Source organism: Salminus brasiliensis, chromosome 10 (assembly GCF_030463535.1).
Source record: "Salminus brasiliensis chromosome 10, fSalBra1.hap2, whole genome shotgun sequence".
NCBI classification, from domain to species: domain Eukaryota; kingdom Metazoa; phylum Chordata; class Actinopteri; order Characiformes; family Bryconidae; genus Salminus; species Salminus brasiliensis.
In genome coordinates this window covers 36219290-36290092 of record NC_132887.1, presented here as the reverse complement: position 1 = coordinate 36290092, position 70803 = coordinate 36219290, and the positions used below count along the sequence as shown (strand labels likewise).

General features: G+C 42.7%; 5 protein-coding genes across 7 annotated transcripts in view; 3 read left to right on the top strand and 2 right to left on the bottom strand.

The window, feature by feature from the left end:
* Positions 1-3514, bottom strand: part of htr7a (5-hydroxytryptamine (serotonin) receptor 7a) — a 5227-nt gene extending 1713 nt beyond the window's left edge. The window contains exons 1-2 of the mRNA XM_072689960.1: positions 2725-3514; positions 1-1001 (exon numbers count right to left, since the gene is read on the bottom strand). The exon at positions 1-1001 is cut by the window's left edge and continues 1713 nt beyond it. Of these exons, the coding sequence (XP_072546061.1) occupies positions 167-1001; positions 2725-3329 (1440 nt within the window). The 5' untranslated portion in view covers positions 3330-3514 and the 3' untranslated portion in view covers positions 1-166. The remainder of the gene's footprint in view (positions 1002-2724) is intronic.
* A 4233-nt stretch (positions 3515-7747) lies between these two features.
* LOC140564861 (C-signal) lies at positions 7748-14052 on the top strand. Its single transcript, XM_072690535.1, has 3 exons — positions 7748-8093; positions 11331-11508; positions 11592-14052. The coding sequence occupies exons 1-3, from the start codon at positions 7770-7772 to the stop codon at positions 11876-11878; spliced, it is 789 nt and encodes a 262-aa protein (XP_072546636.1). The 5' UTR covers positions 7748-7769; the 3' UTR covers positions 11879-14052.
* A 2906-nt stretch (positions 14053-16958) lies between these two features.
* On the top strand, positions 16959-47357 carry pank1a (pantothenate kinase 1a). Of its 3 annotated transcripts, none has more exons than XM_072689957.1 (7): positions 16959-17574; positions 27461-27813; positions 29183-29436; positions 34129-34305; positions 36712-36835; positions 40753-40878; positions 41754-47357. In XM_072689957.1, exons 1-7 carry the CDS (start codon positions 17292-17294, stop codon positions 41811-41813), a joined length of 1377 nt encoding a protein of 458 aa, XP_072546058.1. In that variant the 5' UTR covers positions 16959-17291; the 3' UTR covers positions 41814-47357. The 3 variants fall into 3 exon arrangements, with proteins under 3 accessions (XP_072546058.1, XP_072546059.1, XP_072546060.1); XM_072689958.1 differs by lacking the exon at positions 16959-17574 and adding an exon at positions 18415-18505; XM_072689959.1 differs by lacking the exon at positions 16959-17574 and adding an exon at positions 25335-25353.
* Positions 47358-54103: 6746 nt separating this feature from the next.
* slc16a12a (solute carrier family 16 member 12a) lies at positions 54104-60370 on the top strand. The gene is made up of 7 exons (XM_072688900.1): positions 54104-54213; positions 55173-55276; positions 55491-55634; positions 57333-57575; positions 58233-58515; positions 58963-59222; positions 60207-60370. The coding sequence occupies exons 1-7, from the start codon at positions 54104-54106 to the stop codon at positions 60368-60370; spliced, it is 1308 nt and encodes a 435-aa protein (XP_072545001.1).
* Positions 60371-61008: 638 nt separating this feature from the next.
* Positions 61009-69411, bottom strand: fas (Fas cell surface death receptor). The gene is made up of 8 exons (XM_072689954.1): positions 69324-69411; positions 66334-66445; positions 66111-66242; positions 65749-65863; positions 64873-64946; positions 64136-64254; positions 64014-64041; positions 61009-62863 (listed from the first exon to the last, which is right to left on the bottom strand). Exons 1-8 carry the CDS (start codon positions 69360-69362, stop codon positions 62568-62570), a joined length of 915 nt encoding a protein of 304 aa, XP_072546055.1. The 5' UTR covers positions 69363-69411; the 3' UTR covers positions 61009-62567.
* Between the last annotated feature and the right edge of the window lie 1392 nt (positions 69412-70803).

The window sequence follows — 70803 nt, the reverse complement described above, 5'->3', positions numbered from 1 at the left end:
CTAGAGAAAACCTTAATAACACAATAATGTTCGTTGAAAACGTCGATCTTCAAACCCTTCCGTCCTCCAGGGGCCCTGTCGAGCTCTGGCCTCCCGAAGTCATTCAGCGATTTTTCCCGCTCGAGCTTCACAGCTTCGTGCGTTTTTTTGGTTTCGGAAGCCATGGTCACCCCGACACTGTGGTCTCGGGCCTCTCCACCAGCCGGAGGGCCTCGTGCATGCCGACCGCTGATAGCCTGCGGTTGATGTTGCGGTAGCGGCAACTCAGGAGGCTGCGGTAGGTGGTGCGCAGGTCGCGGTTGAAGAAGGCGTAGATAAAGGGGTTGATGAGCGAGTTGGCGTAGCCCAACCACAGCAGGGTCCTCTCAACCCACAGCGGCACACAGCTGCACTCCGTCCCACACACAAAGGGCCGGGCCGTGGACAGCAGGAAGAAGGGCAGCCAACAGAAGCTGAAGGCCCCCACTACGACCCCCAGAGTTGCTGCTGCTTTCTGTTCCCGCTTGAAGATGGAGATGCTCTTGCGGTCAGAGGCACCACCGACTATTCCCCGCAAAAGTCTGGGCAGGCGGGCGCACTCCTCCACTTCCCTGTGCAGCTTCATTGCTACCGTGACACAGTCCACACCTGTCGACTCTTCGGCACCCTCTCCGGGGTCTTCCTCGTCCTCGTTGACCTCGGCGCGCCTGCTCTTGTCCGGCCGCGGGAAGCCTGTGATGGTGTGCTTGGCCGCACTCAGCTTGGCTGCCCGGTAGATGCGGTAGTACATGATCAGCATGACGGTCATGGGGATGTAGAATGCCACCGCTGTGGAATAGATGGTGTAGCCGAAGTCCTGGCTGATCAGGCACACCTTGTCGTCGTTCACGTTCTGCGCCCAACCAAAGAGTGGCGGCAGGGTGATGGACGCAGAGAGCAGCCAAACTGAGAGGACCATTTTGGCCATGCACCAGCCGTTCTGCCGCACAGGGTATGTCAAGGGTCTGGTGATACCCAGGTATCTGAAAGAAAAGATGGCAGGGAGGTTTTAGAGCTACTGAGCTGATGTTCTTTACAGTTGCGTATCTTTGATGGTTTGGTTACCGTAATGTCAATCCTGATACTTAGTATGCCAGCCCTAGTCATGTCCAGACTTTACAGACTTCAGAACACCTCAGATGTCTGTAATCTGCTCACCTACGGCACTGATTGTTTTTACATCAAGAATAAGACTTCAAGAATGAAAAGAAATCTGAAGGTAAAGTAGTGGCTTGTGTCCGAGTCAGAGACCACTGAAGGTCAGAAAGCATGTGAGGTTCTGACCATGTCTAAAACTTTACAGATTTCAGAACGTCAGGGATAATTGAATGTAAAGAGCTGAGTTTGTGTTGTAATGTTTACAGCTTCAGAAAATCTGAAAAACTAAATGGTGTGTTAAACAGTTTATAGACGTAAAGTGCTGAACTGTGTTTACAGGCTTTGTAAAGTCAGATGTAAATGTATGTAAACGTAAATGTAAAGTACTGCAGACTTAAGAAAAGTCAGGGATAGCTGAGTAAGAAGTACTGATTCCTGTTGTAAAGTTTGAAAACATGAATGTAAGGTATGGCTTAAATCTAAATGTTTGCAGAATTGCGTTTACAGGTTTTAGAACATAATATTCTAATGTGTCAAAACAATAACCTGAGAAAGTCTTAAGAACTGAAAGTTAGGTTTATATTTAATTTTACAGATGTAAAGTACTAGATTGAGTTTCATATAGGTAAGGCTTTAGAACATCATAGACTGTTAATGTAAAGTTTTGAACAGATCTGTATGTTACATGTTTACAATTTTACAGCCGTAAAGTACTGTACTGTGTTTACAAACCAGAAAACCAGACACTGTTAAAGTACTGACTTGTCTAATAATGTGTAAAATACTATGTTTACAAACTTCAGAAAGTCAGACTGTAAATGTAAAGTATTGGCTTGCGTCTAATAGTTGACAGACTTTAGAAAATCAGAACTGAATGTTATGTCTAATACTTTACAGGTGTAAATACTATGTTTACAAACTTCAGAAAGTCAGACTGTAAATGTAAAGTATTGGCTTGTGTCTAATAGTTTACAGACTTCAGAAAATTAGAACTGAATGTTACATGTCTAATACTTTACAGCTGTAAAGTACTAAGTTTACAAACTTCAGAAAGTCAGACTGTAAATGTAAAGTATTGGCTTGTGTCTAATAGTTTACAGACTTCAGAAAATCAGAACTGAATGTTACATGTCTAATACTTTACAGGTGTAAAATATTATGTTTACAAACTTCAGAAAGTCAGACTGTAAATGTAAAGTATCGGCTTGTGTCTAGTAGTTGACAAAGCAAAAGATTAGTGAGTTCTGAATGTTAAGTGTCTGATATTTTACAAATGTAAAGTACTGAACTGCGTTTACAAACTTCAGAAAGTCAGACTGTAAATGTAAAGTATTGGCTTGTGTCTAATAGTTTACAGACTTCAGAAAATCAGAACTGAATGTTACATGTCTAATACTTTACAGGTGTAAAATACTAAGTTTACAAACTTCAGAAAGTCAGACTGTAAATGTAAAGTACTGGCTTGTGTCTAGTAGTAGACAAAGCAAAAGATTAGTGAGTTCTGAATGTTAAGTGTCTGATATTTTACAAATGTAAAGTACTGAACTGTGTTTACAAACTTCAGAGAGTCAGACTGTAAATGTAAAGTGTCTGGATGCCTTTCCTCACCTGTCGATGCTAATTACGCAGAGCGTCATGATGGACGCCGTGCAGCACATCACGTCCATGGCGATGAAGACGTTGCAGAAGAACTGTCCGAAGATCCAGCGGCCGCCGATGAGGTCCGTGATGCTGACGAAGGGCATGACCGCGAGCGCCACGGACAGGTCCGCGAGCGCGAGCGACACAATCAGGTAATTGGAGGGCTGCCGCAGCTTCTTCACGAAGCACACGGAGACCAGCACGAGCACGTTGCCGCAGATGGTGCTGAGCGTGAGCGCCGTGAGCACGGCCCCGATCAGCACTTTCTCCGCGCCGCCGTAACTCAGGATCTGCTCGGTGCAGCGCGTGCGGTTGGCCGCCGCCATCACGAGGCTCGGCTCGAGGGCCGAGGGCCCCAGCATGTCCGATGCCGCGGAACCGGGCATGTGCGCGGCGGGCACGCGCTCCCCTCCGCCGTCGTGCGCGAACCCCAAGAGCCTCGGCAGGAGCAGTGCCTCCGCGATCCTCGCGCTCGCCGCGTGCGCGCCGGACTCCCGCGCGCGCGCCTCCGCCATGAGCGAGCGGGCGCTCTCTCCGTAGCCCGCTGTCCTGTTGGCGTCGCCGAGCACCATGAAAGCCGCGCGCACGCTTCTCTTCTCCTCACCGCCGACACTCAGCCGCGCGCGCTCTCCTCCTCCTCTGTCGCCACCGACCGCATTCACGCGCGGCCGGTTACCGCGTAACGGATATAGAGTGAGCTCGAGCGCAGAAAGGGCGGGATTAGGAGCCCTTCTCGTGCGTAATGTGGCTAGAGGGGGGTTCTGAAGCACTGCGCGAAAGTGAGCGGGGTACCTTATATCATTACCGTGACGTCACTTATGACCCTCATACCCTTAGAAACACACCCAATGACCACGGTACCAAATCGGTAGAACCACAGGGTTCTCACGTTCTCACAGAAGAACCTTAGAATCAGTGGATGTTAAAGGGGGACATTTCAGAGCGAACACCCTCACTGTGGGGGTCTCCTCAGGGTACGTCTTCACTAGTCGATCAGCCAAAACATTAAACCCACCTGCCCAATATTGAGTAGGCCCCAAAACAGCCCTGAGTCCTCAAGGCATGAGCTCCACAAGACCTCTGAAGGTCCTGCGTCCTGTGCTCTCTGGCACCAAGATCCTGTAAGTTGTGAGATGGGGCCCCTATGGATGGACCTCAGTCAGCCTTGGGTGCCCATGACCCTGTCCAAAGTTCACCGGTCGGTCTTCCGGAAACACACCAGAAAAAAAGACCCTGGTAGATGTTCTAACCCAGAAGCTGCCACTGTAACCAGATACAGAGTAGGTGGGCCCCCGTCTCAGCGCTTGGGGGAGCGGTGCCTTGCTCAAGGGCAGTGCACACATCTTTTTTCCCTGCCTGTTAAGGGCATTGAACCAACAACCTTTAGGCCATAGCTGCCCCCTGTAAAGACCACGGCTGCCCCCTGTAAAGACCACGGCTGCCCCCTTAAAGGCCACCTGTAGCACATTTTTGAAATGTTCTTCTGGACCTGGTTAATGAGAATCGGACCACCCCAGCGTGGCCAGGTTGGTGGCGGGACGGCAGGGGAGAAGGAAAAGCTGCATCCGGTTGGGAGCAGTAAATGTCCTGTATTGTCAGATGTACAGTACACTCATCATCACCGTCACAAAGACCCCCGTCACAAAGACCCCGTACCAAACCTACACACATGAGTCATGTTTGGTGATCTTTGAGCAACATGACAAGACCAATCAGAAGTTTCTAACAGGTCAATTATAATCACTGAGGAGACGCACACCGCTCTGAGGATTCATGAGAAACGGAGAGAACCACCACCTACATGAAAGCGGGGGGGTGCCTTACTTGCTCTATAGGGCAGTGGCTCGCAGTCCTAGTGATCCTAAATGCTTTAGTTTTTAAATGTTGTTGTTATTATTGTTATTATAATTGTTGTTATTATAATTGTTATTGTTGTTATTATTGTTATTATTATTGTTGTTATTGCAATTGTTGTTATTGTTGTTGTATTTATTGTTATTGTTATGTTATTGTTGTCATTGGTGTTATTGTTGTTATTGTAATTATTGTTGTTGTTATTGTTGTAATTATTATTGTTGTTATTAGGGTTGTTGTTGTAATTATTATTATTATTATTTAGTTATTATTATTGTTATTGTAGTTGTTATTATTATTGTTTTTGTTGTAGTTATTATTATTGTTTTTGTTGTAGTTATTATTATTGTTGTTTTTGTTGTAGTTATTATTATTGTTGTTGTTGTTATTATTGTTTTGTTGTAGTTATTATTATTATTATTGTTATTATTATTATTATTGTTGTTATTATTATTATTGTTGTTGTTGTTGTAGGACATTACCACGTTTTAATGATGAAAATGATTCATATTTATTGGTTTTCATATTAATCTATGATGCTATTTATAGAATATTGCTTCATACTATAGACTGCCCCCCTCCCATATGTTCTGATGCTATCTCAGTACCAGCTGGTTGTAGCGATTATAACTTGGTGGATATAACAAGAAAACCAACGTTCCAAAAGCAGCAGCACAACTGATGATCGGGCGATCTTACAGACACGTCATACCAGACAGATTCACTGAGGAGGTGAAAGCTGTATGTTGGACTGATATGTGTAAACAGAAGAACCCAGATGCAGCCCTGGACATATGACGTCTGATAAGCCTGCACCCCTAAAAAAGGCCACTGTGAAAAATCTAAAAGCCCCATGAATGGATGAAGAATTATAAAAACATGATAGTCCAAAGAAACAAGACAAAAAGGGATGCTGTAAAAAACGACTGGAGGAACGTACTGGAAGAAATATTGTAAACTGAGAAGTCATGTATGTAAACTCAGTGAGAAAAAGAAATATTATAAAAATGGTATCAGGTCTCAATTAACAATGGAAAGCTTATAGTAAATAGCTTATTGGGCAGGAAAAGAAATCTGGTGCACATAACTAAAGCAACCCATTTTTAATTGAAGTATAAAGCTGGGTATAAACCCAACACTGTGGAGGGAAGCAAAAGTGCACTGCATTCATTCAGATCAATGATGACTGGTTAAAAGAACTGGAAGAAAAGACGTTCCTTTAGACATTGGTGCTGAATCATGACCTGTTGTTAGAGAAGCTAGCGTGTTATGGGATGGGTGCGACTCTAATAGCATGGTTTTAAAGTTAGCTCTCAGATAGAAGTCTGTCAGAGAGTAAGAAGGTAAATCTGGTTGTCCCGCAAGGAAGTTGTCTTGGCCTGTTATTATTCTCACTATACATAAATGACCTACCGTTAAATAAAGCCATCTGATCTACTGAGGGAGGAACTAAAGTCAGTAACAAACTGACAACAAATATGATTCCATTATAGAGTATAGTTCTATAGACTATAAAGCTGTTTATAGAGTATTCTATAGACTGTGATGCCATTATAGAGTATTGTTCTATAGACTATAAAGCTGTTTATAGAGTATTCTATAGACTGTGATGCCATTATAGAGTATTGTTCTATAGACTATGATGTCATTATAGAGTATTGTTCTATAGACTATGATGCCATTACAGAGTTTTGTTTTACAGACTATGATGTCATTACAGAGTTTTGTTCTATAGACTATGATGACATTATAGAGTATTGTTCTATAGACTATGATGTCATTACAGAGTTTTGTTCTATAGACTATGATGCCATTATAGAGTATTGTTCTATAGACTATGAGACTATGGTGCCATTATAGAGTATTGTTCTATAGACTATGAGACTATGATGCTATTATAGAGTATTGTTCTATAGACTATGATGTCATTACAGAGTTTTGTTTTATAGACTATGATGTCATTACAGAGTATTGTTCTATAGACTATGATGTCATTATAGTTTTGTTCTATAGACTGTGATGTCATTACAGAGTATTGTTCTACAGACTATGATGTCATTATAGAGTATTGTTCTACAGAGTATGATGTCATTATAGAGTTTTGTTCTATAGACTATGATGTCATTATAGAGTTTTGTTCTATAGACTATGATGCTGTTTATAGAGTATTCTATAGACTATGATGCCATAATAGAGTATTGTTCTATAAACTATAAGGCTGTTATAGAGTATTCTATAGACTCTGATGCCCTTTATAGAGTATTGTTTTATAAACTATGATGTCATTATAGAGTATTGTTCTATAGGCTATAGAGTGTGTTTTTATGAGACTGATATTTTTAATAGCCATACTTCAGACTGTAAGGTGTATGATTATGATTATGTGGTTCTGCTTCATATATACAGTATGTATAAATACACCAACTTCAGACATCATTTCAAATCACTTGCTATTTTAACCATTTATCTTATGCACTCTTTTTAATGAAATAATTACTTTAGTATACTTAAAAATATTAAAAATGACAAACCGAAATGTGGGTTTTGACTCATCCTAAATGTCTGAAGTCTTTTGGAAACACCAATAAATAAAAAAAAAATGGCAAACAGTATAATGTAATTACGGACACCGATCAGCCATAACATTAATACCACATGTCTAATATTGGGTAGATCCCCCTTGTGCCACCACAACAGGTCTGACCATTCGTGGATGAAGATAATCAATGGATTTTACCTCACCGGTCAGTGGTAGTAATGTTTTGGCTGAACTGTGTATTTAGAATATTATAATAATATACATAACATTCTGGATATTAATTGTATTATAAGGAGTCTGGTGTTTAGACGGCCGAGCGGAGTGACATTAGCGCCACCCAGTGGTGAGGTCTAGTACCAGCCTTCAAGGATTGACTCGTCAGTGTATTTTTATCCACGTGGGTTTCGCAACGATTTTAAAATTATTATTATTGTTGTTGTTATTATTACAATAATAATAATAACAACAACAACAATAATAATAATAATAATAATAAGTAAATCCAAAAAAGTCCTGTTACAAAACACCCCGGTTGTGTAAGTGTCCTTCCCCACTAGATGGCAGTCACACCCCCCATTCATACCAGGCGGGGTGTGTGTGTGTGTGTGTGTGTGTGGTTATGGCCGCTGTAGCGCTTATACAGGGGGCTAGCAGGGGGCTTGGGCTGGAGTTCTGCAGACACATCCTCCAGCACAGAGCTTCTGCCGCGGTGATCGCGACCTGTAGAGATCCGGACAGAGCTTCAGCTTTAGCCGCCCTCGCCGCCGAGAACCCGGGCAGACTGACCGTGCTGAGAGTGGACGTGACCCGTGAGGAGCAGGTCCGCAGCGCCGCTGAGCGGGTCAGCTCCACCTTCCCCAGAGTGGATTTACTCATCAACTCCTCTGCTGTTCTTCACCCCTCCGGTAAAGGAGAAACCAGCCTACGGGACGTGTCTGCTCAGGTGAGACACACTGTCCTCCATGTTGTCGTTGTTCTACAGCCGGGTTGTCCCCAGACGACTGAACTGAAAGACAACTTCTTGAAGATGTCTGAGCAATGTTAAAGAGACATTTCTACCTGAGGAGAAAAGGGAACCATCGCTACATCAGCTGTGAACATGTCTACTGTCCCCCTCAGCGGTGCTGTGGTGGTTTCTAGAGAGAGATCTTCTGGTTTAAAAAAAGAAAAAAGCCCTTCTGATGACAACGAGATAGTATCTCAAAAACAATGACTTATCATCTCAAAATAACAGCCTCTCAAAACAGTAACTCGCCTAATCAGAATGATCTAAGTTCTAAAAATAAAACAGCAAGACAGTATCTCAAAATAATGACAGTATCTCAAAATAATGACTTAGCATCTTAGAATTATGAGATAGTATCTCGTAATAATGACTTGGCATCTCGTAATAATGACTTGGCATCTCGTAATAATGACTTGGCATCTCGTAATAATGACTTGGCATCTCAAAATAATGACTTAGCATCTCAAAATAATGACAGTATCTCAAAATAATGACTTAGCATCTTGAAATAATGAGAGTATCTCAAAGCAATGACTTGGCATCTCAAAATAACAGCCTCTCAAAACAGTAACTCACCTAATCAGAATTATCCAGGATCTCAAAATAAAGTATCAAGACAGTATCTCAAAATAATGACTTAGTATCTCAAAGCAATGACTTAACATCTCAAAATAACAGCCTCTCCAAACAGTATCTTGTCTAATTAGAATTATCGAGGTTCTAAAAATAAAGCAGCAAGACAGTATCTCAAAATAATGACAGCATCTCAAAATAATGAGAGTTTCTCGTAATAATGACTTGGCATCTCAAAATAACAGCCTCTCCAAACAGTAACTTGTCTAATTAGAATTATCGAGGTTCTAAAAATAAAGCAGCAAGACAGTATCTCAAAATAATGACTTAGCATCTCAAAATAATGAGAGTTTCTCGTAATAATGACTTGGCATCTCAAAATAACAGCCTCTCAAAACAGTAACTTGTCTAATCAGAATTATCCAGGATCTAAAAATAAAGCATCAAGACAGTATCTCAAAATAACGACTTAGCATCTTGAAATAATGAGATAGTATCTCAAAGCAATGACTTAACATCTCAAAATAACAGCCGCTCAAAACAGTAACTCACCTAATCAGAATTATCCAGGATCTCAAAATAAAGCAGCAAGATAGTATCTCAAAATAATGACTTAGCATCTTAGAATTATGAGATAGTATCTCAAAATAATGACTTAGCATCTTAGAATTATGAGATAGTATCTCAAAGCAATGACTTGGCATCTTGAAATAACGTAGTGAACTAGGGATAGTGAGCAAGCACACACACCCAGAGCGGTGGGCAGCCAACTCCAGCACCTGGGTAGCAGAGAAGGGTGAAGGGCCTTGCTCAAGGGCCCAACAGTGGCAGCTTTCAGAGCCTGGGTATCGAACCCACAACCCTGTCATCAATAACCTGGACCTCTAACCGCTGAGCCACCACCGCCCTCTTAAAAAATAAATATAACGACTTAGTATCTCAAAATAACAGCCTCTAATTGATTAAAACATAATTATTTAGCATTTAAAAATAATGATGTCATCTCAAAGTAATGAGACTTAGCTTTTCGAAACAATTAGATAATATCTTGAAATAATTAAATAGTCTCTCAAAATAGTTACGTAGCATCTCAAAATAATGGCATAGCATCTCAATGACAGCCTCTCAAAAACAATGGCATTGCAACTCACCTAATAATTATTGAGGATCTAAAAATAAAGTATCAAGACAGTATCTCAAAATAATTACTTAGCATCTTGAAATAATGACAGCATCTCAAAATAAAGGTCTAAATAGTATAACATCTAAAAGTATCAAGACAGTATAACAAAAATATAACGCAACATTTTGATTAATTATGAATTATAAATTAATTCTACATTATAAATCAGTTAGATGGTATATCGAAGTAATGGCATAGCAATTAACCTGATTTACATTTACATATTTACATTTCACAATCTCAACTTAGCATCTCAGAAAGATGACTTAGCATCTATTAATAATGATTTAGCACCTCAAATGAATCACTTAGCATCTAAAAACAATGACTGCTCAGAATATTGCGAAGTATCTCATAATAATGAAATTGCAATTCACTTAATAATTAAAGTAATAAATAAGCAGGTCTTGTTTTTTTTCTTCATTTTAAGTAAATTGCTATGTCATTGCTATGACAACCCCCCCCCCCCCCCCACACACACACACATTGGTTTGTAACACCACTCACTAATTAGCAACAACAAATAACTGACCCTCATAGTAGTGAGCAGATGTGAGTGAATACTGTGTTGTTTGCAGCAGTTTGAGGTAATACTGTAGTAGTACTGTAAACACACCGGGAAAATTAAAACCCCCAGCATTTAGGGCTGAACCACCCTGAATCTCACTCCAAGGAAGGAAAGGATCTGCAGCCCTGAAGTAGTATTAATTCAATTTAATTAAATTAATTAAAATACTCAGGAAAGTACAATTAACTGCAGAGTCATTTGCAGTTGACTCTGGCCTACAAAGCCCAGAAAGGACCAGCCCCTCCGTACTCGATGGCAATGGTCAAAAGCCGATCCGCACCAAGAGCCCTTCGAGCTTCAAGTACGGCTCGGCTCGACCCGCCATCCCTCAAAATCCACGGAAGACAAGCGTCCAGACTTTTTTTCTGTCCTGGCACCAAAGTGCTGTCTTCAAACCCAGACTGAAGACCCTCCTCTTCTGAGAGTACTTGGGCGAATAGCAGAGTGGTCTCCTTATTGACTTGTGTTTAGTAGAGTCTAAACTTACAGGATCTTTGACTTTTTAGCCTTTTCAAACTAGCTGAGGTTTTTCTTGGGTAAACAGCAAAGCACTTTTGTAAGTCGCTCTGGATAAGAGCATCTGCTAAATGCCGTAAATGTAAATGTGGTTATCTGACTGTGTGCTTTTAGCCATAAGCTACTATCAAACCAATAAAGGTGTGTGTCTATATGACCACAAACAGGACATATAGACACAATTTCATTCTTTTATTATATTTATCTATGAATTATCATAATGCCTAATTCTACAGATACTGTCTGATACAGATACTGTATAAGGCATGAGGCATGAGAACTGAGGGATATAGGACTGTAGATGGCTGAACAATGTCCTTGTGTCCTACTACAGGGGATCGCCTCCACACTAGCCACCAACACGGTGGGCCCACTGCTGATGGCAAAGTACTTTGCTCCCTTACTGCAGAAGGGAACCGGAGCATTCGGTCAGCAGCCTGCGGAGAAAGCAAAGCAGCACAGCGGCATCTTGGTGAACATGAGCGCTAGGGTTGGCTCAATAGGAGACAATGGTAGGTAATCAGATAAAACATGGACTCGTTTATCTGACTTGGTCCAGTCTTCTGACTCGTCACCTTTTTGTCTGTGTCTTTAGCTCTAGGAGGCTGGTACAGCTACAGGATGTCCAAAGCTGCTCTGAACATGGCCACCAGGAATCTGTCCATAGAGCTGGGCCGCAGTCGGCCCAAAATAGTATGCGTGTCTCTGCACCCAGGAACTGTGAATACGGACCTCTCTCGCCCCTACCACAAGAATGTCCCCCAACACAAGCTGTTCAGCACGCAGTATTCTGTGCAGTGCCTCATGACGGTCATAGACAGCCTCAGTACGGAGAAAACCGGGAAGGCCTATGCCTGGGACGGCGCCGAGATTCCCTGGTAAACAGCTGAATGGAAGAGAACGGGAACACCATGAAACTGCTAGGGCGTTTTTTAGGTGCATTCGAAGGACCAGCTGCGGATGATGGAATAGCCAGGGCGTTGCGATTGTTGTGTGACCTCGCTGTCCCGCCACTGAAACCTCCCTCAATGCTGTCAGCCACTTTCCTTTCTCCATGGAAAACACCCTCCTCCACAGTGACGCACAAGAAGGAGAAAGCAGTAGAGCAGTGTTTCTCAAGCCTGGTCCTGGAAGCACCCTGCCCTGCACTTTTTAGCAGACCCCCGCAACACTGAAAGGGCTGGTAATGAGCTGATTAGGTGTTTTGGGAGCAGGGTAGGCACTACAATGTGCATGGCAAGGTGACCCCAAGACCAGGCTTGAGAAACACTGCTCTACTGCTTTCTCCTGTGTTGTTGTGGAGGAGGGCGTTTTCCATGGTGGTTTAAAAAAAAAAAAAAAAGCAGTTGAGCATGAAGGTGAGGCCCAAGAGCAGTAGTCTCCAACCCTCTACCTGGAGAGCTAGCTACTTTCCTGCAGGTTTCAAGCCCACCCAAATCTGATACCCCCCTGGTTAGCCAATCAAGGGCTTCTGAAGGGGGTAATTAGCTGGATCAGGGTTGGCTCTGGCTCTCCAGACGCCTGGGTTTGAGACTACTGCTCTATGTGTTACAAGTTTGGTTTGGGCTAAAGATCTGGACCATCTGAGGATCCTGTTTAGAACCAGTGCCATAGGTAACCATGAATGGTTACAGCAAGCAGTGTCACAGGACTATTTAAGCATTCATATAAGTCTAGGAGTTGTGATGGTTCTCTATAGAACCACTGCCTTTACTAAAGAACGCCTGAAGAACCCTTGTCCATGTCCAGAGGCCTTTTGTAAAGGTCACTGACTGCCATGGGCTCTAAGAAGCAGAATTTGATTACTCAAAGAGGTGGCAATGTTAACTGGCTCTTAATTGCCCCACCCACTCATACCGAGCTATTCGCTGCAGTTTGTGTCTATTCCTGCCATTACCTAAAAAAACACCCTCCTACAACCTGGGAGTGTCTAGAGTCTGTTGGTCCTCACCTAATTATATGAGATTCTCCCATATGCTCCATACTGTCATTACACAGCTTAACTGGACAGGTTGATACTGGTGTTGCTGGTGGTGTTTTTTCTTAATCTGTGGAATAATACCAGTCCACTGCTAGGCAGTTCTTTTGCCAAGGGTTTGCCTCCTGTAGTGGACATGGCTTCTGTCTCATTTACATTTCTATCCACTAGATGGCCATAATGTACTGACAGATCTAGCACACTAACCAAACACTAAACCAAACACTAAACCACCAACACATTCAGTTTCCCCACTCTGAATAGCATTAGCTATTGAAGGGTTGGTTTCCCAGCCTACTCCTGTACAAAACAGCCAGCTCATTGAAGATTCTGCACTAAAAGGACAGGCCCAGGCTTAATATCCCTGTCTGGGAAGCTGAGCCTTAATGTACTGCTAACTATTTAGACAAATTAAAGGAATACTTCAAATCAAATGTCCACCCCCCCTCCAACCCCCCAGGCCCAGGCCCAAAGGTTGTCTGTTGGCAATGACCTGTTTGGTGTCTACAGTCACAAGGCTAAGGTAGCTATCAAGTAATAGACGTCCATGGCACCCAAAATCTTGTCTAAATTTAGGCTCTGATTGGGACTAAAAGTCTAAATTTAGGCTCTGATTGGGACTAAAGTGCCGCCACTGTGATCTCACGAGGATCTATGGTTCGAATCCCACGTCCTGCTGCTTGCCATCAGCAGCCGGAGTCCAGAGGAGCACAACTATACTTGCCCCCCTCGGGGTGGTTGGATGGCTCTGGATGACTCCACATTGCTTCAAGTGTGATGCTGGTCAGCACAGGCGTCTGTTAGCTGTTGTATGAGAGCTACCTAGCCATGCTCCATCAGTGGCAGTTTGAAAAGAGGTGGTGGCGGTGGAGGACGCATGTGCTAGTCTTCACTCTCCTAGCGTTGGGGGCATTGCTAGTGATTGGGGGAGTTCAAGTGAACGGGAGTTGAGTAATTGGCCTGTAAAATGCTGTTTTAATTATATACAGATAAAAGCACACCTGGTACAAGCCTCTAGACTCAAGTGTTTATTAAACATTGTGCAATTTTTTTAATAAAATATTTACTGGTTCCACAAGTTCTCAGTGCTTGTCCACATATCAATGCATTTTCTGTTGTCATCCACCAAAAACACAGAAGGCACAGATGCCTTTACACACATCTAAACAGTTCTGACTGACTCTCTGAGGTTTCTTCCCTCACACATGTCATTGTGGAGGGTGTTTCCCCTAGTGGTAAACCAGCTGTGCATGAAGGTCACTCTCAAAAGCAGTGGTCACCAACCCTACTCTTGGAGCGCTACCTTCTTGGAGATTTCCAAACCCAAACTATTGTTAACCCAAACCCCAAACAGTTATCTAGGTAATTAGCTAGGATTCTTGGGCCTTACTCACCAACAGTTCTTAAGAAGAACGGCCTTCTTAAAACCACTTCAGATGGATCCAGGTGTGGCATTGGCTCAATTTATAAGGCCATTATAAGAGCAGGGCTGTGAACACATCCCGAATCTGATGTCGACCTTTTGTCAGAACAAACGAATCCAATTCTCAGGACGATATTGCTGAATGAGGCCCACTCATAGTCTGGGTTACTACAGTGAAGCACATTGTAAGCATGTGTAGTGTACATGCTGCTGAATAGCTGCTACGCTAATCAGCAATCTTTTACCTCATTGTTTGGTTTGAAATGCTTATCTGTTCTGCTCAAGATACTGCGGTACACACAGTGATCACATGGACAGGTACAGTTAGCATGCACTAACTGTGGGTCCTACTCAGGTGACACTAAATGAGGAAAGAAAGAACTACATTCCCAGGTTTTTATCAGTGCAGCATATATATATATATATATATATATATATATATATATATACACACACACACACACACACACACACAGCACCTCGCAGTTCCCAATCTGTCTCATAATAAGTCGGCCACCAGTGTCTGGAGTTTACACGTGCTTTGAGTATCAGGGTTATAACTGGATAAGATCCGATCTCTCGGACACATTTTCCAACCAAAAGTACACCCCTCCCAGTACAACCCAAACACCAGTAATGATTGCCACGCAATGAGCGAATTTGCATATTCCATCTCACACAGCTATGGGATTTCAGTCTGACCAACCGGAGATTCGTCATTCGACGACCGAGTGTAAACGCAAGTGCTCACAATCTTATCAGGAGACAACCCAGATCCAATCAGGTGTAAACAGGGTCAAAAAGGTCAGCAAGCAAATATGTGTTCTTTGAACCAACAGATCAATAAGACCAACACCACCAGCAGCATCAGTGGATGGACTACTGTATTTCTGTGTATTTCTAATGCAAAAAAAACACACATGCTGATTATACTGGTTTACATATTCATGCCTGCATATTCAAGCTGCCCAAGACCTCTGCACAGTACTCTTAATGGAACCCTAAAGGAAAAGCAACAGTATAGCCTTAAACAGGAGAAAGACAAGAGGATCAAGTGACAGGTTTGTCCATTGTTCAGCTAATTGGTATCTATGAGAGTGATGTATTTTGTGTGATGAGATTTGCCAGCCCTTTCTCTTTGTCTTGAGGTACACTTAGCCTAGCTGCTTTTCACTTACACCTGAGAACCATCGCACTGAAACCTCCCTTCAACCCTAATTATCAACCTCCACGGCCTGACAACCTAAAGATAGGCCTTCCCACTGTACTGCTCCAGAAGGCGGCCCGGTCAGTTAATTACGTTCAGGAAGGTGTCTAGTTGCTATTTACGCTTTCCATGTACTTTGAGGCTTTTCTGAATATTTCATTGTATTTTGGATTCAGCACCCAAACGTTGGGTCTCTCCAGTCTCCCATTATTATCTCCCAGTAAGTGCCATTTCTCTCATCATTTTTTTTAAAGACCCCTCCAAAACATCCTCTGGGTCAAGGCAGAGCTTTAGGGCAGTGGTGGCTTAGAAGTTAGAGCACCGGGCTATTGATGACAGGGCTGTGGGTTCGATACCCTGGCTTAGCAAGCTGCCACTTGAGCCCAGCGCTCAACGCGGGGACGTGTGTTCACTACATGGATGGTTTAAAGGCGGAGGCCAACACTAATGGTGAATATTTACATTTACATTGAAGGCATTTAGCAGACGCTCTTCTCCCGAGTGCCTTCTGCTTCACCTCACAAGAGGAGGGTCTTCAGTCTGCGTTTGAAGACAGCAAGCGACTCCCAGGGGAAGCTCGTTCCACCACTTCGTGTGCCAGGACAGGATGCTTGTTTTTCATGGATCTTAAGGGATGGCGGGTCAAGCCGAGCCGTACTTGAAGCTCCAAGGCCTCTTGGTACTGATCGCCTTCTAGGACGGAGGGGCCGGTCCAGCCTTGCCTTTGTAGGCCAGCGTTAGGGTTCTAAATCTGACAACTGCTAAAGTTTCCTACAGCTGCCACTCCAGTTAACACACCCTTGGCCTCCAACGACGGCCTTTGGTGAGAATAAACGAATGGATGTAAACGAATGGATGAACGTTACTGAAACATTCAGAAAACGACCTGCTAACCAATAATAATAGGGTTAGGAGCTCATAGTGATGAAGATACAGTACAAGCGAATGTTGGAGTTTGTTGTTCGCAGTATTTTGAAGAAATGGAGGTTGAAGAGCCTGTCAGGCGCTCTCCAGAGGAGAAATGCTAATGTCATGAGGAAGTGTGGGGAGTTATGCATGTTCCCCTGTTGGCCCTCTCCTCAGGCAGGTGACAGGCTGCTGGGATTTCCCAACACAACGTTTCACTGACGTCCGCCATTCCTCACCGCCCAGCACACGACGATATTAAGGCAGCATGTTTGGGTGAAATGGAGCTTATCGGAGGCGCTGAGTGCTCTTGATTTTAGTACCTCGTCCCTTAAAACCACTGAAACCGTGGTCCGGGTGCGCCGTCCTATTAGCCTAGCTCCAGCAGCCATTGTCGCTCAGTGACGTGGGCCGCCGGCTGTGGACAGGGGGGGCGCTGCTGTAGCCGCAGCAGAAGCGGACCTGGGTGAGGACAGCGGAGAGACATGACCGACAGTGACCTAGAGTGGTAGCCACAGATCACCCCCTCACCTTCGCCCACACGTTTCGACAAACAAACCGACCTGGGACGCGCATTGTTTACCCCGTTAGCAGGGTTTTAGCCGGTTAGCTTGCTTGCTAGCTAGCTAGTAGCTAACCAACGAGCGCAGCAGCTACCGCGCAGCGCTGCTCTCACTAAGCCGGCCAGCGCGTGGCTCGGCTCGGCTGTAATCTCGCCCAACGCCGCCGCCGCTTGCATCTCTCTCCCTCCCTCTCTCTCCCTCTCTCTCCCTGACTACACATGGACAAGGCCAAGTCGATGATGGACCAGAAAGGCTCTCCCGGTCCGTGCTACACGAACGGCGTGCACAAGGCGTTTCGGTCCCAGCTGAGCAATGGAGCAGGAGGTCCATACAGCCCAGGCGGCGGCGGCGGCAGCGGCGGCAGCGGCAGCGGCAGCAGCGGCAGTCATGACGGCTACCACCACCTCCACTACGACCCCCAAACTAACGGTACAAACGGGTCGCCGGCCAAACGGTGCCGGCTACGGAGACGGGTGGACTCGTTGAAGAAGAATAGACCACGTAAGTAGTAGTTTTCTATTTGCTTATAAATATGTAGATGCAGTAATCATCATTTTATTGTTTAAACTGGTTTAATAACAGCTACTAATTCGGATTACACCTGAACACAGTGTGAACAGCGTGTAGCAGCTAGTTTAAGGTAATGTAAGATTGGATTGATATGCAAATATCAGATAATAATCATCAAAAAATATTTAGGCAATTTTTTTTAACGTGTTTTATGATGGAGGTAATAATTCGGATTGCAGTGTGAACACTTTAGCGTGTTTACGTGGGTCCAGGTTACTCGCTGCATTAATTATTAAGGTTTGATGTGAGGGGGGGGGGTCGTGGGAATTATTATTATTATTATTATTATTATTATTATTATTATTATTTTTATTAATTTTTTTAATTTTATTTTTTATTATGCCCCGTATTTTATTTTATGTGTATTTCAGTGACCGAAGCTCTGGCCTGTCACCGTCTGAGTGAGGGTTGTTTTGGCTGTAAACTCCGGGTGGAGGAAAGTCACTCACTGTCCCTTTTGTGTTTAATGAAAGCGTTTTGAGATTGCACTCCGCGCTCTCTGATTGGCCGGCGCCGAGTCAGGAGGTGTCGTCAGCATGGCTCCTCTCCGCGCTCAGCCAATCAGCGCTCGACTTGGCCTGCGCCAGGCTGTTAAAGGGACCGTGTGCACCGCCTCTTGAATATGCATGATCTGAACATCTCCTCACTTTCTGCCCATTTTTTCACTCTCCTACAAAACTAAACTGCCGTTCAGCTGAGGCGAGGCGATGCTGACAGGAGATACGTGTTCGTGACAGCCTTTCTTAAGCCTTTACTTTCTTTGTAGTCAGTTTCTTTTACAAAAGGCTGCCTGGAGAGCTAGATCTGCACCTGAGCTGCAGCCTGATCATCACAATGAAGCTGAAGAGCGTTAAGAAGCCAGGTGAGTTGAAGCCAAGCTGCTGGGAGAGTCCTCCTGAACCACTGACTGTTAATTGAATGGAAAACTGTGGTTAAAGCTGCGGCTGCGGTGAAGTCAGTGGTCATGCTGGTACTGCAGGCTTGTCAGATCTGAGTTTTTACAGACTGCACGCTACAGGCATGTCCCAACTGGCACCTGGTGGCACTAGCGGACCCAAACACTGTTACTAATCACTAGTTTGTAGAAGAATAGTGTCGCTTTGGCAGCAGTCTCTAGGCCGGGCCAGCTCTCCAGCATTCCACAGCACCATCTCCTCACTTTATTGGTGAGTGTGTGTGTGCTCGTTCAGCAAAAGTGACTATTGTTTCCTTTTCCCAGCCCACAGATTTAGGCCTGCATGTGAGTGACAGAGCAACACTGGAATTCCTTGTCTGTTCAGATTCATTAAAAAGATTCAGTGATTTATTTTTTTCCCCCTCTCCATTGGTGCCCACTCTCCAGCAGTGTGTGCATTCTTGTCAGCGTCTCAATCGCTACGTTTAATCAGTCTTGGGCAGTTCTGCACAGTTATAGATTAACTGAACGAGACTTTTCCTTACAGCTGTGCAGGCTGTCATGTCGCCAGCGAGGCTGCAACTGGGTTGTGAAAAGGGCCGCTTACGAAAGCCATGGCAATGGCCCGAGTCTCGCCGGCTAACCTAATTCCACAATCACTTGGTGTTCGCAATGTTCGCAAGGCAGCCTGGGGTCATGTCACCAGGGTCCGTCAAACGTTTGGGCTCGCCCGGCCTTGTTCTGAGGTTCTGTTGAACGAGAAGGGTGCAGTTCCTGATGTTCCTTTGCAGGTTCCTCCTAGACCAGATGCTTTTTGGAGCCATTAACTAAAGCTTGTCTCAGCAGAGTTCAGTTCGTCTTGATAGTGTTCAGTTAAATTAGCTGGTTTTGGGGCTTCCCGAGCCAAACCTTTAAGCCCAGTCTGCATATTTCTGATGAGGGTTGAGTTTTATGACTTAGAAGACCATGGTTTGAGGTTACCCTGAAGAATTCGGAGGTAGTTCTCCCATCTTCATTCTTCCTTCCTCTTACTATGAACCAGTTCCACTGGAAGCAAAATAGCCCCAGAGCATGTTAGAGCTACCGCCACCATGCTTGGGGTTGAATGCCTCGCCTTTTCTCTTCCCAAAATATACCTCTGGTCATTGTGGCCAAACAACTCTCCCCTAAAACCGTCCACCAGAATGTCTTGTTGACGTCCACATGGTCAGCTGCACACATTTGAAGGGGTGGATTTTGGAGTAGGAGCTTCTCGGCCCATGGCGGTGTGATACTGTCTCATTCTCAGTATGCATGTCTCTCACTCTTGTCTGCCTCCCTCACTTTCAAGCTGTGTCCCAATCCCTGGAGTCCTTCGGAGGCTGCATTCCAATACCGATTGAGTCATAGGCTGTCCCATTTCGAAAGGCTCCTTCATATACGGCCTAAGAAACACGTCCTTGTCCATGGCAGCCAGATTCGTTGCGTGCCAACGGCATCCGTCATGATACAACGGTAAGGGCAGGAAAAGCAGTGCTGTGGTGTGGCCCAACGGATAACACCGCCACCTGCTGGTGAGCTACCACACACATGTGGGAGACTGGGGTTCGATTCCAGATCCAATGTAATACGACTACGAAATGACGGAAATGTGAACGTAGAAAATCCGGGTATGATTTCAGTCCAGCCTTAGCGGACTACACAGCCTTCGTATACCGCATCCTTTGAAGGATGCAGACCTTGAATTTGGACAAGCCTCCCTCCCACACTCTGCAACCCTGTTTACACCTGGTCGCTTCATGCGTCTTGAGTATCAGGATTATATCTGGAGGATAACCTGATACTTGAGTGTAAACCGGAGACAAATACGATCCCTCAAACCATTTCGGGAGACACATTTGAGCCACACACCTCTCTCCCACCCAAACCCCTCCCAGTACAACCCAAACACCAATAATAATTGCAGCACAATGAGCAAATTTGCATATTCCATCCCACACGGCAATCGGATTTCAGTCTGGCTAACCGGAGACTCATTTGACCACCAGGTTTAAATGCATGTGATTAAAATCTAATCAGGATACAGTTCAAATACTAGTCTTTTGAAGTGACCAGGTGTTAAGGGGGTCCCTGTCTACCTCTCTTACTTCTGTCTGTCTGTCAAAAACATTTACTTACCCAATCCTTTCCAACACACTGCTCCTCACATGGACACACACACTCCTGCCAATATTTTTCTCTCTCTCTCTCTCTCTCTCTCTCTCTCTCTCTCTCTCTCGCTTGCTCGCTCACTCGTTTACTGGCACTGGCACACTCATTTGGGGAGGGGGTTTAAAAAAAAAAAAAAAAAAAAAAAGGACCTTTCACCCACATGGGCAGTGCGCCTCCTCTCATCGTCAGCGTGTCACACCACCCTGCTCCCCGTGCCAGGTCACCCTCCACTGCTTCAGGCCATTCACCCCTGGCCTGGTCCGCACGCTCTGAAACCTCACCGCCATTGTTCTGAACATTATCACAACACCGCAGGACACATGCGATTGCTTAATTAGTCCAGTTGCGCAAATATGGTCCTATCAGCGTTACACATTTACAGCACTTACTGAAGCTAGATCGGGCGTCCTAAACCTTAATAACCCGAGGTTATTCAGGGCTTCTGACCAGTTAGTTCAAGGCCTGCTTATATTTACATCTACAAGGCTTTTATCTATATGTAATATTTCCTAATATGTCAATTATATCAAGGTGACTGCTGGGTTTTCCGAGGATTTTTGGCTCCAGTAATTTCACAGCAAACTTGGCTGGACGATATGTATCTACCAAAGCGCGCTCGTGCTTCTGACAATGGCCTGCAATGTGCGAGGGTGCTTTTTGTGCGTTGGTGTGTCCAAAATAACGGCCGGCGAATGCCGCGTGGCGTCACGGAATAGCCGGCTCCTATATAAGGGCTAAAGGAAGCAGGGTGTGCGAGTGTTATCTGAGACGCTGCCGAAACAGGATCGCTCTGAGGTTGGACGGAAGCCTGTCAGCTGTCCAGCTCGGCGTGCACAGGAGGTCATCTTACACTGTTATGGCTCTTTATTTGACGTGCATATTGTCTAGATCCGTCACGCTCATCTGAATAAGAGTATGGCAATATATCTGTACCCAGTGTGTGTGTAAATATAGCCAAAACAATATGATGAGGTGAATAACATAGATTATCTCAAAAAACAACTGGGTAGATGGTCAGTGTTCAACAGTGGTAACAGTGCGGCCGGTTCTCCTGGTCGACGTGTTGGAACTGGGCCTTGGACTAATGAAAGAAGGTTGCCTGGTCCTGTGAGCCCTGTTTTCTCTTGACCTCGTCTGGATGTAAAAGAAGGTCCACAGGTTGGTCCAGAGGTTACCTGTTGGTCTGATCTGTGTGGATCAGGATTTGCGGTGACGTCTTCATGCTCACACAGAGCCTGAAGACGTCAGAGAGGGCTTCTAGAGTGGGCTGTTTTGACGACACACAAGGAACAACAGTATAATCAATGGTCATAATGTTGTGGCTCGCTGTGTGTGTATATAAGTCCATTAAGTCCAGCTTGTAAGGAGCTTCATTACCCTGTTGTAGAAGACACCCTCTTTAAACGTTGACTGGTGTTGAGGCTTGTTTTTTATCGTTTTTTATGACTCCTAATTTAAGGTAGTTTGGGCAGGCAATGCTGCACAGTGGAAAGGTGCACCACCATGCTTGACTCACCTAAAATTTCTTAAAAATGGTAAAACCCGAAAGCTGAAAACACTGGGCTTCTGTGGTATGGTGTTCTCCTGACTTGTGGGCGTGGATTGCGTTTGTTAGTGCAGGTTTTGAAGAGTGGGGATTCTTCGAGTCTGGCCTAAGCCTAAGCATTCCGATCTCCTTACTTTATTCCAAGTAATTTAGAGCATTTCTATTGGTCAGTTCGTCCAGCATTATTTACACAGAGTATACAAAGGCTACTGGTTTCAAAAACAGACAAAAATGGAGATATGTTTTTCATTGGACATCAGTGATGTTCTAGTATCAGCTTGAAATATCGGTCAGATCTAAGCATCTGTCTAATGATAATCAATAGTGTCAGCCTTTTATTTTATTGTCTTTTTAATTGGGCGTTTCTGATTTCATTCTAGCTAGAGCTGGACGATATGGAAAAATTTAATATCACAATATTATATTTGTAATGAAACATGCAGATAATGAGTGCTCTTTAAGCACTGACGCTATCCACAATACACTCATAAAAGCATCTAGTGTAATATTGTCATATTGCCCAGCTCTGATTCTAGCTGATGTAGGTTTTGTCCTCCCATTGCTCATATCATCGCTGTTTGTTTGGGTAGGCCTGAGTGAAGCATGGTCATGTCAGGTTACTTCAGGTCGGGTTTTCCAGGAGCAGCATGAAGCTGAACTTTGATTCCACTCAGCTGTCCGGCTTTGGCCAAGCGACCTTTCCCCGTTTATGTCATGTTGTGTAATAATTTCAGCTGCTTACACAAGGGCACGCACTCTGCGTGTCTGACCTTGGGATTTCCAGTTCAGTCGGTGGTGTGTGTGTGTGAGAGTGTGTGTCCGTCTAGTGGTCTCTTGTGTCTTAGCACTACTTTAAAGAGGGATTCCTCCAAGGTTTCTAGATAATTCAGTCATTGGGATGTAAACGAAGGGGGTGATTGGAACCAGGGATTGGGATGTTCATAACACAAATATAGCCATTTTATGTATTATCCAAAACCTGGTATGTACTATTTATAATCTGAAAAATGTCACTATTGATTGTTGCGTTGGATTGGAGCGTTTACAGCAGGCATGGACTGTTCTGGTCCTGCACAGTTTTGTTCCTTTCCTGCTCAAGCACACCTGATTTCAACTCTACCTATTCATTGGCAGGCTTTGTAGGAGCAGGGATATCTGCAAACGGTGGCAGTGGTGGCTCAGCGGTTAGAGCGCCAGGCTATCGATAACAAGGTTGTGGGTTCGATTCCCGGGCTCGGCAAGCTGCCACGGTTGTTGGGCCCTTTACCCTCTCTGCTCCCCAGGCGCTGGAGTTGGCTGCCCACCGTGTGTGTACTCACTGCCTCTAGTTCACTTGTGTGTGTGTGTGTGTGTGTGTGTGTGTGTGTGTGTGTGTGTGTGTGTGTGTGTGTCAAATCAAATCAAATCAAATTTTATTTGTCACATATATAGTCATACACAGTATAACTTGCAGTGAAATGCTTTTTTGACAGTCTGCCCACATCAAGCTATACAATAAAAATCTACATTTAAACATTGTGTGTCTACATTGTATGTGTGTGTATATATACATACATATACATATGTACATATTTATCTGTATGTGAGTGTATGTGTGAGTTAAAAAGAAATATTTTCATTGTTGTCCGTAGTGTGTTTTCCGTGAGCCATGGTTGTGTATTGTAGTGAGTGAGGGTCCAGTTTGTGTATGTAGATACTTTGATTTAGTGTCCTAAGTCCCTGTCCCCATTCAAGGCACGGATGGCTTGTGGAAAGAAGCTCCTCCTCATTGTCGCTGTGTTAGCCTTCAGGGTTCTTAAGCGTTTCCCCGAGGGCAACAGAGAGAACAGTCCATTGTTGGGATGACTGGGGTCCTTCACAATCTTCTTGGCCTTGGTCCAACACCGCTTCTTGTAGATGGACTGCAGGTCAGGAAACTCCATCCTAGTGATTCGCTCTGCTGAACGTCTCACTCGTCGTAGCGCTTGCCTGTCCTGCTTGGTGCTGTTCCCAAACCAGACTGTGATGTTCCCCGTGAGGATGCTCTCGATGGTGCAGGAGTAGAAGGATCGTAGTACCTTGGAGGGCAGTCTGGGCAGTGTGTGTGTGTGTGTGTGTGTGTGTGTGTGTGTGTGTGTGTGTGTGTGTGTGTGTGTGTGTGTGTGTGTGTGTTCACTACCACAGATGGGTTAAATGCAGAGGACACATTTCGCTGTACAGTGTAATACTGTACTGTACTGTACAGTGACAAATACATTCACCTTATATACCTTATAAACTCTCCTGCACTCTAGCCCCTGTCGCCCACCCGTTTAGAGCCATTAAAATGCTAATTTTAATAGTTAAATATGCAAATTATATATGTATGTATATATGTATTATATATGTAATATTGTTAGCCATCCAAAACACACCGCTCACGCCCATCTAGTCCATCTAGTACGAACATGGGCCGAAAAAGTAGTTGTAAAATCGCTTGTTCTGTCACAACCATCTAATATACATAATCCCACCTACCACATCTTAGCCTCGCCCATTCATATTGCAGTTCTCAGGAGTGCTTTTTTTTAATTTTGACGCTGCATTTGACGCCTCATCAGATGGTTGACTAGTAAATACGGCTTCACGCCGCTCGGGCCCACAACGCATAGAGATCTACAGTGTATCACAAAAAATCGAAACTCCTGAGTTGTCCTATTTGTAAATATGACATTCAAGTTCAATTTACAAGTGGTACAAAATGCATTCCCTAGTTTCCAACAGCATGAGGTACAAAACAGAGCAGCCAATCAGAGCAGAGCTCATTTTATCCTTTATTTATCTATGTATCTTCTTTTATCTGTCTTACAGGTGAAGTAATAAACAGTCTGTTTAATTCCAGGGGATGAGGTGTGGAAATGCTTGTGGAAAAAGGACCATTTTGGGTGCTGTGAGTTTTCATCAAGGGGGACATTGCAGGATATGGGCCTTTTAAAAGCTCTTCAGACGTCTGGTCTGGGCACAGTTCTGAAATAATGGTGCAGAAATTTAAAGAATTTGGTGGAATTCCCCTTAAAAACCAAGTTTGACCAGATAAAGAAGGATGAAGGGGAATTGCTTGGTGAGCTTGAGTGCATTCATTTATTTATTTATTTATTTATTTAATAGCCTCACTTTGCTACATTCATTATAATTCAGTTTGCAGCAGTTTTGGCCTCCTGAGTTGATGCCAGCGGCTAGTTGTGTGTGTGGATGTGAACACTGGCGTGTGTACCTGTTGTTGTGTCTGTCTGTACATCACTCTCCTGCTGAGAATCCTCAACCAGCCATTTTCAGCCCCGCTGTTTCCATAGCAACCGGCTAACTTCTTCTCCAGCGCTCCTTTCCTAGGATGACCGGCCCACGGCATGAAAGGCGCAGCGAAGTGTGTGTGTGTGTGTGTGTGTGTGTGTGTGTGTGTGTGTGTGTGTGTGTGTGTGTGTGTGTGTGTGTATTAACCTACTTCCCGAGATTCTGCATTCACAAGCATTTAATCTGTGATTTTGCTGAAGTTCCCCAAATATGAGAACAGGTCATGAAAGGTTGGACTGACGAATGGTGTGTGTGTGTGTGTGTGTGTGTGTGTGTGTGTGTGTGTGTGTGTGTGTGTGTGTGTGTGTGTTGGCCAGTTTTGGTGTGGTCATGAAGAGTGGCTTACCAGCTCAGCTCTCAGCCAGCTGGCTCCCGTGCTGCATTCTTGCCGCGTTAGTCATCTCGCTTTCACTGACTCGCACTCAAACCTACACGTGTTCCAGAAGCACTGTGTGTTTATATGAAGATCGGTGTAACTTACTTACTGTAGTTCCTGCTGGTTGTCCTGTGATTTCACCCGGCAGTCTCCATGTCTCGCTGTTTAGCGCGTGTTTAATGGAATTTTTAGCTTATTTTGTGCAACTAGTAGCACCTCCAATCAGACAGGGCATTAGATCCACCTCCCGAGTAGTGTTCAGGCCCCCCTCGTGCCAGTAAAACAGGTCTCACTCACTGAGGCAGGTAGGTTGAGGCTCGGGCACCCATGACCCTGTGGCTGGTTCAACGGTTGTCTTTTCTTGGAGCACTTTTACATACCTGGAACCCCATGCAAGATCTGCCTGGAGATGCTCTAAACCAGTCGTCTAAAGACCTCACCATTTGGTCCTCGTCAAAGTTACCCTGCTACGAGAACTGACTGTTCACTTGCTGCCTAATATGTGGATCCCACCCCTTTGACGGTTCCGTTGTAAACAGTTGCTCAGTGTTATCGCTTCACTTGTAGATGGACAACAGTGATACCCAGTCCTGGTCCTGAAGATCTACCATCCTGGAGAGATCCAAACCCCTTAGCTGTAATATTCTGAGGCTCCTCGAGGTCGTCATTACCTGAATCAGGTCCATTATATTAGGGTTGGAGCTAAACTCTGCAGGGTGGTGGATCACCAGGGCCAGAATTGAGCAGCCCTGGACTACAACAGTCAAATATGTCTCTAGGTGGTGTTAAAAATGCACATGAAGCCACAAGACAAGGGTTCAGCTCCAGGGGCCTGGGATTGTGGGTTCGACCCAGTCTTTATCCGTTTGGAGTGTGGTGGGTTCTCACCATGTCCATGTGGGTTTCCTTCAGGTACTTCAGGTGAAACATCCCACCTCCCAAAATCTCACCTCACCAACACACATGGTAGGTGAACTAGCAATGATGAGCTGTGTGTGTGTGGGGTATCCTGTGATAGACTGGCACACTGTCCAGGGGCATTTCTGCTTTGCTCCCAATGACCCAATGACCCTGCAATCCTGACCAGGAAGAACATGATAAGAAAATGGGTGGATGAATGGATGGAAGAAAGACAAGGGTTCCTTGAGGGATGACCGATCCTGGCTCTTGTCCTGGAGTTCAGATCCAACCTGCCTGATGTTCAAATACCCTTCAAGGCCTTAATCACCTGGTTGAGGATTGAATTAGACTAGGGTTGAAGCTGCAGACTGGCTGAGACTGAGACCGAGAGTGAGGCCATGCACAAAAAAAATCCATCGGTCAGGCCCCAAGATGAGAACTTTTCCTGTGTCGGACGTCAGTAAGCTGTGAAATGCCATATCTGCATAGTTTCAGTAATTAGCCACGCTTGCGTAGCAGTAGAGCTTTGATGGCTGCTGTTTTTTGTTCACTGCAGACCTTCTAACACTCTCTCTCTTTTTCTGTCGGTCTCTCCCTCCAGCCTTCCCCTGGTTTGGCATGGACATCGGCGGCACCTTGGTCAAGCTGGTCTACTTTGAGCCCAAGGACATCACGGCAGAGGAGGAGCAGGAGGAGGTTGAGAACCTGAAGAGCATCCGGCGCTACCTCACCTCCAACACGGCCTACGGCAAGACGGGCGTGCGGGACGTGCACCTGGAACTCCGCAACCTCCAAATCTGCGGCCGCACGGGCACGCTGCACTTCATCCGCTTCCCCACGGCCGCCATGCACCGCTTCATCCAGATGGGCCGCGACAAGAACTTCTCCAGCCTGCACACCACGCTCTGTGCCACCGGGGGTGGGGCCTACAAGTTCGAGAGTGACTTTAGGACGGTGAGGATTCGAGGGAAGGTTGAAGGGATGGTTTGGCCAAAAATCGAATTTGCACAATTATCCTTCTTACATCATCAGCCAGCATCAGCCAACCAAGGCATGCTCGGTGTGTCTGTAGTTTGCTTCTTTAGTTTGCATCTGGAGCTACAAGGCTAATGTTGCTAAAAGTAAAGGGCTGTTGAATCGGATTTGGTTGATTTGACTCAAAGATTTGTTCATAGTTTTTTGTTTTGTTTTTTTCCCCATATGGAAACATATTTTTTTAGCATTTAATAATCAGTAAAAGACACTCTGCACATGATTCAAAGATCGCAGGCTATTTTAATGATTGCAATATAATGTTGGGCTGCTATACGGATTTTTGGAATATTGAGACAGACAGCAGCATGTCTTTTTTATTATTATTATTATCATATAGCTCTTATAACCAATTTTATTTGGCCTTCAGCCTTCTTTTTCTCTCTTTAAACATAAACCTCATAAATAAACTAAATTAACACAAGAAATCAGTCAAGATTTGACAGAAATTAGCGACGTCTTAAATATCAATTTCTCGTCTTCAAAAGGCTTATTATTATTGGTTTTTTTTCCATAAATAGAAACAAATCAGACTTATGATTTTGATTCTGAAATATTTAAGATGGAAAAAAACAAACGTTTGTCTTCGGTCTCTTTTTCCTGCACTGCAAACAGCTAATATGTCTGAACTGAAAGACTGGCCTGGCCTATATAAAGCACAAGGCTGATCTGTGGTCGTACTTTGTGGTGTTCGATGTTGTTGAACGATGAGCGGATCTTGCAGACAGGGCTTGCATTTAACCAAAAAAAACAAAAAAACAAAACAAAAAAGCCTTGCCTGCTCAACTTGAAGAATCTTTGTCGGCTGACAGGACTACCTTATTCAGGGGACAGCCTTATAATATCATTTATAGTAGCATCAATTTTAGTTAATTTTATTAATTTTATTTTATTCCAGAGTGGTTACTGTTCTCCTCAGATCACCCTTCCAAACCCCAGGTAAATAGCCTAATGGCACCAGTGCAAAGAATAGGAAGCAAACTCCAGACACCCTATTGCTTTAAGCCATGTGTTCCTGTAGAAACATCACTAGTTGGTAAGAAAGACAAGTCAGGGATGAAAATTAGCATTGTGCCGTCTCCTGATTACAGGAGCTTTACATTTAGTGCTCAAGCAATGCTGACATTATTCATCCCAAGACAAAAATGTACCCCTTTTTATTTATTTCTATATTTATTTATTTACTTACTTATTTTTAATATAACTCAAGTGTTCACTTTTTTGTGTGAGTGGACAGTGCCTTTAACTTCCTTACCTTATCTCTTTCTCTCTCTCCTTTTTTTCTGTGCAGATGGCAGATCTGGAGCTGCTGAAGCTGGACGAGTTGGACTGCCTGATCCACGGGCTGCTCTACGTGGACTCTGTGGGCTTCAACGGCCACCCGGAGTGTTATTACTTCGAGAACCCATCCGACACGCTCAACTGTATTAAGCGGCCCTACTGCCTGGACAACCCCTTTCCCATGCTGCTGGTCAACATTGGCTCGGGGGTCAGCATCCTGGCCGTTTACTCAAAGGACAACTACAAAAGGGTCACTGGAACTAGGTGAGTGTTCAGTGGCCTTTGCTCTTTTGCCTCATTGCGAATGTGTGCATAGGAGTTTCTCAAAGTCCAAAATACCAGGAAGCTATTATTTTATTGATCACCTACTTGGCTTCCTTAGGCCGAGAGTAAATACTGACTAAGCTGTTTAACGCCGAATACACTATATGTTCAAAAGTTTGTGGACACCCCTTCTAATCAATGCATTTAGCCACTTGAGGTTGCAGCTATTGTTGACCGGCACACACACCGCTTATCTAGATCCTGTAGCGAAGTACTGCCAATAGAATAGGACACTCTGGAGCAGATAAACAATAACCTGTTGGTACTGTGCATAATGCCAGGTGAGGGATAGAGGGGTATAAAGCCCCCCAGCAGGACTGAGCGGTGTGGCAGTGGAACTGTGCTGTCTGGTATGATGGATGGTGATCTGTTCGAGATGAGTTGGGGAATTGAGGAGGATTTAAAAAGTTTCACATTTTATTTGAAATACCAATGAACGAGTAGGTGTCCGGATACTTTTGTCCATATAGTCTAGTCGAAACTGTTGGTGGCCTGTAAGTAGGCCTGATTGGTGCTGGTCAGTTTGAAACCCAAAACTCAACCTTGTTTGTTTGTTTATTTAGTTACTGACTGGTAAAACTGGTAGAAACCCCTAGAATCGGCTGCTTTTTGTCCCTAACTCTGTGTTTGTGTATGCGTCGTCATCCTCTACGAGTGCTAAACTCACCGAAAAGTTTACAGTTGCCGTTTATGGACGGCTGGTGTTAGCGGAGGGCTTCCGGTCCCAGCTGTTGCACCCCAGCATTGCTATACCTGCATAAGGCTGTCGACGGTGAATGGTTTTTAAATAGTTGTCAGTTTGTGGCGTAATGTAGCCGAATGAGGCTCTACCAACAGCAGCCAGGAAAAGCTCTTCACATGAGCTTCCCACAGAGGTGCAGGAAATAGAAACAAATAGTTACGCTCTGAATCTTCGCCACAATCATGAAGTTTATGTGTATGTGGGTGTGCATGTGCGTCTGCCGAAGCGCCTGTTTATAGTTCAGGTCGTGATGCAATGCTGGTAACTGTTCTTTCTATCAGCACCGCACTCCAAGGTACAATCCTGCTACTCCAGCATTTCCCTAGACGTTGCGGCTAGCGTGATGACGGTGGTCTTTTCTTGAGTATTTTTGTTGATATGGTCTTTTATCTCAAGACGTGGATAAGGCCGAGTGGGCTAAAGGGCAAACTGGACAGTACGGTCACAAAGTAAGATTATCTTGGATGGGCGTTACAGGACGGCTTTGTGTTTGTGTGCTTTTCTGGTTGCATTTTAGGATTTGTGTAAGTTCTCCCACAATCCAAAACACTGCACATAATGGACATTTTTTTATATATATATATAAAATATATATACACCTAACTATCGAGCCCTTTTGGAACCCCTTTGGTGGTTGGTGTGGCGCAACAGATAACACCACTACCTGCCAGTGAGCTACCACACCACGTGGAAGACTGGGGTTCAATTCCCGGTCTAGGTGACTGTGCTGTGCTACACCAATAGATTCCTTGGGCAAGACTCCTAACACTACATTGGCCCACTCTGTAACACCAGTAATGTTGTAAGTCGCTCTGGATAAGAGCGTCAGTTAAATGCTGCAAATGTAATCTAATGTAAATGTAAATGGACATCAGTCAATTTGTGTCCTTTTCCCATGATGATTGTTTTTGCACTTTGCTACAACTGACTGGTGTGCTCACCTATTTATCACGTAGCAGACCCTGTCCCAAGGGATCTATGATATATATATATATATATATATATATATATATATATATATATATATATATATATATATATATATATATATATATATATATATATATACACACAGTGCCCTCCATAATTATTGGCACCCCTGGTTAAGATGTGTTCTTTAGCTTCTAATAAATTGAGTTTTTTTCTAAATAATATAGGACCACGATGGAAAAAAGAGTAAAATCCAACCTTTAACTCAAGTGAATTTTAAGGGGGAAAAAATTATTATTCACCCAGTGACACACACCCAGTATGCATAATTATTCTTCAAAAAATCACCTGTTCCATAATTATTGGCACCCCTAACATTTCTTAGGAAATAAATGTAATTAAAGTATTTCTGTCAATTCTACAGTAGTTTACGAAGTTGATCAGAGTATGTAGGAACATTTAATTAGTAATTCACAACTTCCTGTTTCCCTGAGGTATAAATATGATGTGACACAGAGGCCAGTTCTCTTCAACATGGGAAAGACAAAGGAACATACCATTCAAGTAAGGCAGATGTGTGTTGACCTCCACAAGTCAGGCAATGGCTACAAGAAAATAGCCACTCACCTCCACCTGTCCATATCTACTGTCTATTAACTATTAAGAAGTTTAAAACAACTGGAACAGTGGTAAACAAGCCTGGACGAGGATGCAAGTTTATTTTGCCACCACACACAGTGAGGAGGATGATGAGAAATAAAAAGGTCTCCAAAGCTCACTGTTACAGAATTGCAACAAATGGTAGCTTCTTGGGGTCACAAAGTCTCCAAAACAACCATCAGGCGCTATCTGCATGCCAACAAGCTGTTTGGGAGGCATGCACGGAAAAAACCTTTTCTCACTCACAATCATAAACGCAAACGTTTGGAGTTTGCTAAGCAGTACTGGAACTTCAACTGGGACCGTGTGCTTTGGTCAGATGAAACTAAGATAGAGCTTTTTGGCAACAAATGCTCTAAGTGGGTCTGGCGTAACACAAGAGCTGAGTATGCAGAAAAGCACCTCATGCCCACTGTGAAATATGGGGGAGGATCAGTGATGCTGTGGGCCTGTTTCTCTTCCAGAGGCCCTGGGAACCTTGTTAGGGTGCATGGCATCATGAATGCTTTGAAATACCAGGACATTTTAAAACAAAATCAGTGATGACCCAGTGTCTTTCAGCAAGATAATGACCCAGAACATATGGCCAAATCTACACAGAAATGGTTCACCACACACAGAATCTAGCTCCTCCCATGGCCATCTCAGTCCCCAGACCTCAACCCCATTGAAAACCTGTGGGGTGAGCTGAAGAGGAGAGTGCAGAGGAGAGGACCCAGGTCGCTGGTTGATTTAGAGAGATTGTGCAAAGAGGAATGGTCAAAGATCCATCTGTCTGTATTGTCCCATCTTGTGAAACATTAGAAGAGAAGATTAGGTGCTGTTTTGTTGGCAAAAGGGGGTTGTACAAAGTATTAACATCAGGGGTGCCAATAATTGTGGCACACATGATTTAATGTTAAACAATTATTTCTTAATGTGGGATTTTTTTCCTACTGAATAAATTCACTTGAGTTAAAGGTTGGATTTTACTCTTTTTTTCCATCGTGGTCCTATATTATTTTAAAAAACTCAATTTATTAGAAGCTAAAGAACACATCTTAACCAGGGGTGCCAATAATTATGGAGGGCACTGTGTATATATATATATATATATATATATATATATATATATATATATATATATATATATATATATATATATATAATAAAATAATATGTATGTATTTCTAATGCCTCTTTTTTTTTTCTTCCTCTGAGCTCAGCAATGCGGGTCATTTTACATCCCTCCTATAGAGTCTGTAAAGGTGACATGGTAAATAAGCCCATGCACAAGTTTTTGAGGCCGTGGATGAATGTTCTAATGGGTATGAATGAATATATATTGAGACCAGTAATGAATATAGTGAGGGCCCAAAAAAATTACACACGGTCAGATCAGAAACCACCCACCTAATAGTGGGAATGCCGTTAGTGAGACGTCGAGGCATGGACTGTGCCTCGGAGGGTGTTCATTATAGAGGTTAACTGGTCCACAGTGGCACGGAGTTGATTGTTGTGCACCAATCGCCAGACTCAACGTTTGCATCTGTGGCTCATAAGGCACTACTGTTTGGACGTTAGGAGGCACTCGGTGTGGCCCAAAACATCCAACAAAGTTAGCGGTTTCCTACATGCTACCACCCTTCGCCCACTACCTAACTATCGAGCCCTTTCGGACATGAGTCCATCAGTCAATTTGTGTCCTTTGCCCGTGATGATTGCACTTTGCTACAACTGACTGGTGTGCTTGCTTATTTATCACGTAGCAGACCCTGTCCCGTGGGATCTGTGACGACCCAGAGTTCATTCCATACCGGGGGTGGTCATAATGTTCTGATTTGACGGTGTTTATTTAGGGGTTGGATTAATATCTTGAGGCCACAAAAAAAAAAAAAAAGTATTGAGGAGATGATAATATATTTATAATCTAAAAGTTCATATACAAATAAAAGGTGGGTTCAAGACCCACCAAATAACCAACATGTTACTTTAGAGTGTCTGTACTATGCAGGAACACCTTTGATCTTGTCTAGATGGTACTTGGTCTGGATGGTAGAACTTGGTCTCCAGGTTTCTCTACACCAAGAAAGCCTCATCAGAAAGTAGGAAAAAATAAGATTATAGGAATGGCAGCTAGCATTACATTTCTACAAGAAACGTTTAGCGGTTGTTAATTTGCCTGTCTTTACAAGGTTCTGGAAGTCCGTTTTTAGTATATAAGCCGTCTTAGAAACTCTGGTAGCTTCCTAATGTCAATGGTTGGGACAGTCTTGGTCTTAATACAAACACTCTCTGTCTCTCTGTCTATCTCTGTCCAGTTTGGGTGGAGGGACGTTCCTGGGACTGTGCTGCTTACTGACGGGCTGCGAGACGTTCGAGGAGGCTCTGGAAATGGCCAGTAAAGGGGACAGCACCAATGTGGACAAACTGGTCAGGGACATCTACGGAGGAGACTACCAGCGCTTCGGCCTGCAGGGCTCAGCCGTGGCTTCCAGGTAAAGGGTGTGTATGTGTGTGGGTGGTTGTGTGTCGTTCAGTGTTGTAGTGCACAATGTCACAAACGCTTTTCTGAATCTTTGCATCTGATCTTAGCTCCTGTTTATAGTTCAGGTCATGATGCAAAGGTCCAATCCTGGTCTTCCTGTATTTCTTCGGAAAGTTGCAGTCGGCCTGGTGATGGTGGCACACAAGCACAGCTCATACTGTATAGCACATGTAGTCAGTGCCACACGGAAGTACAATAGAAGTCTGTGGTGTTTGGAAACAGCGGAGCCTCTGCTATTTGTGGACAATGAGTCATAACCTTCATGATTCAGACTGTGGGTCTGTTTACACCTGGCATTAACCTGGAGATGTGTGTCCGGATAGTATCTGGATCTACTTTGACGTGATTCTATTTAAACTTAGACGTCAGAATAGTAAAGTGTATCTCCAGTGTGATCAGATGAGATCCGACTTTTACTTTCCCACATTAAAAAGGCACTTAAATGCGTACGTCACCTCCGTCTGACTTCCTGTAAACAGTGGGTTCTCATTAAAACTGTCCTGCTCCCGGAGACTGTGAACGGTTTAGAGGAACGATGGGGGTTTATCTACAGCGCGGTGGAGCAATAGATGGTTCTCACATTCTCGTATTGAGGGGAGAGAGCGAGGGATCCACAGTAATTACTCATATTAACATTGTTCCACAGGCTTCTCCTGTATTTCTGCTTTGTCTGACGGAATCCGATCACAGAAAACACGTTCAGTTGGATGTTAAATGTGGACGAGAGCAGTCTCGGACCATCTCTGAATGTGGTTTGAGTGATCTGATCGTAATCCAATCACAGCGCGTCTTGGGGGTGTTTACACCTGTAAAATCGGTATGTGATCCGATCATCAAAAACGTACGTCAATGTCCGGTGTAAACAGGCTCTGTGTCACTTCTGAAATCCCCATACTTGTAGAATGCTAATATATCCAATTTTGTCTTACATATTTTGTTGATTGATTATTAAAAAAATTAATGCTTCCAGGTTTAGAGGAACTTTAGAGGCTTCTTCCCCTGTATGAGATGTCATTAAGAAACTCTGGAAGCCAAGGCAAGACCATAAAGCTCAAGAACTGTAGGGTAGATCTGCTGCTCATATGCTGGCCAGAAAACCAAAGCACACTCCTATATAGCAGCAAGGACCTCAAGGAGGGTTTAACTGCAACAGGAGTGGTGGTGCACCGTTCTACTGTGCAGCTTTACTTGCTCAAGCACTCCTATATAGCAGCAAGGACCTCAAGGAGGGTTTAACTGCAACAGGAGTGGTGGTGCACCGTTCTACTGTGCAGCTTTACTTGCTCAAGCACTCCTATATAGCAGCAAGGACCTCAAGGAGGGTTTAACTGCAACAGGAGTGGTGGTGCACCGTTCTACTGTGCAGCTTTACTTGCTCAAGCATGGTCTGAATGGATGAGAATGAAAGCTTTGAAGCCGGATGCGTGTTTGGAGATGAACAGGGGCAGCATTACATGAACCTAACCCCCTTGTCGGCTGTTAAGCATCGAATTTTGGCAAATTCTGGACGCTGATATGACCCACTTGGTCAATAAGCTGAGGCTGAAAGAAGACTGGCGTCTTCTACAAGCTAAGAACAGCTTCAGGAAAGTCTGTAGGTCATTAACTCATGCATTTAGAAGCTTTCTATGGCCTGGACAAAGACACACTAGGAATTTTAATGGAGCCATTGTAATTTAGTCCAGAAGCAGGTTTATTCTGCATCCTAAAAGACCCACCCAAAGTAGTGTTGTCCTTTGAACCAGGTGTGAACCAGCTGAACTTTGCGCTAGTTGGTAAACTATCCAGCAAGCAAGTATGCGAGGTGCGGCTGTGGACGCTGTTTAGTGTCAATAAAGGCAGTTTTGAGGCCGGCAGTTTAGCCAAGGTCAGACCTCTAGCTTCAGCAAGACACAACACTGCCCTAGGAAAAGCTGATTAAGCACCCTGGCAACCTTTGTGTAGTCGTCACCATTGTGGTGCAAGAGAACATGGTGATCCCTACTTCCCGGATTTGAGGAATGTGATTCGTCCACATGCTGCAGCTACGCCTTTATGAACCAACTCGTATCTGAAAAATGATCTGAACGTTGAGTGACGAGCATGAGAGGAGGATTGACTTGTACTGAAAAAGGCCCATGTCCTAACATGTGTTATTTGTTTTGTTTTTGTCTTTTTCTTTAAGTATATGTAAATGATCTCACTTCTGATTGGCTTTCCAGTATTGATCCTCATTTAAAAAGCAGCCCAGGTTAAATGATGAGATTAAAACTAATTAGATGCAGAATAGGATGGTTTCAGTTATGTGTCCTTCAATGTAGACTTTGGAGACGTTCTTGTGTTTATGCTCACTGGTCTTTTTTTGTGTGTTTATCAGTTTTGGTCACATGATGAGTAAGGAGAAGAGGGACAGCATTTCCAAAGAAGACCTAGCCCGAGCAATGCTGGTCACCATCACCAATAACATCGGCTCCATCGCACGCATGTGTGCCGTCAATGAGGTGTGTGTGTGAGAGTCTGTGTTAGGGTGGGATACTCTGAGGTTACAGGCTCCAAAATTTTACTTGAGTAAAAAAAAGTGCCTCAACTAAGAATTCAAAATTGGCTTTTATTTTTTCTTTTATTTATATATTTTTTGTAGTATTTTGGGCTCATATCAAAAATCGGAAATGAAAATGCAATTTTTCAGAAGTTCTGCTGATTTCTTTGTGTTGAGCTTTAAAGGGTTAAAATGGCCGTTATTCGTAGAGCCTGGGGTTCACCACAACGTTTTATATCAAAATGTTCAGAACAATCTCCGTTCGAACGAGACCCCAATGTGACCTAGGGTCTGTGCGAAGAGATAATCTGACCCTAAATTGAAGTCCAACTTTCTAAATTCTTCATATTTCTTGTGAAAACATCCCTTTACTCATGTGAACTCTCTTATTTACCTTCTGAGAACGTCCGCACTGCTGCTGGCTGGGCAATAATATTCGTTAATGGCGCCTTGAGGACCCCAGATGGCGCTCTAAGCACCGTGGTTAAAACAAAAGACTCTGAACTGGATTGGGATTAAAATAGCCAATACCCGATCCATTCAAATATGCCTGGATCTGCCCATTGATTGGCCTTCGGTTTGTTTCTTTAAATTCCTATTTTTGATTTGAGAATGTGAAAGTGGTGAACATCATCTAATTTAACTTTTTTAGTTTTTCTGCATAAAATTCACAGATGAATAACATAATTTTTTATGTTTTCTGACTTTGGATTCTTAGTTGAATATGACAAAAAGCCAAGGTGTCACAACACTAAAGCTAGTTGACAAATAAGACGTCTGATCTCAAGTTAAGAACATGCAGCAATTAACTGGCGAGCTATATTCAACAAAACACTGTCTCTGACCTGCGACACTGAAACCTTTATCTCTGCACATAAACTTTATCACATGGGTTACAGCAAAAGTAATAAATGTGTACACTCTCCAGGTACGATAGATGATTTACCCTCATCATGCTCTCCAGTCAAACCCATCCATTCAGGCCTTCTGGTCTTGAGCAGGCTGACTGCGATTGCACTATGCCACTTAGTCATGATCCTGATCAGTCTTCCCTTTGCATTCAGGTTTTATTAAGTAAAGTAATACATAAAATGGACAGAAAAAACAGCAACACAGTAGTGGCACATTTTTAAAAAATGTAATTATTAATATTAGACACTTTTAAAACCTTTTTAAACCATTAATATTAATTATTTGCAAAAATACATCATTTCAGATGGAAAAAATCAAGCAGTTAAATAAAATTGAATATGGTAATGATGTAATGGGCTGACTTCAGTTACTATACACTGGTTGTTGCTGTTTCAAGGTTTTAGGATGTTCAGGATTTTAGAATCCAGTTCTTCAGTCGTTTTAAATTATTTAGGACACCCATAACGAACCTCGCCATTATACTATAGTCATTTTGCCTCCTGTAAGTAAACCATTGACGGCCATTGACAAAAGTGCACCCAGACCCATCAAAAAGCATGAAACTATTTCCAACTCATCCACGTATACTATGTCATTTATTATATATGTTTTTTTTTTATATACAAGTATATTTGAAGTCTATCTGGTTTCTCTGAGCTTCTTTACAGTGTTGCCTTGTAGCCTGGTGATCAAGCAGCATTGTACAGGGCTATCAGAGCATCCAGAACATCAGCTGCAGAACATCAGCCGATGTCCTATCAGTTCTGTATGCGTCAGCTATTTGAATGTTTGGCATACACTTATACACTTTTTATTGCAGTTGGATTACAAGTGTTTATTTCCTCACTGGTGTCCAAAGTTCACCATCACAAAGCGGCGTGGAAGCATGCGACAAGATGTAGCTGGTGGACAATGGCCTTTTAGACCAAGGCGTTCTTGGCCTCAAAAGTTCTGAAGTTTTATTAGTTTTGCTCTGGAGCCCCGAGGCTAACCGAGTAACAATAACACGGGGTTAAATGTTACATGGATATTTCAATGAATGATGTTTTTGGTCCCATGGCAAGATCATCTGCAAATTGTAGCAGCAAATAGACATTTCATTATTTTAGTAGTCGCATAATTCACACCAATATTATATTGACCTTCCTTGGTGGCTGTAATACGACACCAAAACAACTTGCAGTGAGGGCTACAGCCTAAACATGGCGGAGATAGTTACGACCAACCCTCGGCCAACCCCAAACAAACAAAAGTCCAAATCCACCCAAAAACATTTAAAACAATGTTGTAAATTTTAATTACTAGCATTTAATTAATGCTAATATGAGCTTTCCTACTTTGTGGTAAAACAAAATGTACTCGTGTTAGACAGTCTTTGTGTTTATGTATTTAGGTTGAAAGCACTTCTGGTTCAAACAGTATAGAATTACATTTAAATCAGTGTGTTTATATTAATTTATCAGACCTGCCTGATTACATAATCAGCCGAACTATCCATAAACAGAATGTGCTGTAAACAAAGTTAATGTTTATTGGTAGCTGATATATGTTGCATAAGTTGCATGTGTCCAGGTCTAATTCTTGTTTCTTTACCTCTAACATTGTGTATATGCCAAGACAAGTTTGCCAGCCAAAGTTAGATTTTTTTTTTAGCTTCGCTAAAAACATTAGTAGCAGAAGCCAACCTGAACCCTGGTGTCCATACTTTTGACCATGTTCATAGCTACCTATTTATCAGAGACCACATACACAAGTCTGCTTGACATTACTTATCAATTTGACATGATTTGAGACGACGGTGAGATGTTTTAGGCCTGTAGTTTTAATAAGCTGTTTAGCTGCATAGGCCTCATAGCTAGGGAAGAGCGAGAGGTAATTTTAACAGTACATAATATAAAAAAAAAAAAAAAAAATATATATATATATATATATATATATATATATATATATATATATATATATATGTATAAATTCTATGATTTTGATGTGTATGTTGATATATGTATGTTGTGTGTGTGTGTGTGTGTGTGTGTGTGTATATGTATATATATATATATATATATATATATATATATATATATATATATATATATATATATATAAATAATAATAAATTAAAATTTAAATATAAATTTATATAAATATAAATTCTATGTTTACATACATTCTATGTAAATTCTGTTTTACATAGAATTATATATATATATATATATATATATATTTCTTATGTATATATACTATATGTTATGTATTTTCTCAAATCACAAGGTAAAAGTAAAGGTACAAGTATTTGTCACTGTACAGTGTACACTGTGTCCTCCGCATTTAACCCATCTGGTAGTGAACACACACTCACACACACACACACATGTGTTAGGGGCAGTGAGTACACACACACACCCCCAGAGCGGTGGGCAGCCAACTCCAGCACCCGGGGAGCAGAGAGGGTAAAGGGCCTTGCTCAAGGGCCCAACAGTGGCAGCTTGCCGAGCCCAGGAATTGAACCCACAACCCTGTTATCGATATCCCGGCGCTCTAACCGCTGAGCCACCACTGCCCAATTGATCATGTCAAATTGATAAGTAATGTCAAGCAGACTTGTGTATGTGGTCTCTGATAAATCGGTAGCTATGAAAGTGGTCAAAAGTATGGACAACAGGCTTCAGGTTGGCTTCTGCTACTAATGTTTTTAGCTAAGCTAAAAAAAAATCTAACTTTGTGTATATGCCAAGACATGTTTGCCAGCCAATGTTAGAGGTAAAGAAACAAGAATTAGACCTGGACACTTCAGGAAAGTTTTTCCGCTGATTATTCTTCATCTGCTTAAGTTGGTTGACCAGCAGTTCAATCCAGGAGTGTAAAACTCACATGCTTGGCCTATGCCTCCCCCTAGTGACGGAAGGTGCAGTAGTATGTGTGTGTGTGTGTGAATTTGTGTGTTCAGTGGTTTCTTTGGTTTGTCCCCAGAAAATCGAGAGAGTGGTGTTTGTGGGGAATTTCTTGAGGATAAACACAGTGTCGACGAAGCTGCTGGCCTATGCAATGGACTTTTGGTCCAAGGGGCAACTGAGGGCACTCTTCTTGGAACATGAGGTGAGAATGAACACAGAGGTTGAGCTGTTTTGGTATTTTTCCCCTCCAGAATATCTTTTGTCATTTTTCAGTCAGTCAGGATAGATTAATATTCAATTAATTAATTGAATAGTTTGTATATAGAGTTATCTGTGTGTATTGCATTATTTATTTAGTTAGTTAGTTAGTATTATGGGTGCTCCATATAGCACAAATTGCTATATTGCTTGCTACTGTTATAAAGCAAGCAAGCCTTAAAATGGGCAAAATTGCACCAGCTAAAAAGTCAAACTTTGAATATTAAAGATAAGATAAATAATAATAAATAATAATTTCAGATCACAAAATCAAGCAATCAGTAAAAGGCTATACACTGGTTGTTGCTGTGTACAGATTCTGTAACTAGCTCAAGGTATCAAGATGTTCAGGTTTCAGGGCAAATAACATAGTATTTGCAAAAGTCCTGCCGAGAGTTGCCCTCATATGCTGTGGCATGCAGACGTTTGGATGTTTTCACCTGGACAAAATATCTAAGCAACTTTTCCATGAAGGTCATACTTGTGCAGGTGTTGTGATCACATCCTCTCCAGAAAGGTCTTCCTGAAACGTCTTTTGCAGTCAAATAATGGTTCTAGCAATCCTGCGAGCAGTTCTCTGGAAACGTTCCCTTGGTCCTCCAGACCCCAACTTGACCTCTGCTTTTAAGGAATGATGTGACTGTGTAGTGTCCTTGAGTTTATTGTAGTATTGTATCATCAAGCACTGTAATTAATACACCTGGAACTGGTATCAAACTCTCAAAAAAATCTGATCTTGTTACCAACCTGTTCTGCAACTCCTCCCTTTCCACATTCACTCGATATCTGAAGGCTTTTCCTCTGTGTCCGGTTACCCAGGGATACTTCGGGGCTGTCGGTGCGTTCCTAGAGCTACTGAAGTCATCCGAGGACCCCTGAGGAGACGTGTTCCTACGAAAGAAATTTCAAAACAAGCTGCTTAAAGGTTTTCATGTGAACCACACCCCACCCCTCTCCCCATGGGAATATGGGAATTCTGGGAACTACTGGGAGAACGTTGGGAAAAGCCATCATAGTTAATTTAAGGAACCCTTAAATCCCGACTTGCTTTTATTGTAAGATAAGATGTTTTTATGACTAATTTAGATCCTCTCAGACTGGTGATTGTGTTTGTTTGGGTTTTTTTGAGGGGAGGGGGTATTTGTTTTCCTGATGTTTTGTAATGTACATAAATGTATTTTGTGTGTAGAGAATTCACTGATGGCCAAATCCTGCTGTGACGAAACCTCCCGCTTTATGACTGTATCTAGACTGTATCTATTTTTTTTAAATCTCCTGATCATGTGATCATTTCAGGCTCAGCTGGAACTGTAAAAAGCCCTCTGTGTGGTCCCATCCGAGTGTCGGGCTGTAGTAAAGGTCCTCAATCAGGAATGCATTTAACTGGCAGTGGTACTTTAACAGTTTAACTGGAACCTTGGGTCTACAATTCTGCCCCACAAAAACATAGCTGTCATTGCCCTTGATTGAATTTTGTACTGTAGAAGGTTGACAGGCTGAGCATGTTATGGGTTAGGGGTGTACAATATATCATCAGTCACTGTATTCTTCTAAGATCAAGAGAAAAAAGGTAATTATCACGGGTCTGCTAATGGAATTATGGCCAATAATTAAAACTAGGGATGCACAAAGGTATTAATCATTCTGGCATTGGATTTTTTTTTTTTTTTACTTGGGCCCCGATTTCTAAATTTTTATAAATGTTAACATATAATATTAGTATCAGCATCAACGGATATGTACTTAACATCAGATATGAACCCTGAATTCCCATATCGGTGCATCCCTTCTTAAAAACAACAAACACTGTTGCCTACATGTGGTCCCAATTATTGTCACTAATGTTGGGAGTAATGTAAATGTGTTTTTTTGTATATTTTTTTTTTAATTGAAGAACCATGACAACTCAAGAACCCATTTAAGTGCATACATGGTTCTCCTCTATGGTACAAAACAACAAAGAACCCTTTAGAGTGTATTTTTAAGTCAAATTATCGTTTTTATCAGATTTTCGGTTCTGGTTATTGGCCAAGTTCTGTATCGGTGCATCCTCAATTCTTGTTGGACTGGTACCCACATCCACCTCAGTATGGAATGAAGCCACTTTTTTGTGCTTTTGTTCTTCTTTACCTTTCTACCTTTTCTACCCTTCGTTCCCGCTTTGCCACTTCATTCACAAACAAGACTTTTCTCATGCTCAGAAGTCGGATATACAGTGTCAAATGTGGAACGCATCCATTAATAGTTACTACGACCGTCTTACACCAGAAACTGACCCGAGTTAGCGTCCCCGCACAAAGCCTTAGGTTAAACCTAGGTTAAAATCTTTTGAGATGGCAGCATATGGCCGCTGACGACGTGTCCACTAGGGCTGCTCAAATGCTCGATTTGGTCATTGTTACTGCAGTAGTGGCCTTCACAGTACTGATCTCGCAAATGACTGCAGTGAGCTGCGAGCGCCCTGTGAGGTGTCCGAGTTTGTAGTTTTCGTTGCCTTGCGAAATTGGCGTGCCTGGGGCTGGACAAGAAGCCTGATCACCACAAAAGCCCTCAATTTTGTTGCTGTTAGCATGCTAACGTTAGCGAACTGGCCAACTATAAGCAGTAAAACACAAAGTAAATAATTAGATCTGGTGACTTGATACTGGAGAGAGCGCAGAGCTGTGCTTACAGTGAAATGTGATGTGGTTCGTAGCGTTTGCTAATTGCGGTAGCCTCTAGATTTCATAGTCTGCACTCTTAATTGTATTAAATTTGACTGAAATGTCCATCGTTAATTCTAAAACGTGACAGACTAATCACAATCCAGTATTTAGCCTATATTGTGCAGTCAGTTGACACGCAAATGGCCTTTTTAGGGAACTAGCTTGACCACAGTATGCTAATGTTGCTATCTCTGACTACAAAGCTGGTGGCCACCAGTTAGCGACTGGTCATTTGCTAATTGTTGGCCATTTGCCTTCATTCATTGTTAGCAACATTAGCATTTCTGACTGAATGACTGAAGTAACGGTGGGACCAAGCTGCCAGCAGTTTCCTTCCATGTGCCGAACGCCATACTTGCTGAAAACGCCTCGACCAGAGAGCCTCATTTGAGTATGACCGCTCAAACGCAACAGCTATATCTAGTCAGCAGATGTTTTTAGATATAGTCAAATGCAGTGCAGATGCTTACTTCCGATATATTTATGAGTCAGAAGCCAAAAAAAAAAAACCTGTATAACCACGGCCATGTCTTCTACTGTGTTTATTACGAAACAGGTTAGATTCGCCACTAGAGCTAACGACACTTCCTTTCTCTCTGTTTAGCTGCCAGTCGTCTCATCCTGCGATAGATTGGCCTCAGTGTGGTAATCGGCTAGCCAAGCAACTGCTTTGCAGTGCAGAGTGTCTTTCAAGCTGGTCTTCAATGGTGAACGTGGTTGGAAAGCTGGTTATCCAGGTGAAAACATGGTAATGCTGGTAAGATAGCTGGTAAGATAGCTGGTTGACCAAGTTTTGGCTGGTCTGATCAGCCTGACCCATTCGACCAAGCTGCGTCGTCAAGATGGCCATATTGGTTGAGTAGTTTGGTCATGCTGGTCATGCTGGTAGACCAGCTTATCCATCAAACTCAAAAAAGGCATAGCCTATGGTGATGAACCAGCTTAATCAGCAGTAAACTTCGGTGTAGAGCTGTGGTCCTTCTTCTTGTTAGCCTGCTAACTAGCAAGCTAGCAGACCAGTGACATTGTATCAGCAGTCCTGTATAACCCAAAAAATTAAGGTTATGGTGTTACGTATTTTACAGTAGTTTACTGTTAAGTTGGAAACATCGTTATTCATCTTTTATTTGGGTTTGGAAGTGAGAAATGCATCAGATCACAATGATTTTTGGCCAAATCTGGCTGCCGAAGTCAACTCTTGCGTTGATTTGAGCTATTAAAGTAATGGAATGGCCCTTAAAGATAGTATCAGAGTTTCCCCAGTGAGGCCAAGTGGATAAGGGCTTGGTAAACCAGTATTGAAATGGCTGGCTGATCTACTGCATGGTGACTTACTCACTTTTCAATTTACCTTAACCTTTCCTCCTCTGCCTTTAATCTGTCCATGAAATTAGAATGGCCTCTGTTCTGCTGTTTTCACTGTATAGTCACTGGAGTATTGGGGCCTATGAAAAACTGCAGCCTAATGGAGGTATTTTATAGAACTGGATGTAGACTCGCCCTGCCATTTTCTATATATATTATTTATTTTCTTTTTCTAGTGGAGTGCCAAAGTAGGGAAAGCATTCACAAAAAGGCCTCCTTATTGGTTCCTAAATCGAGTTTGGATCAGGTTGGTGGGTTTAGACAAGCGATCAGCTGTGTTCAACTGTGATCCAAACCGAAAACGACTAAACAAACGTGTTTAGAATTGAATTAGGAAAAGATCCAAATGGATATCTTCACGATTTCCGTCTCATGAGCCTTTCTAAGACCCCCGTTTACACCTGTTTACTTCATGCGTCTCAAGTATGGGGATTATATGTGGAGAACATGTATACGGATACAAATCCAAACACCCAAACTCCTTCAGGAGGTGGTCTGAGACGCATCTGAGCCACCATGTTGTTATAGCAGTGTAAACACATCCGCCTCTCCAAGACTCATTTAACAACTGAAACCCCTCCCAGTACAACCCAAACACCAGTGATAACTGCCATGCAGCAAACGTGTTTGCATATTCCGTCCCACACAGCAATCAGAATCTAGTCTGGCTAACCGGAGACACTTTTGACTGCCAAGTGTAAATGCATGTGCCACGGTGTAGTCCTATCAGGATACAGTCCAGACACTAGTAAAATTAAGTGAGCCGGTGTAAATGGGGTGTGTCCAGGTTTTCTTTTTTTTTTCTTAATTGTTTTTCCAACTAATGGTTGCCTTCTATTTTGTCTACATCTGCAGATTTTCTTTCTTTCTGTGGATGCACTGCTGTTGTAACCCACTCTAATGTAATTGGTTTGTTTTGTTCCCCTGAATAAGCTTTAGAATTATCATGTTTTGTTTTTTTAATTCATTAATTTTTTATTTTATTATTTTTTTAATTTTCAGTTTTTAAGTTTTTTTTCAAGGTTTTGTTTGGAAACCTGTTGAGATTACTCTGGCATTACTGTTTGCACAAACACAGACATATATACATATACACAACATAAGTGCTGTTTTATTTTTTGGTTTTGTTTTTTTTGTTTTTTTGAAAGAAAACTCTACCTGACTGACAGGAAGTCCGTATTGCCCCTTTTCTTTCACTAAAACGATTTTTGATTCACTGATGTTTTATTTGTATGTGAGAGATTTTCTGTGAGATTTTTAATCATGTTGTGTTTTTATTTGCATGTGTGCACTTAAGGGACAAATTTTAAGAGATGCTAAATGTGTCTACGTTGAAACTAGATGGCATTTGATTGACCTTACCTAGCAAGCATTTAATGACCACACTAAAAAAAAAAAATATCACAGTTGTTGAGTTGTTCTAGAGTTCAGAATTAAAAACGTAGATTAAAATTGCTGATAGGTGGCTTATTATCTTTCTATCAAACATTCATTTATCCTGATGTTATTTTGACGTGTTGTCCTTACACTAAATCTGGCTTACTGCCTGCGTCCTTTTTTTTTTTTTTTTGGCTCAACCATTTGCTTTTTGGAACCCAGCCCCCTTTGGGAAAATGGGCCTACAAATATGCTGCAATAGTAGTCGTCCTATAGTCATCCTATAGGTTATGCAGTTAAGACTGGAGGTTCTTGAAGAATCTCTGTATAATCTTCTGTATACAGCGCCTATTACTTTCAAAGCTTTCGTAGTTTCCTCTGAATAAGAGTGCCTGCTAGTTAAATAAAAGTCAATATAAATGTTAGGTCTGGGGGCAAAGGTCAAACGAATGCATGAATGCATCTAGACCAGTGGTCACCTTCCTGTAGGTTTCATACCCATCCTGCAGCTAACGCATAAACCATCTGAATGAGCAGTGATGGCCACTGATATAGACCTAGAACTAGGACCTCTGGTCTGGTCTGGTCTGTTCATCTCTCTACTTAGGATAATGCTAGTTCAGTCCGCAACTGTGATCTACTCTCTACTCTTTTTTTTTTTTAAACCTATATAAACAGAGTTGATTCCTGCTGAATTTTTAAGATTACTGACACTGTTTTTCAATGTTGTCTTCTCCTGTTCTCACTAATCCGAGACTAGGCCTTTGTGCTATTTTACTGTAAATACGTGTAAATATTTTTAAGCCACTTGCTTTTTCGCCTTTTAGAACTTGCCACCGGAGGTTGAACACTGTACACACGCTTTCCCAGACGCATTGTAATCATCTGGATGAAATGGGTACGACAGTGTGTTGTCTTTCAAGAACAAATTGAAAAGAAAACAAGGCATAATAAAGATGTGGCAAATTGGTCTGCAGCCGTGTTTTCTGTTGTTGTTATTTCTCACGAATGCCCGTCATAGCAGAAGCTTTATTTGCAGCAAAACGAGAAAAACCAGGCATGCCTAGTTTTGCTGGACGGCCATTGGCTGCATAGAGTCATGTGGCATTTTAACAGTGGGGAGTGTGGGAGCAAAATATCTTCTCTCTTTCTCTTCTATCTATCTCTGTATTGTAAAAAAAAAAAAAAAAAAAAAGTCCTGTATTATACTTGGTGGAATTTCCTGTGACTCAGGCCTTCCCCTCAGAGCCTCAAGATGTAGACCACATATTTACTAGTATTTAAATGTGGTCCAGAGCCCAAGACCTCATGAACATGGCTTGTGACTAATACTGCGCTAACGATGCTGATGAGGCTGGCAGCAGACGCAGTAGCAATGCTAATGCTGATTGCCAATGTAGTGATGATACCTCCAAGGAAGCAATGCTGGACAAGGCCAGCGGTCAAATCTATAGCAGAACGCTGTAGCTCATCATCTTTGGCTTGAGCTGTGTCTGAAACTGCCCCCTACATGCGGAAATCCATATAGAGCACTAGAGTAGGAAACAGAATTCCACAAGGTAGCTAACGACTTCAGACATGTCGTCATGTGTGGCCGTCGCTATGCAATGCAAAAATCCAAGACAATGCAATGGATTATGGGTATTCCATGTCAGTTTACTGTATATCACTTTTAGACTATATTACTTTTACATTTACGGCATTTAGCAGACGCTCTTATCCAGAGCGACTTACAAAAGGGCTTGGCTATTTACCCAACAATAACCTTAGCTAGTCTGCATAGACTGAAATTCAAAGATACCTCAATATGGAGACCATAATACTCTACTCTTCGCCCAAGTACTCTCGGAAGAGGTGGGTCTTCAGTCTGCTTTTAAAGACAGTTCGTTCCACCACTTTGGTACAGGACAAAAAAAAAAGCCTGGATGTTTGTCATCATGGATTTTAAGGGCTGTTGGGTCAACCGAGCCGTACTTGAAGCTGGAAGGGCTCTTGGTACTGATTGGCTTTTGACCACTGCCATCAAGTACGGCGGGGCTACAGGGGCTACAGAGTTTTGAATCTGATGTGGGCAGCAGCTACAGGAAGCCAATTGTTATAGCGCACTGAAAATTCAGCATTATGTTTTCAGACAACACTACAAAATGGCAAAACCCCAAAATTATGAAAGGGGCACAGTGTTGGACACAGCTACGGTCTTCGTCTCACCCATCACTCCAACCATTAAGTCTTGTTTGTCCTCTGTCCCATCCTATCTACATGACAACAAGACCCCTACTTCCATGAAGCAAACACTCTTCACCTGATGGGGTTCCTTTTCCTCGTGTTTAGGAGCACCTTAAACCAGGATCACTTGAGGACAACGAGTGCCGAATCTTGATCAGAACCCTGGATGTTGCCAAAGTGCCCAAGATGGACTCTTTACATTGGTGAGAAGAACTAAGCCGAGGCTGAATGGCTGTCTTTATCTGACTTGGAAGGGAAATATCAGAAGACATTAACAAGAGAGCATAAAGATGTGGCTAACAGTTCTAATGACAGCCCTGAATTATCTCAAATCTAGGTTAATAGACTGGTTTCTGGTTCCATACTCCCTTCTCGCGGCCTCTTTAGATGCCTTGGGAAAGCCAGCGTAGTCCCTATGCCACCTTGAGTATCACCCCCCAGCCTTCCTGCTGCCTCGCGTGCATCGCATACCTTCACCGTTTTTAAAAAAACCTTTGCTAAAGTCTCCACTAATTGAGATTTGAAGCATAGAGGCACTGTATCTACCAGTTAGCCACAAAGTTTCACAAATTAAGGCTTATTTCAGGCACTGACCCACTGGTTGGACTGGGAGGCCTGAATCTGGACCTTCTGACTGACTAACCCCCTCTGACATTTTGGAAATTTTCAATTAGACTTCCAGGCTGAGTTTCTACTCATTTAGGAACATCTTAAAGTAGGTGTATTTGAAGGAACGGTGATTCCTGCTCACCACTGTACACCCAAGGAGGTCGCTATACTTGAGAGGTGCCAAATCCTGGCTCTGGAGATCCACCACCCTCAAAAGGCCCTCATTATACATTGCAGGATTTGGCACTTCTCCCCCATGCTATGAACTCATTGTGTTGGCTTTGTCTTTCAACGTCTTCCAGCCTACACCTCACCCAAAAAAACACACTGACTTGCTTTCTCACTTGGTGGCTTTGTGGGTACAGTCTTGTCTCATGTACAGGAAGTTGCTCATTTAAATTTGGCCTAGATGTAGCGATGCTTGTGAGATGGTGGTACTGGGTGGAAACAGTGGTGGAGCAGAACCGTGAGAAAGCAGCTGAATACATTTGCAAACAAGCAAGGGTATTCATAAGCCTTACTTCAAGCTTCAGAACATAACGCTTCCTGCTGTCATCTCTCCAGGGGACTTGTGAGGTGGGTCAGAGGCAGCATTTTCATCCTGATTTCAGAGGCCTTCAGCTACTAAGCTACAAAACAACAAGAAAGAGAAGAATATACACTGATCAGCCATTACATTACAACCTCTCTGATATTACGTAGGTCCCCCCTTCCTGCCGCCAAAACATCTCTGACCCCTCAAAGCATGGACTCCACAAGACCTCTTACAGTGTCCAGTGGTATCTGGACACATTCAGGTGTTAGCAGCACATCCTTTAAGTCCTGCAAGTTGTGAAGTTGGGGCTCCATGAATGTCAGCATTGAGCATTGGCCGTCCATGACCCTGTTGCCAGTTCGGCTGCTGTCCTTCTTTGGAGCACAGGAAGTTTGGCAGGTACTGACCACTACAAGCTGGGAACACCCCACAAAGACCCGATGTCAAGTGACCAACACTGCGGGCACCTGGATGAGGTAAGCGAGAGAACAGTTATGAGGGTTTTATGAAGGCTAATGTACTGCTATGAACATGTTAGTTAGTTAGTAGTTAAGTGCTAGAAGTGCTTTTATGTCTCGTCTTTACATTATTTGATGATGGTCTAGATAGAAAGGTAATAATGCTAATAATAATGCTAATAATAATCATTGTTATTATAATATAATAATAAATAGCTGGACCTGGAGCTGCTGTGTGAAGATGGCATATTAATGCTTAATAAAAATAATCCCATATCCTATAAGCTTTTAATATAACCTATCTATACCTAATTCTCTTCACACCAACTTAATAATTCATTAATAATAGTGAAATAATTCGTTTTGAAAGCTGAAAGGGAAGCTCGCCATTTACCATGTTTACATTTTGATCAAATTCAATATATAACCTATATATATATTAATTTATTTTATATAATAAATTCAGAAAAATAAACAGTAAATTTTGATGTAAAAAGTGATATACCTCCAAAATAATACCGAAGAAAATGTAATAATTTAATCATTGAATTAATTAACTAATTAATGTGAATCGAGCTCGTGCTCGAGGAACTTGCAGGTCTGAGGAGGTTTCAGTACTGAGAGTTGTCTGAGGCAGGTTTCCAGTATTTTTGGCTTGAAACATTAATTAAATACACACCAAATAAGAGTTTTAAGGCTAAATACATATTTTTTATATTTCATTAAAATCTCAGAAGACACTTGTAGATCCACTGGGCGTGTCCCGGACAGTAGCGCTGCCCAAACACAATGGCCCGGATACAGTGTGTTGAATGTGGCAATGGCGACCCCTGGTTCCTCCTCTACAACGAACCATTTCTCACCAAACATCCCCTCCTGACCCTGTTTACCTCCTAACCCTTAGGGAACACATTAGGAAAATCGTTGGAATTTCCCCTTTCAGTGCAGTCCTCCACCAGTGGGCCTACCTGGCTATTTCCCCACTCCCACGCCCTAGAGCCACCTGACTGACCCAGGACCAGCCAGGCCCTGCGATAAATAAACCCCTCCTTCAGTGCTGCTCCAGCAGATATGAAGGCTCTGGAAGCCTTGAGGAGAGCAGTGATGGAGAACCACGCAGAGGAAGCTCCACACAGGCCACTTTTACAACACACCACCTTCACTCAACAACAGCAACCTGCTGCAGGGCTACTCCTCACATGGAGAGCTGCTGACCAACGCTGCGGCCTAATAAGGGAGGTGGAGGGAACCCGGATGAGGTAAGCGTGAGAAGAGTTATGAGGGGTTTATGAAGGCTAATGTACGGCTATGAACGGGTTAGCTTAGTTAGTTTGTAGCTATTTGCTAGAAGTGTATTTTTTTTTCTGCATTTCCCCCTCTTTAAATGATTTTACGTTGGTCTAGACAGATAATAAATAAATAAATAAATAAATAGTAAAATAAAAAAAAAATTAAAATTATTAATAGTTTTCTTTAATCCTATAAGCTTGAATATATACTATAACTTTATTAAACTTTACTTTAACTACTGTTAGCACGCTCAAAAAAAGTGAAAGCTCAAAAAGTAAAGCTCTTAGGTCACCTTAACCTTAACCTGTATGTGAGGGTATACCACCAAGCCATTTAGCTGAAGTTTACCATGTCTACATTTGTTGAAAATAGCTGTAAAATGGCTTTAAAAACGTCCCTTGGTTAAAAACACTGTTTAAGTGTAAGACTTTACGTAATCAATTTCAGGAATATTAAGAAGTGAAGACTTCTCTGGCTCAGGCTATTGTTTTGAATTGGTCCGTCCAGTCAGATGCTAAACTGTCCTGAAAGACAATGAGCAGGAGGTGTGAGCTTTGTGGGTAAACAAAGGAAGAACTGGTATAGGTGTGTGTGTGTGTGTGTGTGTGTGTGTGTGTCAAGACAAAAGATTGAAACCAGTTGGTTGGGGGTTGGGGGTATTGTTTGCCTTCCCTTTCCCTTCAGTCACCACCATACCTCATACAAAGTACATGCACTAAAGCAACTGAAAAACATGGAGCAGAAAGGCCAAAGCAGTAAAAGGGCCCGTATCTGTCACTGTACAGCGAAATGTGTCCTCTGCATTTCACCCTAGGGGCAGTGAGCGCACACACACACACACACACACACACACACACACACAGAACCGTGGGCAGCCAACTCCAGCGCCTGGGGAGTAGAGAGGGTGAAAGGCTTTGCTCAAGGGCCCAACAGTATCAGCTTGCAGAGCCCGGGTATCAAACCCACAACCCTGTGATCAATAGCCCGGAGCTCTAACTGCTGAGCTGCTGGGTGAAATTCAGTATAGTCATATTATCATTTTCTATTTAGGACATCACGTGACACATCACTGTGTCTTTTTTTATTATTTATTTATTTTACATATTTAAACATTTGATCCTCATTGAACCATATTAAGAGATGGAGCGAGCATAACTATACACAAACCACTGACGTATCATATATATATATATATATATATTTTTTTTTATGTAGTCTATTTATTTATTTGATTTAATTATACTATTAAGCTATACTGAGACGTTTAGATATTGTTTTCTATTCTGGTGTTCAGGACCTGGTGTGTGTTGACAGTGTTCAGAGACTTGTATGTGAGGGTTTCTACAGAGGTGATATTGGTGACAGTTCAATGTTTGTTACCACGTTAGCCTAGCATGGCCTGATCTGAACTAAAAAGGCAGAAGTCAGATAGTAAACATGTTAGGGGGTAGTGGTGGCTAAGCACCAGTTAGAGCAAGCTCCCACTGTTGGGCCCTTGATCACAGGGTTGTGGGTTTAATACCCGGCCTCGGCCTCAGCAAGCGGCAGCTTGTCAACGTTGCTAACAAACAGTGGACTGTCACCAGTCTCACCTCTGTAAAAGCCCTCACATACAAGTCTCTAAACTCCAGGTCCAGGTCCTCTGTGTCACTGTGTGTGTTTGATCATGAGTGTGTATGTGTGTGTTCACTGCACGGGTGGGTTTAAGGCCGAGGCCATGGTAAATACGGTTGTCTTGTTCAACAAACTGTTCCTATGCGTTAGCTGACCAGTTCGGTTGGTTCCAGGTAGGGGCAGGGACAGTTGATTTAGTATGAATGGTAGAAAGTTTTACTTCATTGATTAAATTGGATACAAGAGATATGAAATAAAGACACTCTGATTTTTTTCGGTTTATTTTTGGAAGCCCGATTTTTCTTCAGGAAGCTATTCTGATGATCCACACTCGCAGTTCACTGCTTGCAAGTACCATTCACCTGGTTTGCAGGCAGGACTAAACTATTCCATGGGTCAAACTGTTAGTTTTATAAGTACATTGTAACTAAAATGTTGTATATATGGTGCTAGGTTAATCATTTTAATATGTAAAGGAATTAAATGGACAAATCTAAGGGCCTGTGACTGACAGGTCCTGACAGGTCCTCCCCATACTGCGCCCCTGCATACACTCCTCGTGCTGCTAATCTCAAATAGCCTTGTTTATATGTTTTTGAATACCGTCTGACATGCTGTTATCTGTAACAAAAATAGACAAATGCACTTTAAATAGCTAAAAACAGCAGTAACAACCTTATTAAAATCCATACTTTAGCCCATACTTTAGTGCATTTTACAAGTGAATGTGTCATATACCCCTGTTTACCATCTTCATTCACAGGCCTCGCACAGCTTCAGCTCCAATAGACAGCATGGCATCTCAGTAAAACCAGCCAACCAAAAACAATAAAACAAGGAAAGCCAACAACAGGTGGTGATTTAAGGAATCGGAACACCAGCAAACAGACAGAATACCAAGCAGACCTGGAGGGAAGGAGCGAAAAGTGACCCACAAAGGGCTAAAAGAGAAGAGGAGAAGGAAGGAAGCATCTGAGAAGAAGTGAAAGCATGGCTCCAGGAGCGAAGCACTCTGCAGTGGCTGCTCCAGATGGAGGGTGGGGCTGGATGATCGTTGCTGGCTGCTTTATCACCACCATCTGCACCCGTGCTGTCACCAGGTCAGTTAGGGGCTCAGAACTCAGATCAGGGCCTTACACCCATGAACAGCCACAGCTGAACATGTGCTTTCAGAGATAGGTCTGTTTATTTAATGCAATCTGAATATGTGGTGTAGATTTGCATTATTAAGGCTAGCATTTGACTAAACACACCATTACTGGGATTCTTAATGTACATTAAAGAGACTAGGTCATTTACAGAACACTAATGCTGAGTAAAAGTAATAAATAAGAAATTAAGAAATAGGAAAAAAATCTTCTGACCCATGCTAATGGAATAACAACAGTCCAAAGTATGCCCAAAAAAACATTCCCCACACCATTACACCACCTCCACCAGCCTAGACTGTAGACCTAAGACAGGCTGGGTTCATTGATCCATGTTGTTGGGACCAAATTCTGACCTCCAGATTCATCAGACTCCACATTTTTGGTGAATCTGTGTCCACTGCAGCCTGTTTTTATGTGAAAGAAGTGGAATCTGACGTGGTCCTTTGCTTTTGTAGCCCACCCACGTTAAACATGTTTGCCTTGTTGTGTCTGGTATGCTTTACCGGAAGCTGCTGGCCCTTAGGTGCGTAATATTATGCACTGCACCGCTGCCACCTGATTGGCTGGTTTGATAGAGTATTTGCATGAATAAGTGTGAAATATTAACCCTGCCAACATGATCATGTGGGGGACTCACATTGGGGACTCCCAAATTGGGTCCCATGGGTCCCATCATTACAGCCCACCTTGATCTCACATGGGTCTATCCATCTATGCTCCATGTGCAGAGTACAACCCAGATGGGGCCCATGTTTAACCCCTCCTGGTCACTGACCTTGGTAGGCATGCCAATGTGGGGCCAACCTACCCATACAGGCCCTGCAAATGTATGTTCTTTGGGAAAATCCTTAAGAACCACCAATTAAGAGAGTCTTGGTAGGATGACAGTTGTTGTTTTTGTTTTGCAGGTGTATTTCCATCTTCTTTGTGGAGTTTCACATGCATTTCTCCAGCGAGTATTCCAGAACTGCTTGGATTCACTCTCTGGTGGACTGCACCACCATGCTCTGTGGTATGTCTTGTGTTTTGATGGCAATCATTCAGTTTAGTGACGGATGCTCATGCAAAATTAAAAAAAATAGTTTGGTAAATCCATGATTTAAAAAACATGATTTATCTCAGATGCATGATCATCCAGTAGATGTTTGGTATCTGAGGTGTGCTTCTTTGATATGTACTGAGTTGTCTCTACACCCTAACATTTGCTTTTGGTCCCTTTTCTGCAGCTCCCCTAGGTAGTTATATAGGGAACCGCTTGTCGTGCCGCGTGGCAGTGATGGTTGGGGGATTGCTGTCTTCTGTGGGGCTCATTCTTAGTTCCTTTGCCTCAAGTCTAGAGTACCTCTATCTGTCTTTAGGCATCCTGACAGGTGAGATAAACATTTAAATGTACTCAGTTGTGTCTGAACATGGTGCAGAATTACAGTGGTTACCACTTCAGAAATGAAAGAATATTTGAGCATCATAACCCCCATGCAGACAAACAAGACTCAGATCAGTTGAATTTTAGCCTAGTTCTTGAGTCTACATATGCCAGAGGGTCCTAGACATTTGCTCATCCAGTTTTTCTTTAAATTTAAGTTTTTCATTTACATTTAAGGCATTTAGCAGACAAATGCTTGGTCGAGCCGAGACGTACTTGAAGCTCGAACGGCTCTTGGTGCGGATCGGCTTTTGACCATTACCATCAAGTACGGAGGGGCTGGTCCTTTCTTGGGTTTGTAGGCCAGCGTCAGGGTTTTGAATCCGGGCAGCAGCTACAGGAAGCCAGTGAAGAGAGAACGCAGCAGTGGAGAGACATGGCTGAATTTAGGAGCGTTGAAGACGACCCGTGCCGCTGCATTCTGGATGAGTTTCAGGGGCCTGATGGTGCGCAGAGGGAGACCAGCCAGAAGAGAGTTGCAGTAATCAAGTCTGGAAGTGACGAGAGACTGAAAGAGCACCTGGGCGGCCTCTCTAGAGAGGAAAGGTCGGATTCTCTGGATGTTGTACAGGAGAAATCTGCAGGGCCGAGTTACGTTTGCAACATGACTTGAGAACGATAACTGATCATCCATGACTACACCAAGGCTTCGAGCTTCTGTAGAAGGAGTGACCAGTGAGTTCTGGCAAGAGGAGATGGCAAGATGGTTTTTAAGTCCAGCAGGTCCCACGATCAAGTGAATTAAAAAGGAACATTCCTGTAAAGATCTGATTGTGTTCAACCACAAGAGCACTGAGGACATGTGATTAGGTACTGATATCGGATGCATTAGATGGAATTCAAGTATTTATAGCAGTGTTTCTCAACCCTGGACCTGAGGGGTGCACAAACCTGCACATGTAAGTGTTTTCCCTGCTCCTAACACACCTGACTCAACTAATTGGGGGTGTGTTTCCTGTGCAATGATGGAGCCTAGCGTTAAAGCAACAATGCTAGGTACAATGCATTGTTAAACTAAGTCGTACCTTGTTTGTATAACAGTAGTTTGAAGCATGTTGGTTTGAACTATAGGAACTACTAGGAGATATAGTGTTGGGAAACACCTGGGTACGATAGTTCATACTACATACGTTTCCAACATGGCTACCTTGATAGTTCCAGCTGTGGGTTTGGGAAACGACTACGTCGCAACTGCATCGCTCCAACAATATAAGTTGCTAATGTAGTTAGGAGCTATGCTTTTGGGAAACACACCCCAGCTCATTAACAAGTCCTTTTAGAGTTGCAGGGTGGTGTGTTAAAGCTGGGAACCTACAAAAATGTGCAGGGCAGGGTGCACCCTGGTCTAGGATTGAGAAACACTGCTCAACAGGCCGATAGTGATGGGCTTCATACCATTTTACAGATTTATCTAGGAGTCTTATGGTGCTGCTGTGAGGAAAATGTGGCACACTGTTACTAACATTACTGGGAGGCCTTCATCTCTAAACTGACCCTCTGTTTGAAAACCACTGCCCACGTAGCATCTTTAAGTTCAAGTGACCAATCAGAGACAGATACATTATACATGTAACACAGAAGTAGCTGTACATTACTACAACACGACAGTGCCTTGTTTGACTCTTTGACTTTTTCTCACTCTCAGGTGTGGGCTTTGCCCTCTGTTATACCCCTGCAGTCGCCATGGTGGGCACCTACTTCAGCGAGAGGAAAGCTCTAGCATACGGGATCGCCATGTCCGGCAGCGGCATTGGGACCTTCGTTCTTGCGCCTGTAGTGCAACTTCTCATCGAGCACTACTCCTGGAGGGGGGCACTCCTCATTCTAGGGGGGGTTGTCTCTCACTTATGTGTCTGTGGGGCCCTTATGAGGCCCCTGGATAGCCACTGTGAGAAGCGGGATTGCAAAGACAGAGAGGAGGAGCTTAGCATGTTAAATACTAAGTTAGCGGGAGCTAAACTGCATATGGAATTGAACTTGGATGAAGCTACGGCTGCGCAGGAGAATTTGGAACAGGCTAAGTTGGATTGCAGTGCTGTAAATATAGACAGAGTGAGCACTGAGGAGATTACACAAAATGAAGAGCAAGAGCAAGCACAGTGTTTACTCAGAAATACAGAGCAATTCGATTTAGCAGAGATCACAGATTTAAACCAAGCAGATGGAAAGTCTGTGGCTTCAGACCTAAGAGATGGTGTCCTAGATGAGAAAACATGTGGAGAACACTCTAAAGAGGATCCAGTGGTAACAGATACAAGCTTGAAGGAAAACCTGAAGAACACTGATTTAAACCCTGGGCACACAAAAGTAATTTCGGCAAACGCAACGTCTAAAGATTTCAAGCAAGATACAAACAGCAAGCCCACCAACTTGAAGGGTCCAACAGCCTCAGACCAGAGGTCTCGATTAGGCACAAGTCTTTCAGCCACTGTTCCAGCTGAATCAGAGCTAAATGACTCGAAGCTAGCTAGTGAGTCAGAGCTAGCTGAATCAAAGTTGGCTGAATCGAAGCTGCTGTGTGAAATGGCCTTGTGGAAATGTCCAGGTTTTCCAATCAAGACCGAAGCACCAGGTGAAAACAAAGAAAAGGAAGGTTGTTTCTTCCTGTCGGCCACAGAGGAGTACAGCTTCCTGCTAATACCTGACTTCTTGCTACTGTCAGTGTCATTCCTGTTCCTGGCGTTCGGCTGTAGCGTGCCGTTTGTGTACCTCGTATCATATTCTCTCAGCATCGGGGTCAGCCATCAGCAGGCCGCCCTCCTCATGTCCGTCCTGGGAGTGATGGGAATAGTGGGGAACATCACGTTCGGCTGGATTTCAGACAGACAGTAAGTCGGTCCAGTTCTTTAAGTTATCAGTTTCTCTTATTGCAGAATTCGTTTATCAGCTTAGATATGTTTGGTGGCTGAAGTTAGCCTTGCAAGGACTGCATGCACAAACCATAATGCAATACATTCTTGTGAAGGTGGGAGGAGCTTTTAACAAACTACAGCACTTTGGGGGTGAATTGTTAGGGGTGGGCTTCTGCAGGGGGCGACAGATAGCTAATGTTACTGCTATGAACCAGTCTATAGATCAGTGGTACAGCAAATACTTTACCATTTTAGGGGGGTTCTCAGTGGTTATATATAGTGGGTATACTTGGTCAACTGTACATTTGATAATTTGCTTTACTGTCATGCATCCAAGGCTGTCTGTTGTGACAATCAGGGGTACAGAGAGCATTATGAGTGCACTTAACTTGAGTACTGCTTTTCTCTTTTCTCTCTATGCAGGTGTTTGAGGGCATATCGAAGAGTGAGTTACTTGCTTGCAGTGGGGCTCGAAGGGCTGGGTTGCCTCTTTGTGCCCCTGTTGAGGAGTTTTTCATTGCTGGTGCCCTTTTCCCTTTTCTACGGCTATTTCGATGGCGCCTATGTGGCGCTCCTCCCAGTGGTGACCTCCGACATCGTAGGCCCTACGCACCTCTCCTCAGCACTGGGCGTGGTCTGCTTCCTGCACGCCGTTCCCTACCTCATCAGCCCACCAATAGCAGGTGAGGCTATTAGTACACCCTGTGATAACCTTTTGTCTTTTTTAACATGTTTAAACACATGGACATGTGAAAGATGGAGGTGATATAAGAGAATACATACAGCTAAAGAAATGTATTTGAGAATTTGAGAAATTGAATGAGATATTTATTAAAAGTAATAAATATCTGGAGAGCTCTTTGGATCTGGCCATGGTGATCTTCACCACTCACCTCAGCAATCAATGAGCAAACCAGACTAAATGTCTGAGGTTTCAATAAGACTGAAGGCTCCTTCAGAATCCTCTCTAACCATGTTCTCATCACCTGCAGCTGATGTGCTGCACATGCTTCTAATTGTAGACATTTTAAGTAGTAATAAATGGAGATGCTCTGACCCAGTCGTCTAGCCATCACAGTTTGGTTCTTGTCAAAGTGGCTCAGATTCTTTGTGCATTTTTCCTGATTTCAACACATCAGCTTTTAGAACTGACTGTTCACTTGCTGTCTAATAGTCCCACCCCTTGACAGGTGCCACTGTAATCACATAATCAATGTTACACAAGTTTTAGTTCACCTGTCAGTGGTTTTAATGCTATGGCTGATCAATGTATTTTCTGTTACCATCTTTCAGTGAACAACACAGTTCTTCAACTGAACTTTCCCTGGAGTCTTTGGGACTTTGTAATTTGCAGTCTACAAATAGGGTAGATTGGGTAGACTAGTGATCGCCCAGTTTGGTAACTGGATAATTTTATAAATTAGTCGGGAAGGATGACACCAGCTAACCCAAATGTTGGTGTTTGGGGTGCCATACATGGTAAGGAGTGTCGAGTGTTCTGCTGCTGTTCACGTTTTACATCGGTTACTTTGGTTTATCTGTCCTTATGGTGAAACTGTAAAAAGCTGACATTTCCTGTGCTGACAAATACTGGGAAGTGTTTAGTGTTGTAATCTTCATTTACAAGCAAACCAACTTAAACTGAAACATCCCTTTTTTTCTCTTAGGTTGGCTGGTGGATCAGACTGGCTCTTACACAGCTGCGTTTCTCCTGTGTGGGTTCTCATTAATCTGCAGTGCTTTGATTCTAGCCACCGTCACATTGGCTCGGCGCTGCAGTAAAGGGTCCTCACCCTCACTCTTACCTAGGATAAAGCCATCCAGAAGCTGACTTCTGCAGAGGTCATGTTAGGAACAGCATATCACCTGTTTGTTTGTTTTTTGGCACCAAAGAGGGTATCACATTATGTCGATCAGGGGTGGAGTTGGGAGGCTGCACCATCACATGTACTAACATACTTGCTGTAGTGCCATCAACGCTCTCTCTTCAATAGGTTATTGGCTAGAGGAGTTGCAGGTACACAATCCACCCCTAATGTCAGAATCCACAGAATAACTGTCAGTAGTCGTAATTCGGCATGTCACCAAACCTTTTGTTACCAGTCTGAGTTTGTCTGGTTACTGCCAGAAAGCTTAGCCTTTTTAGGTTGTGAGGTGGGGCCTCCATGGATCGCAGCAATGGGTACCCTTGGGCACCCATGACCCTGTCGCAGGTTCACCGGTTGTCCTTTCTTGGAACGCTGTTGGTAGGTACTGACCAATGCACACCAGGACACCCCACAAGACCTGCCTGATGTTTTGGAGATGTTCTGACCCAGTCGCCTAGCATCACAATTTGTCATCACAATCTTATGCTTGCCGATTCTTTCTGCTTCTGACTCATCATCTTTAACAACGGACTGTTCACTTGCTGCCTAACATGTAGATCCTGTCCCTTGACAGGTGCTATTTAGAACCAGACAACCAATGTTATTCACTTTTCTTATTAGTGGTTTTAATCTTGTGATGTTCCCATTTTCCAAATCTTAAACTGAGCATTCCACAGAATTAATGTAGACCAGCCCAACTCCTGAAGATGTACCGTCTCACAGGTTTCATCCCACCGTAAAGCTAACACACCTCATTCAGTTAATCCAGCACTTCCGATGGAAATAATTCGATTAATTAGGTTTGGTCAATGAGGATTTGCACTAAATTCTGCAGGAGGGTACATTTCCAGGAGCAGGGATGGTGTCCATTGGTGTAGCTTAGTTCCCGACCTGGAACTTAAGAATACAAAGTAAGTAAATATAACAAATACATTCATGGGGTTGGACAATAAAAACCAAAAAAGAAAAATAAAACATTAAAAATAAAACCGAAAGCCCACAAGTTAGCTAAAATAAGCAGGCACCTCATCCAGCATAATAACCCAAACCCATAGCTGTTCGAAGCACGCGAGCAGTGGGATTAGAATGTTGCCAATGTCAGTGTAAAGCACACAAAAATGCATAGATCCAAAGACAGATATAGGCAGATCAGCCATAACATTATAACCCCATGCTTAATACTGTGTCTGTCAGTTTTGTGCGGCTCAGACAGTCCAGACAGTTGAAGGCAACCTTGACCCTGTTGCTGATATAGAGGTTGTCCTTCCTTGGAGCACTTTTGGTGCACGCACTGACCACAGCATACCGGAAACACCCCACAAAACCTTCCTGCTATTATAATTTGGCTCTTGTCAGTGATTCAGATTGTTTAGCTTGCCTATTTTTCACATCAACTTTAGGAACTGACTGTTTACTTGCTGCCTAATGTGTATATGGCCAATTTTAACTGCTGGAAATGACTTTGGCTTAAGCTGATATCAGATTTTTAAACTCTAAAAAATAAGATATTTCACATATATACTATAGATACTATAATACTTCACAACAAAATGCATTAAAAACAAGTGCAGGTGGACACATACCATTACAAACAAATAATTGACACCCTTATAAAAGACTGTATACACTTAAGCTAAAATGGCTCAAATGGGATTTTCAACTTTTGTGAAACAGTAAAAAGTGAACCCTTTCCTTTCTGATGTGTGTTTAGCTCCAGTTCAGCTGAGATAGTCCAGTTTGTTCTCAAGGGAGTGAACGATGGAGAGAAGAAATGGCAAAAGACGGTCAGCTAGTGTCAGCTTTTAGCCTAGCACAGATCCCCATATTGTCACTAGCCTGGTTCCTGTAGCAAAGCACTAGTAGAGTCTGGAGATGATGAGGTGCTTTCTCCCGAAGTTGACGCCATGTTTTACTGCTTCTCTTCGTTGATTAGAGCTTTCGCTAGTGGACTATGTTTATGTAGATGCTGAACTGTAATATTACGAGTCATGACTGTGATGTAACAGTTATGGGGTTTTAAAATGACCATTTAAAGTCATGTATTTAGTAATATTTTGATCCATTTTCAATGCTCAAATCTCTCCATCTTAACACTGCATATGAAATTTTACATGAAAGCATGTTTAAATTCAATGTATGTGTCCTTAATTTTCCTTTCCTTTATTCCGCAACACTTCTTGACTGTTTTGCTTCGACAATATGCTGGACAGAAGTGGCTCCGTCTCTGTGCCCTTTTTTGATTAGCTTTTGGATCAGTTCATTGTAGGCTCCGTCAAAGCCATAGTTCTGATACCATGTTTTTAAGAGTTGAAAGGTCTGCTCCTGTGCATCATTAGGATAGTCACGCTGGATATTCTCCATGTCAACAGAAGTAACCAAAGGTCTTGCCACATCCCTTACTACTCGCCAGCCCAGCTTTTGAGATATGTCAGACAGGAAAGGTGTCAGGTCCACATCTGCAGAGCAAGCAGCAAAGAACAGGACAGAGAAATGTTCAAATTAAACGAATTAAACAAACACACACACAGTGACTTGGGAGCTGATTGGTCTTGATTAAATTCTCTTTATAGAAAATCATACTGAGAATAAAGGGATTTTACTGGACGGATTAATCGGCAGCTCATCTGATCTAAACTGTGGGGCTAGATTATTTATACTAGCACAAAGATCAGATCAGTATCGGCCAATACTCAGCATTACGAGACTCGGATTGGATCGGGGGGTAAAATAACTTAGTCAGGAACTCCCTAGAGATTTTGCTGTACAGGAGGTTTACAGACACTCAGCATTGACATGCATGTCAAGGCAATATTGGGCTTTGAATTAGTTATTTGAACTGTCTTTCTGGAGCAGAATAAATGACAGCATACATCTTTAGTAAGGTCTACTAAAGTTTCCAAACTTTTAATTTTAGAAAAAACAAACAAACATTACCACAAGGTCAGAAATGTGCATACCTGTAGCAAACATTAATACAGATTTGACTAAACGCCCCTCGGTTTTGGTAGCCATCAGCAAGCTTCTGGCAGAATGCTGGTTGGGTATATCCCTGCTCTTCAAATAAACTTCTTGGTATTCTGTCCCGAACCGGACGTTTAGGCACAGTCCACATATTTTTGATTAGATTCAAAAGGACATTCCAAAAGCTTAATGTTGGCCTGCTTTATCCATTCCACAACCACCCTCGATATGTGTTTGGGATCACTGTCCTGTCCTCTTCTACCACCACCATGCTTAACAGTTGTTACAGTGTTCTTGAATACCTCACCTTTACTCCTCCAAACATACCTCTGGTCTATGTTGACAAACAACTCATTCTGCCACAGATATGGTTACAGCTTTAAGAAATAAAGAAAGTGCAATTCTGACATGACATTCATGTCCGTGTAATTTTTGGACCATTTCCTTTGGTCCGTTCATCCTGCAATGTCCTTGTGAAGTGAATGGCAGCTTCTTTTAATAAAAATGTGACTGATGTGACAGCTAATAAATATGGGTTTATTAGTTTGGCAGTTTAACCTATCCTAGTCCATCCAGCACATCTTTAACCAATTAAGAACTAAGTACATGGACCAAAGTCAAAATAAGTCTTTTTAGAGACCATACCTTCTTTGATGATCTTTATATTGATCTCCTACACAAAAACAAAAGAAATGATTACTGAACAGTCAAAAAACAATGAAAACTAACATGAACTGCCGATATTACAGCAACCAAGGAATGCTTACCTCTGGGCCTGAAGGCACTTTTCTAAAAGAAGGCATCCCTTTCTTCTTGAAGTATATGAACAATATAAGAGCAGCAACTAGGATAAACATGGACACGAGAACACCTGCAACAATTGGCCCTGCAACATCATGGATAAACACAGTCATGAGTGTTTTCTGTTGTGTTTTGTAAGCAAAAACAGGCCAGAGGTTTATATTGTGCTTTAAAAAAATACTATTTTAGATTTTAACTATAAAATCTCTACTACAGTAAAACTGCACCTGCCAACACTGGTACATGTGCCTATGCTACAACATACCCCGTTAGTGGAGTTAACTGTAACAGTTTAAAGGACTGGATTTGGATTTGTAACAGTCTGACAAATCAGTGCCTTTAGTTCAATACATTCATATGCTTTTCAACTTAAACACATACAATATCTGCATCCAAACAAAATTAACAAATTTATATATTCATATTAGTTGATGTGTACATATTTTGATGACCGGCAGTGCAAGGAAACAAGTCAAATACTGAAATACTAATACGCAGTGGTCCCTAAAAGAAAATGGGACATTTAAAATATGTACACATCTTTTATTACATGATATAATAGATTTGAGATAATATTATATCATATTTATTTGAATATATTTTATTATATTGCATTGTGTTCATTATATTACATTATTCTACTCAAATCTAATGTATTACTCATTTTAACTGATGCACGTCATATTGTGGTGAAGAGACATACCAGCATCTTGTTTTTTATAGCACACTGTGTTGTTGGTGGCAGAGCACTCGACTTTTACACTCAAACCCTCACATCTATTAAAAAGATAGATGTGAAGAGAGAAAGAAGAAAAAACAACAGGAACAGTCAGTTTATTTATAGTTACTGAATCATTTATAGCAGCAACTGAATTGTTCATACTAGGCACGGAATAATTTATACTATACTATTTACTAGATCATTTATAGCGGCTATTAAATCATTCATCCTAAGTAGTGAATTATATATAGCAGCTGCTGAATCATTCATCCATGGGTTAAATTTTCGCAGGTATACGTTATAGCAATCATTCGTACTACATACTAAATTATTTGTATCAGCTACTGAGTCATTCTTACTAGATACTGAATCATTTATAGCGGTTTCTGAATCATGTATATTATTTATGAAATCATTTATATCAGCAACTGAATCATTCATACTAGATACTGAATTATATATGTGGCAGTTACTAAACCATGTACAGTACTTACTAAATCATTTAGAGCGACCACTCATTCATATTAGGTACTGAATTATTTATAACAGCTACTGAATCATTCACACTAGACACTGAAGCATTTATAGCAGCCACTGAATCATTCATATTAAGTACTGAATTATTTATAACAGCTACTGAATCATTCACACTAGACACTGAATCATTTATAGCAGCCACTGAATCAATAATACTATGTGCTGAATTATTTATAGCAGCTACTGAGCCATTCATACTAGGCACTGAATCATGGTAATTTGGTAATCAGCAGTTACCAAAATAATGTATAGTAGTTACTGAATCATTTCTAGGACTGAACTATGTACAAATTGAGAAATTTAGACGGGCCGCACACATACTTGTCACAGGCGTAGCAGACTGTGCAGTCATCACCCTTGTCACAGTAGTAATGTTCTGCGCAGCGGCAGACTGTGTTCTTGAAAGGCGTGCATTTGCTTTCAACTTCCCTGTTAGCTACAACATACAAAACAACAGTGAGAAGGACTCTTCATCAAGAGATACAGATCAACAAAGGCAATATCAGAATTATTCACTATATTTACAGCAAAAGCATCATGTATGTGAACCAACTATTCCAAAGCAGAACAGGACGAGGCCACAATCCATATGTTTCTGTAACATTAGCCCTCATAAGCAATAACAGCTGAGTAAATACCAAGAAATACTTTAAAAAAAAAAAAAAAAAAGTCAGTACACCTACACTGCTCTAGGCAGAGTCCACACGGCTCACAGACTGTCAGGCCATTTGGAGAATCACTGTAATATTCTAGCCCGCATTCTGTACAGGTTCCATCAGTTCCTGGTGCAGTGCAGTGCTCCAGTACGTGAAAACCTGGCGAGCACACACACAATTTTCATCATCAGTTCCACCAGTTGCTCTCATATGTGTTTATGTATTACTGTTCTTGACAACTACACCTTACCACTGGGACAGAGACAGCAGTCTATTCCATTATGCTCGTAGGTCCCTTTATTACACCCCTGGCGATGCTTCTCCTCTGTCTTCGCATCCTCTGCTAAGCAGAAGATGCTCCACTATATAGGAGGAAGGGGGGGGGTTGAGATGATTAACATATACAGTGGAAATATGTTAGAAATGGACTTTTAGAATATCTCAAATTTAGGGAGAAATGTATACCCATGATATAATAGCGTACACTAATCAGCCATAACATTAACACCTCCAGCTTAATAGTGTGTAACCCCATTGTTGGTACTTTAGACTTCTGAAGGCGTCCTGGGGTATCTGGCACTGGTTCACTGGTTGTCCTTCCTTGAAGCACTTTTTTTTTGGTAGGTACTAGCCACTGGCCACATACCGGGAACACCCCACAAGACCGACCTGATGTTTTGGAGATGTTCTGATACTAGGTTGGCCTGCTAACCTGTACCGTAAAGACTGGAAAAGTTTTGCCCATTAAAATAAACACTCAAAATGAAAAAGCTCCAGGTTTAAGCTGACCTAAACCTGAAATGTATTTAGGCTCTTTTAAAGCCATGTTGATTGTTTATGGCCTGTTGTTCATGAACAATGAATTACTGGAGATCCTCCCGACTTGCACTCTTGCAAATGAAGGCTATAATAGACTCAAGTTGGAAATTCCAGTGTTCACTTCCTGGAATACACTTCACAGGGGTTTGAACTGTTGATCACTTCTGGGAAGTGATGCAAGCACGGGTTTACAGTAAGAACTGTGCATCTACCCTCTGGCTGATGGCAGACGTCACTCTTGGTGTCGGTGTTAGGCGATGCTGATATTTTCTGAACTCAAAGCCAGGTAATATTTAACTCAGTGTTAATTAGGTTAATGACTCCATGCTAAAACATTGCCATACACACTTGACATAGCCTGTTAATCTCGGTTTCTCTTACAAAGGACAAGGGAAGGAAACTGAGCCACTGTTGTGAATATTATTGTGCCAGAATGACGTTTCCTATCAGACAAACCAAGCGAAATACATACACTACAGTTAACAAACAACTAAAAAACTAAAAAAATACTGATTTTCTTTTCTTTAAATACTGTATTTTTATCTATGTACTGATATGTCTGACAGACAGTTCTCAACTATCACACTACACCAGCAGAAACAGTCTTAAACAGTTTGAAAACTTATATGTTTAGTTTAGCTTTTGGTAATGAATGTTTCTTAGATAAAGGCTGCAGGTCCAGGGAATTGTAGTACACTGAGATGCTGGAGCTGTCGTCTCACTGCTTACAACGCGATCACTCAGGTTTGTTGACGGTGGAGCAGATAGATGCTGGTGTTCTCAGAGTGCGCCCGTGTCCGTGTTACCTTCTGGCTCTCTCCTTTTAATTATGCTGTGATAATCAGACCTGCCGGAGTCGTCAGACATACCCAGACGCTGATTCTCAACATTCTCTGCCCTCCATAAAATTCCTCTTAGAACTAACTTTTCTCTTTTTACCTTCTTCGAGTAAATGGCCACCCAGCCCGACCTGCTGGAAGATTGCCCGCTGAGATCCCCTCTACTTATGTCTAACCAGCTGCCACCTACCCTTCCGGCCAACGGGTCCCCCCCAACCTGCCACCACCCATGGCTCACCCGCCTGCCGCTGCTGCCTGTTTGGTGGCCGTGCTGAAACCTAGATGGACTCGTGCCTGTCTGACACTATTAATATCACCACTATCAACTTTCTGTTGTATCTGGTTTAGTAATTTTTATCATTAATGTTTAAATAGTCTGGCCAGAGGAGGATGGGTCGGGTCCCCCTTGTGAGTCTTGGTTCCTCCCAAGGTTTCTTCCTCCAGCTCTGAGGGAGTTTCTCCTTGCCACTGTCGCCGTTGGCTGCTCACTGGGGGTCTTTGATCCTTCATGTTATTTCTTCTTTCTTCTCTGTCTCTGTCCTTTATTAATTACTAATTATGTAAAGCTGTTTTGTAACGACAACAGTTGTAAAAAGAGCCATACTAATAAATCTGACTTGACTTGAGGTTTGCGTTTGTGGTCATTTTGTTCCGCACATGTTTTCAGTTATTTTTGTCTAATATTACAGAACCGCTTTTGTCAGGGCTTTCGCTTTCCCCTTTCACTTGTCTGAGTAACAGGAGGCCAGTGTGAATTCATGAATTCAGGTCTGAGTTATGAGGCCTAATGTAACAGCTTTGCTCACTGAGGCAAAAAAAATAATCCCCAGGCAGCGCCCCTGTGGCTTAGTAACAGTGTCTGTTTTACCACTACTTTACAATTACAATTATTATTGTATATTAGATTATTATTAAGATATATTATTTATAACAATATTTACACATCATGAATTCATATAACACTGTGATGAATCATGAAAGCCTTTAAATGTGTGTATTTAGTATTTTAGAAGGTGATTCATTGTCTGATCGGATCAAAACCTGAATCATGTTGAATATGAATCACAAAATGAATCGTTTGCATCAAAATGTTAATCTTCTGTCAAAAACGCATTTTGTAATTTTTTGTAAGTGAATCTTTTGAATCAGAGCCAGAATCATTTGGCTCGAAACTGAAATCACAAAAAATAAGCATGATTTGGCTCAGATATAAGTAATTGAATCATTGAATCATTTGTTTCAAAACTAAATCATCACTACGTAGCTAGCAAGCTAGCTCCCAAACCGAAACCGAAACCAAGTTCGCTCTCAGTCAGAGTTCAACACTTCAGACTTTACAGGGGATTAAACTTAGTCCAGAAATGCTGAATTCATTAAACCTGGACTCAGTAAACCCTCGACCTCACCCCCGAGTGGACCGACCCTCTAACAGCAAGCTTACAGAGCCGCCAACCGTCCTCGAAAACGAGTCCTGACTCGATTCAGAGAGAAACCGGACCTTCAGGAGCCTCAGTAAAGCTACAAGTTTGAGTATAAAGATCCACTCGATTCTACAAATCGTCATTTCTTCATTTCTACTTGCCGAAAAGCAGAGCAGTCCGAGGAGTGGTGTGAGCTGCATCGTGCCGTCTGATTAACTGCTTCGGATCTCTGGAGGGGAAAGGAGGGCTGTAGGGACAGACACGCCCCTGAACAGTTGCAGTAACCAGCCCACGGATCTGGCGGATCTAGCACGCAGAACGGTCTAACGTGACAATTAGGTGCCTCTCACCTCCCTTAAATGTGCATCATCCGGTCCAGCAGGGCCCTGACCACAATCAAGCGGTCATCAGTGTGGGATGTGGCCAAAGGACGTCCACTTCTATGCCTTTCTGTGACTCTACCTCTAGTCTCTCTGTATCTCTGAGTACATTCAGTTAGAAGCCTCGCAGAGGCGAGACCCTGAAATTTGTCAAGGGCCCAGGGCCCATGCTAGTGACACGGAAGCCATGCTAATGGCTCAGTACTAATGCAAACGCTGGGCGAGGATGACTGTTGCTATATTACCACTGTAGTGGTAGCGATGCTAGGGGAGTCCGGCCGTCGGCACAGTAGCGATGCTAATGCTGCGACACAATGGCAAAGCTGTGCGAGGCCGGCAGGCACTGTGCTAGTGACCCCGGGTGAGGCCGGTGGTCGGCGTGGTACCAATGCCGACTTTCTTTATGTTGTAGTGTCTTCTGCTTGCTGAGCTTAATTTTAATATCTAAATATAATATTAATGTAATACATAGCATAATTTATGGTTGAAACATAAGATAGTATGTCCTTCGTTTTGTTCCTTATACCAAAGTATACCAAAGCAAAGTAACTAAGGCTACCATCAGTAACACACTACGCCGAGAGGGACTCAAATCCTGCAGTGCCAGACGTGTCCCCCTGCTTAAGCCAGTACATGTCCAGGCCCGTCTGAAGTTTGCCAGAGAGCATATGGATGATCCTGAAGAGGATTGGGAGAAGATCATGTGGTCAGATGAAAGCAAAGTAGAACTGTTTGGTACAAACACAACTCGTCATGTTTGGAGGATGAAGAATGCTGAGTTGCATCCCAAGAACACCATGCCTACTGTGAAGCATGGGGGTGGAAACATCATGCTTTGGGGCTGTTTCTCTGCAAAGGGACTAGGACGACTGGTCCATGTTAAGGGAAGAATGAACGGGGCCATGTATTGTGAAATTTCAAGCCAAAACCTCCTTCCATCAGTGAGAGCATTGAAGATGGAATGTGGCTGGGTCTTTCAGCATGACAATGATCCCAAACTCACCGCTCGGGCAACGAAGGAGTGGCTCTGCAAAAAGCATTTCAAGGTCCTGGAGTGGCCTAGCCAGTCTCCAGCCCTCAACCCCATAGAAAATTTGTGGAGGGAGTTTAAAGTCTGTGTTGCCCAGCGACAGCCCCTAAACATCACTGCTCTAGAGGAGATCTATACCAGCTACAGTGTGTGCAAACCTGGTGAAGACTTACAGGAAACGCTTGACCTCCGTCATTGCCAACAAAGGTTATGTTACAAAGTATTGAGATG

What these genes read in the sequence shown, in the direction of transcription:
- slc16a12a (XM_072688900.1), top strand. Translation starts at nt 54,104, where the DNA reads ATGGCTCCAGGAGCGAAGCACTCTGCAGTGGCTGCTCCAGATGGAGGG. An exon ending in CTGCACCACCATGCTCTGTG is followed by an intron (nt 55,277 to 55,490) that starts GTATGTCTTGTG and finishes CCTTTTCTGCAG; the next exon opens with CTCCCCTAGGTAGTTATATA. An exon ending in CATCAGCCCACCAATAGCAG is followed by an intron (nt 59,223 to 60,206) that starts GTGAGGCTATTA and finishes TTTTTCTCTTAG; the next exon opens with GTTGGCTGGTGGATCAGACT.
- fas (XM_072689954.1), bottom strand. Translation starts at nt 69,362, where the DNA reads ATGCAGCTCACACCACTCCTCGGACTGCTCTGCTTTTCG. An exon ending in CTATAAAAAACAAGATGCTG is followed by an intron (nt 64,255 to 64,872) that starts GTATGTCTCTTC and finishes ATGATGTTGCAG; the next exon opens with GGCCAATTGTTGCAGGTGTT. An exon ending in TATAAAGATCATCAAAGAAG is followed by an intron (nt 62,864 to 64,013) that starts GTATGGTCTCTA and finishes CTTGCTCTGCAG; the next exon opens with ATGTGGACCTGACACCTTTC.
- LOC140564861 (XM_072690535.1), top strand. Translation starts at nt 7,770, where the DNA reads ATGGCCGCTGTAGCGCTTATACAGGGGGCTAGCAGGGGGCTTGGGCTG. An exon ending in TACGGGACGTGTCTGCTCAG is followed by an intron (nt 8,094 to 11,330) that starts GTGAGACACACT and finishes GTCCTACTACAG; the next exon opens with GGGATCGCCTCCACACTAGC. An exon ending in TGGCTCAATAGGAGACAATG is followed by an intron (nt 11,509 to 11,591) that starts GTAGGTAATCAG and finishes CTGTGTCTTTAG; the next exon opens with CTCTAGGAGGCTGGTACAGC.
- pank1a (XM_072689957.1), top strand. Translation starts at nt 17,292, where the DNA reads ATGGACAAGGCCAAGTCGATGATGGACCAGAAAGGCTCTCCCGGTCCG. An exon ending in GTTGAAGAAGAATAGACCAC is followed by an intron (nt 17,575 to 27,460) that starts GTAAGTAGTAGT and finishes CTCTCCCTCCAG; the next exon opens with CCTTCCCCTGGTTTGGCATG. An exon ending in GGCTCAGCCGTGGCTTCCAG is followed by an intron (nt 34,306 to 36,711) that starts GTAAAGGGTGTG and finishes TGTGTTTATCAG; the next exon opens with TTTTGGTCACATGATGAGTA.